Below are 72,089 nucleotides of genomic sequence, written 5' to 3'. Positions count from 1 at the left end.
GGGAGTAGTTTTAATCTTTAAATTAGGGCTTCCTGCCCTTTCTCTCTTGCTGTTTGTGCAGTAGGAACCAAGGATGTAGCTGGTGTTATAAGCTGTGGAGGCTCAAACTGTCCTCATTTTGCCAGAATTTCATAAGCTTTTCCCAACTTTCTCCTTTGCTAGGGGTAGAACAGAGTCAAAGTTGTATGGAATAATCCAAGTTGTGCAGGCCTAGACTGTAGTTGCCCAGAGAGACTGATGAGGCTTTGTGCCCCTTTCTCTCCTATCTGGGGCAAGGATGGAGCTGCTCTATTGGGCAGCAATCTATGCAATGTGGGTCTAAGATGACCACAGTTGCCCTAGTAGACTTCTGATTATTCACTCTACCAAACAATGATTCCTGCAGTTACAGGGATAGGCTAGTACAGTACCCACCAGTGTCTTCCCTGCCAGAAGTGAAGCTAAAGCCTAGGCTAGGGCTGCAGGCTGATCTGGGTGAAAGAAACCGGTTCCTACCAGCACCTAGAGTTTCATTCCTGGCTTCCCCTCAGACTGGGGGCAGAGTCAAAATGGTGGCTATAAACCTCTTTCCAACTTAGATCATTCAAATGCAGTTGTTCCTAGGGTTATTCCTTAGCCAGCCATGTTTACTAATCAGTAGCCAAAATTAGTGTTCAACTGTCTCCTCTTCTCATTTTTGGGAAGTGTAGCTTCCAATTCCAGCCACAGAATAGGTCCTGGGGCACAGTAATTTCCCAGTCCTCCCAGCTTCGTCCTTCCCAGAAGTGGGGCTGGGCTTACGGTAGACCTGCAATTTGATCTGGATGGAAAGAAGCTGGTCCCTAGCAGCACTGTGGTTTTCAGTCTGCCCTTCTTCCCCTTATGCCATATGTGGAGTGAAGATAGTGGCTGCCAGCCTCTTTCTGACTTGGACAGGCTCAAACTTTAGCTGTTCTCAGGATTATGCTTTAGACTGCTGAATTTAGTCCTCAGTAGCTGAAGTTGGTACCCAACCATCTCTTCCTCCCCCATTTTTGGGAAGTGGAGCTTTCAGTTCCAGCCACAGAATAGTTCCTTAGGTGGCATGTGCCTCCAGTGGAGGATGGGCACTGGCTTCTGTGGTGTGGAGCCCTCTACTTATGAATCTTTCTGCTGATGGGCAGTTTCCTCCTTCCATTTCTTCAAGGATGTGGCAGGATGCTCTTCTGGTCTTTCAGAGCCCCCAAACCATTCTTCAGCTAGCTCCAGATAGCTCTGTGTTTACTAAATGCCCTGCATCAGGAGCTGACTCTTAGAGCTCCTTACTCTGCCACCATCTTGCTGGTTGTCCTGTGTCATATATTTTGAATCTCTTTTCCTTTATTGCAGTTTCCTTTTCTGTATAGGTGATCTTTTGTGATGAATCTGAGTGAACCCTTTCCATTTCTGTTTCTGCATACTTGTTAAACACTTTCTTCATAGGACTAATATGCATTACAGTTCATAATCCTTGATTCTGGATAGGTATATATTGGCATCTGATGACTTCTTAAAAGACCTCCTTTCAGTGAGTGGTGTGACACAGGGCAAGTAACCCATGGAAAACTGTTGATATTTAGTGTATATGGTAACTTATATAAGACATCACCAAGTTTGCTCCAAGGCATTCTTAGACATACACAGCATCACCCAATATAGAGAAGGGAACTGGTTATTTAAATACTTAAAATATACCTGACATGTTCCATAATCACCTTAAAGACTTGCTATTCGCATTGTCATTAGGCCAGTTGAATCAACATCAAATGGATGCCTGTTGAAATACAGTCTCAAGCTCCACCCACTTAAATTGGAAGAGAATCTATATTTTTAAAAGATTTCTAGGTGGTTTACAAAGAAAATTTTTACTGGACTGGACCTTGAAGAAGTGTTGGTTACCACAAATAATGACATTCACAGGAACAGTGCCTGAAAATGTGGTTCAATTTTGAGACAAAGGGGATGAGATATTACAGAAATATCCAAAAATAGTTAAATTGATATTTAATGGATTGGGAAAGATTGGGAAGACAGCAATCTTTTCCTTTGGTTTATTCTGCTTCATTTAAATAAATGTCTAATCCTTGGACCCTGCCAAAAGAATTCTGGAATGAAATGTTCTATTATAAGTTCATTACTCATTATTTTTAGTTTCGGCTGTGAGTTTGTATGAATTAATACAAAACAAATGGTGTAGGATTCCATGGTCTTTTACCCATTACTTATAATATTAAGACCTTTGATTCATAATAGAGGAAACTCATACCTGGTCTGTTAGAGGATTTACTTTGCATCACAGTCTTGTAGAAACAGACAAATGCAGAGTTTCTAGATCTTTGAGCCCAGGATTTGATATAGCAGATTACAAGTCCAAACACGACTGGGAGTTTCAGAAACAGTTTTTCATGCTGTTTTGGGCTACAGTTTCTTCCTGCAATGAAGAGATATTATTTGCCACGTTAACTTATTTCTAGAAAATATAGGATCAACAAACTGTTGTGAATTAGTTATGTAAGAAGGTATATATATAAGTTTAGATCTTTTTTAACTTTTAGGCTTTATCTATTCTTTTGTCCTCATTTTTTTCTTCATATATTCTCAGTCACAAAGGGATGTTAAGAAATTTATTTAACCCTTACAGAAAGTTTGAAGTTCCATGCTAATAATTAATTTAGGTGACTAAAATATAATAATGTTTGTCTTTTTATTTGTCTCTACTGCTGAATACATAGAAAGGTAAAGCTTTGAGTTCTGTTTTGCATGGTCCCTATAGCAGGATTGCTCAAATTACAAAAATCAGAAAAAAAATCACCTCTAACCGTTTTTCTTGGGACAATGTACTTCATTTCAAGAAGGATTCTTTGGTAGAATAATTTTTGTCAAGAAAAAGCTATTAATCTAAAGGAATGGATGAATAAAAGTAGAATTCTTCTTTTTTTTTTTTTTTTTTTCTTCTGTCTTTTGTGCTTTAGCATAGAGATGATGAAGTCATGTTTGGACCTCTATAAAGCTATTTTCAAGTCCACTTAAGAAAATGTGCCATAATGAATGAAAATTCATGTGAAATTAAGACCATTATCTTTAGTTCGCTCTATGATTCTAGAAGTAATGTAAAATAAACCTTGATGGTTAAGTAGACTATACTGGAGATCTTCATTAGAATGCATGGCAAAAGAAGAAATACTTACATGTATATTTTTAGTCATATATTTAGAACATATTTAAAATTAATCTTCTAATTCTTTGAGAGAAACACAGTCTTTTTTATTGCCTCCTTGAGGGCTTGTTGGACTTGCTTATTCTGTAGAGTATAAATAAAAGGGTTCATAATAGGGATAACTGAGATGTTGAGCAATGACACCACAATGACACCCCTTCCTTTTGTGGTTTGATATAGATGAAGATGCAACTTCCATAGGTGAGGGACACTACATCAGTGGTCTTGATGATGTATGCATAGGACAAAAATCACACATACGAGTTTTACTATGAGGTCCAGCACAGCCATGATTAAAACAAGTTGTGCTATGAATTCAATGTCTGACCATATAATCTTCAAGAAAGAAAAGCCATCACAGTCAAAATTTTCAATGTAATTGGAGTTAAATATTCTAGCTGAACTGCCAGGATGAGCAGTGAGTGAAAGATCATTAGCCCAGTCAGCTAAGAGCAGAGGACAAGTGTGGTGCACACCCTGTCGCTCATGATGGTGGTGTAGTGTAGGGGCTTGCAGATGGCCAGGTAGCGGTCATAGGACTTGGCAGTTAGAAGAAAGAATTCTGTTGCTCCAATAAGGATGACAAAAAATAATTGAATTGCAAAACATTATAGGTGACACTTTTGTCTCCAGTTGCCAGTGTGTACAGGAATCTAGGAACACAGACAGTTACTAACATTATTTCTAAAATAGAGAAATTATGAAGAAAAAAGTACATAGATGTTTTAAGGCAAGAAAGAATTCACCAGTATTAGAAAGATAATGATTAGATTTCCAGCCACAGTGAAAATATAGGTGAGAAATGGAAATACTAAAAAAACAACCTGTACACTTAGATCATCTGTTATTCCTAGTAGGATGAATGTTGTTATTGTAGAATGATTTCTCATCCCTCTCTTCAGATAGACATGGAAACTGTTTTAATAAATCATTAACTTTGAACTGAGGAATAGAATATAAAAAGATTATTTCAATAAATGATATAGTGAAAATCCAAGCAAAGACTAGATACCCTCTGTGATGTTTAGACTAATGTGTCAACTTGGCCACTTAATTGTGCCCCATTGTTTAGTCAAGCTAGCACTGAGCTAATTGAAATAAAAGGGCATTTACGGACTTTAATCAACACTGATTTACTGCAGTGGTAAATCATAGATAGCTGATTACAATTACATCAATCAGAGATTGCCATCAGCAATGAGTGACACTTTATTCCATCAGTTAAATGCCTTAAAAGGGGAAATGATTCCAGCATTGAGTGAGAATTTCTCAGCTTGTCTTTGGACAACCAACATTTCTCAGGACTCACCAAGAAAACTTATTGGACTTTCACTGAATACCCTGGTTGCAGCCTGCCTGTGGTACCTGGACTTGTGCATGCCCATAATCATGTGAGAGACTCTTATAAAATCTCTTACTATTGACAGATCTCTCATTGATTCGGTTTCCCTAGAGAACCCTGAATAATAGATCCTCTCTGCCCCCTTTTCCACTCGACCTTCCATAATTCTGTGATAGAAATTATTGCCTCCCACTTCATTTCTCTAGATTCTGCTTTACTCAGGTTTTCAGAGTTGGACTTATAGAAAATATCCACCTGAATTTTCAATTCCATTCCAGTTACAGGATGAAATTTTTAATTTTAATAGGTTTATCTATAGATCTCTCTACCACTGAGAAAATGAAAAGTTTTTCTTCTTCAACATGTATTTGGATGGAAGATGCATCATTGTACAAGAGGCAAACATTAATAGAGGACTTACTTTGTGTCAGGCACAGCTCTACATAGTGTACATTCATTAAGTCATTGAATTTCCCAGCCACTCTAAGAAGTGGAAATTAGTATTCTCACTTTTCTCGGAGATAAAGAACCAGGCATAGAACATATAGAATCACTCAAGTGAGGAGTTTTGCCCAGCATTCTCTAGAGGCTATGGTGTAAGGAATTCTTGATGCTGTAGTGCTAGCATCAATTTGTTGTATTTAATTTTGCAGCTGAATTGGGAGCAGCAATAATTCATTCAGCAAGGTTCCAAAAAAACTTTTTCTCTCCACAGGAGCACAGGTGACAGCATTTGGAATGGGAAGCCAAAAATTAAAATTAAAAAATGTTTTTAAGTAGACAGAAAGAACCATGAAGTTCTGGCAGTCACTTGAAATTAGCACAGGCATATTCTATCTAAATAGTCAATGTAGAATAGGGACTTTGAATGTACTTTAAATGAAAAATCTGCACGAAAAACTGTAATTTTCTACCTGTCATGACAGCATATCTAGTCATTCTTACATGCCATCATAATAAAATACCACAAATGGTTTATCTGTACATTTTTCACCTGCTCTTTTAAAAACCTTTTTTATTTTATTTTTAAATATGGTTTTTTATATTTTTAAAAGATACTTACACTACATAAATGTTATAAAAAATATATATAGGGAATTCCCATATGCCCTGCTCCCAAACCCTCCCATTTTTCCAAGGTAACAACATCCTTCACTAGTGTGTCGTTGGTCACAATTGATGAACACATATTGGAGCACTGACACTAAGCACGGATTATAGTTTATATTGTAGTTTATACTCTTGCACATTATTTTGTAAGTTATGACAAGAAATATAAAGGCCCTTATCTATCATTGCAATACCATTCAGGACAAATCTCAAGTCCCGAAATGCCCCCATCTTACACCTTTCTTCCCTCTCCTTCCCTTCAGACCTTCCAGTGGCTTCTATCTCCACATCAATGTTACAAGTTCTTCCATTGCCAGCATCGCAATAAGTCTATACTAGAATACCAGTAAGTCTACTCTAGTCCATCTTACCCCCTACTTTGAAACACTTATTCCCTTCAAATAATCCCTCTGTAATGTTACCCACACCCTAGAGTAGTCTTTATTGTTTGGTTGACAAGGGTGCTGAGTCCCAGGATTAAGTCCATTTTCCTGGATCTCCTCCTTTTTCAGGGATTCCTCCTTGTTCCCTCTCTATGGTTATATGGTAAAATATTGAAGACCATGCCCCTGCTATGTTTCAGTTTGAACAGACTCTGCTTTGTTTACTTCTCTGGAATCCTGTTTCAATATCCATCTCACATGGAACATCCCACTCATCCTTTACCTTCCAAGACCATTGAGAAATAAGATGTTCTTTTGGTCTTCCCCAAGAACAAGAATCTTGTCCTTAGACTACCAAGATTCTTGGTGGCAAATTGTAGTTTATACCTAGGTATTTCTATTCCCAAATGCTTTTGAGGATACCTGCCTGCTCCTTTACTAACACAAAATTATATCCTCCAAGATGGGCAGAGGAAGAATTCATCTTGAGGAAAGAGCCATATTTCCATTCTCTAAAAATCTGCCTTGACCTTGGGAATATACTATGTTATCATGTTGATTCAGGGTCCCTTTTCTGCCCTCTAGCACTCTGATGTAAGGATGGACTCAACGATTATTTATTCCCCCCCAAAATATTTATTAGCAGGAATTGTATTTAACAAGGATTGAATATTGTACAGAGAATAAATTAAATCTGGCTATTAAATACAGTTATTCTTAAAAGCAAACAAATCCAATCCATTCTTAAGACTTACTACTCCTATTGCCTCCTTGTATTGCTCCTGAGGATCATAAAAAATCCATGTTTTCACTGCCTTCTAGATGTCTTGACTTGACTTCTCAGTAAGTAGGGGAATATTACACATCTAATTTTCAGAGCTAGAACATAACTATGGTCAAACTGGATCTAAAACTACAGGATTTGTAGTAAGGATATAATTTAGGATTTTGTGCAATTACTCATCTTTAGTCAATTCTAATAATCATCAATTAATTAAAGTATTAACTTTTCCAATATTTGCTTGTCTTAAACAATATTTTAAAAGCATCTGGGTTTCTTCAATAAGTGACCAGAATAAAATTTTCCCATGAGCCACCAATTATTTCATTATATGAATGATTTTTATTTAATGTTGTAAAATATTCCATATAATGCCCTAAGTGTTATTTAATCTCTGAGCCTGGGATCGTGTTATTTCTTTTCTGTTGTACAGAGTTGTCACAGTTTGACAGGGTTTATACACACCTTTGTAGAAAAAGGCTGCTGACCTGGGCTAAGAGATACATATTTCCTGCATTTTGGCAGCCATTTGGTAATGTGCATTCTTCTAAGAAGTCAGTGTTTCCTGTTATTCATACATCTTTCTACTTAGTTTTCCACATCTCTTAAGCTTCTTCTACTTTCACAGCTTATGCCTTCAACAACCCAATACTTTCACGCTGGCCAGTATACTGACTCCAAATGAATTTCATGGTTGCTAGTACATTCTCCTACATTCTTCTGTCTCTCCTGCATATTTTTACAAACTATCAAGTGCCCTCAATTCTGAGGAAAGAACTGGATTGTCATTTGCTAATAACTTGCATTTTGTTTGAATGACTTCAATAAGAGGAAAATTATTAGTATAAAAAAATTATATTTAAAATTGAAATTTTGTCTGTGAAGGATGACTGTTTTACATCATTATTTCATGGATAATTTTACATTTGGAAGAGCTACTCTTAATCTTTTTCTGTTTAATAATGATAACACTTCCATCCTCTAAAATATTATTTGCATTTTTCATTTACTTAAATCATTTAGAAACTAACAAAAAGCATAAGAAAAAAAGTAAAACTCCTATAGTATCCATCACTTTAACATATTTTATTTATTTCCTGTATGTTTATGCATTTAAGGTGATACTCAGTATTTATATTTTATTCAAATTATATTACACTGTAAATAACATTAGATGTTGTGCTTTCCTGACCTACCACATTTATTTATTCAACCACTTTTGGCAGTTGTGTTTTTCATCATATGCTTAAATATTATTTTACTTGTTCCATCATTTAAGGAAGAAAATTGTAAAATTAATGGTTCTAATATTGAGAATTTATTTTACTTCCACTTGTTATATAATAACCTTTTAGTAACATACTTGCATATATCTTTAACAGCCATGTTTTATATTTCACATTTAAGAACTGGTGAAAGAAGAAATACTGAATCAAAAGACTCTTGATACTTTTTGCTGAGCTAGTCCTTTAGAAAACATGTCCATGTATACATTCCCATTAGTATCGATGAATTTTTTCTCTAATACTTTGGGTGTTATTATTTCGAGTAATATTTTAGATGTTTTTTAGAATAGTGCTGATACTTGTTTTATTTGGATTTTTTGCATCAGTGTGCTAAAACACTTTATTCTTTGTACTTATTTGGTTTTATAAATAGCATATTTCACTACAAATCATCATGATCATATTCCTGACCACACAATGTTTTAAATGCATAACAAACACCTACTTATTCAAATTTTGTACGTTAGTTATTTAGATGTGAGCAGTAAATAAAACTAACTTCAAAGGCTCCAAATCCTAGAAAATAATCTAAGATAATTAATATGACTTTAATTATTATAGATTCTTTGAGAACTGAGACAGCCCAGAGAATGGATGGAAATGTTCAAGTATACATTAAATAACTTTTTAGCAGCTTACTATATCATTTAGCAGGGATATTTGCCTCTTCAGTGTTTTTTCTAGCCCACATGCTTAGGATTTTATGAAAGAGGGAGAGATAATTTTCAATATCCTTTTCCAGACTCTCTCCCTGTGTCAAACAGGTGACCACTCTCTCCATTTGTATACAGTGTGGTCTCATCCTTAACTCAGATAGTGTCAAGAGTTCTATTCTAGAGTCATGTTCAGATTCAGAGGTCACACTATACGCAACAAAGGAACAATTCACAGATTATTTTTCAAACATTCCCTGAGCTTGAATGCAGTACATTGTTCAGAATTTCTAGAAGGAAGATCTAAGCTCACTGCCCCCCAAGGATTGCTGTTGCATGTATCTATGATACTAGTTACCAAACCTTGAGGCAAAGATAGGACATCCATTTCATACTTATTTTCCAATAGTTTCTCATCAGTTTTCAGCAATGTAACCTAAAGTTGGCTCTTTGGTCTGAGAACCCCTGGGTGCTAGTGGCTATGTTTCAATTAACTCTGGCATCCTTTTCAGCCACACATGCTCTACCAGGTAAGAGAGCCTGCAAATGCAAGTTGGTCCACAAGGTTACACTGGCTACTTAAACAAAGTGACCTGCTCCTCTTTAACCCTTACCTGGTCTAAATGGAATCTAAACAGAAGTTATCTAAACCAGGAAATACCCCATCCCATCTGGAGCTAAAACAATGGACAAACAATGGAAAATGTATGTTAACAGCTCTCCTTTTCTTTGGAAGAAAGATGGTCTGATCTGCTTAATGTAAAGAATCACTCTATAAATTTTCTTTAATAGAAAAAAATATGTTGTATTGGTTCAGACTTTCCAGGTCTCCAGAATGTCCCTTTTGCCCTTATTCAAACCAATAATTAATCTACAGCACAATTTACTTTTCCAAAAAAAAAAAAAGAAAAGAAAAATATTTGGCACCTTTGGGAATGTCCACAAAGGCAAGAAATGCAACAATAATAGCATCAGTTGCACCAAAGAGAAAATTAGTTTCATTAGATTCATTAGTGTGGTGCATTTGTTACAATAGATTAACATATACTGAAGCATTGTTATAATGGTTTAGAGTTAACGTTATGGTTTACACTTTGCACTACACAATTTTATAGGTTGTGACAAAATGTATAATGACCTGTATCTGTCATTGCAATATCATACAGAACAATTCCAATGTACAAAAAATACCCCAAGTTTTACCAGTTCTTCCTTTTCTCTCCTCTCAGAAATTCTGATGACTGCTGTCTTTATATCAATGCTACAATTTCTCCCATTACTAGAATAATAGTAAATCTACTTTGGCCTATAGTTTTATTCCCCCCTTATGTTTTATCATTCTTCAATCTTGAGGATTTGTGGATGGTGCATGGCTTTGGTGGTGGGGGATATGTGGGAAAGGGTGCATCTGGGGCATACTTCTGTGAAGTATGAATGTGTTCATCTTGGCATAGAGTGTTCTCTCAGAGGGTGGACACCCATACAATAAACAAGAAAACATTAAACTCCCATCCTGGGGAGCCCTGCTGCATTCTCCAATAGAGGGGCAAGGATTTATTTCATTTTAATGATATCCATTTACTGGAGGGTGGGGGGTATATGGGGACCTCATATTTTTTTAATGTAATATGAAAAAAATGTATTTAAAAAAATAAATATATGATATTCATTTACTGTCCCTAACATGGTAGAAAAATTAGCATTCATAGATTACACTTTTATTGTGTGGTTTTGAGTCTTTTATGTGGACCCCAGAAAATTATGTTCTTAAACTGAACCTGTTGTGAAGCCTTGATTAGATTAGGCAATTAAGGTCCATTTGATTATCAGTTTGGTACAAAAGTAATTGCAGCTTTGCATTGCTGAAATTTGTCATTTGATATTGGCATACATTCTAAAATGTTGTTATGCTATATCTTTTTAATGTGCATTTCTCAGTTTATGTTTTTTTGCTAATGACATTACTTGCTTTTTATTTTATATTTTATATTTATTTCAGACTATGGAAATTATGTTATACAAAAAGCAAATTTGAACAATTTTCTTATTTGAGTTCAAAGGGGATTATAAAAGAGTGGGCACAATTCACAATATCAACAAAATATTTTGCCAGGAAATATAATGAGTGTACAATGCAGTGGTGGTGCAAGAAGTTTTGCAAAGGAGATGAGAGTCTTGAAGATGAGGATTGTACTGGCATGCCATTGGGTGTTAACAATGACCAATTAAAAGCAATCATCAAAGCTGATCTTCTTAAACTGCACCAGAAGTTGACAAAGAACTCAATGTTGACCACTTTATTATTGTTTGATGTTTAAAGGAAATGGGAAAGGTGAAAAAGCTCAATAAATGGGTGCCACATGACTGGCTGAACATTTCAAAAATCATCATTTTGAACTGTTGTCTTCTCTTATTCTATGCAACAACAATGAACCATTTCTTGATCAGATTGTGATGTGCAACGAAAAGTGGATTTTATATGACAACCAGCGAAGACCAGCTCAGTAGTTGGACTAAGAAGAAGCACCAAAGCAATTTCCAAATCCAAGCATGCACCAAAAAAGTCATGGTCACTGTTTGGAGGTCTCCTGCTTGTCTGATCTGTAGGTAGAGCAGCAGAGACATTCAGCCTGGCTGTGTTGCGAGTGACTAGATGAGCACACTCTCTAGTCCACATGCTTTTGGGCGCACCCAAAAGATGGTGCACTGGCACTGAGCCAAATGTCTCCAGCCCCACCTCACCCTCCTCCCGTAAGCCCTCCACCTATCAGCTATGCCGTAAGCCAAACCGCTATATAAAAGCTGCAACTTCCTGAATAAAGTAGACTTGCGTCATGAACTCATCTCCGGAGTGAGTGTATCTCCGTCGTCCTTACCCCAAAGAGCCTCCCTCCTTCAACAGGTGGTGCCCGAACAGGGACCCATTGCAGCCGACGCTACTGCCCGTCTACGACTTGGGTAAGTGATCCTTGCCATGGGAAACCAGCCCTCCTCCGCTTGGACTCTGCAGGTGCAGGCTCTTCATGCTCTCTTGGCAAGCAGGCATATTAAAGTATCAGAAAAAGAACTTAACCAGTACTGGGATATAATAGTCTGCTTTAATCCCTGGCTCTCTACCGCGTCTCTATGGGACCCTCAGACCTGGGCTAAACTGTTAAAGTGCATGTGCTCTGCAGAGGTTCATGAAAATAAAACGTTCCCTCTCGGCCTTATCCCTGTGCTCCTAGCTATCCATGCTTGCCTTATGGGGGCTCCGATAGATGAACCAGCCCTTATCCTTGATATGATGTCTGCAGACTGCTCCTTGGCAGCGCCGCCTTATACTTTAGCCCCTGCACAGTTATGGGGCTCAACTACAATGCCCAATACTAACACCCTATACCCTTCTCTATCAGAATTTGTGGAGGCCATCAGCTCAGACACCAGTGCTACCGACCCCCCAGCACCACTTGATGCTAAAACTGAGGCAGAGCACCCAATAAGAGGCTCACTACTGAGGGACCTTTCCGTGGAGCTCCCCACGGTGGCTGAAAAACTTTACACTATGAGAGTCCCTGCCCCAAGGGAACTCTCAGCTGCAGAGCTCCCTGAATCAGCACCTCCCACCTCACAACTACCCCTCGGCAAAACCCAGCTCCCCGGGAAGCCTGGACTATGGGCACGCCCTGCAACTCCTCAGATTCTCCTACCAACAGTCCATGGTTAACTAACTACTCCCAGCTTTGCTGGCAAAGGGATACCCATTCTAACACAGGAGCAGAATCATGGCCCCACTTACATCCTGTTAATATAAACCCCACTGCTGCCCGCCCAGCACAATGGTATCCCCATGAACAAAAAACAATCACCACTTTACACCGTGCTGTGCAAGAGGATGGCCTTAACAGCCCATATGCACAAATGTTATTAGAAAACCTCAGTGTAGACCTTAATTGCACCACTGATTGGAAAAACCTAGCACGTGCTGTATTACCCACTGGAGATTATATCCAATGGAAAGCACTCTATTATGATGAAGCTGAAATACTTGGAGAAAGAAATGTGGTGGCTGGAGTTAATATTCTTGCTGAATACCTATAGGGAGAGGGCCAATTCCCATCCCCCACTGTTCAGGCCACAGAGCCCCCCAACACTTTGATCAATGCCAGTTATGTGCTAAAAGGGCATTTCAAAAAATAAATCCAAAAGGAAAACCCATCCAAATGCCTAAACTTATACAAGGGGCTAATGAAGGCTTTGCAGATTTTTATGGCCGATTAAAGAAACAGTAGAGCAAAAAGTCGCTCATGCTGCGGCAGCAGAAGCGCTTATAAAAGACCTTTTATGGGAGGGGGCCAATGGTGAATGTCGAAGAGCCATTGCTCCTTTGTGCAACAGTACACCAGAAGACTGGGTATTAGCCTGTCATGATGTCAGCTCTATCTCTGCCAATGTGTTGGCTGCTGCCCTAGCCCAACACCTCAAAATGTCCTCCAAAGTAAAACCCCACAATTGTTTCCATTGCCACTCTCCAGGGCACTATGTGAGAGAATGCCCACAAAAACAGTCACAAAAATCCTCTCCATGCAAGCCAAATTCAATTTATCCTAGGTGTCACAAGGGGCTCCATTGGAAATGTGACTGTAGATCTCGCACCAATGCCTGTGGAGAAACCCTACTGCCTTTAAACGAGAAGCGGGGCACCTCTCAGCCCCGCCAGTAAGAGAGGAAACTCCATTAAATCCAGGCATATATTGGACAATCCCCATCACCCAAAACAAAGTGTGTTTAACACTGGATGTCAATGGGAAATCTATAATAGGTCAACTTGATACAGGAGCGGACATCTCCATCCTAAGTAGCAAAGATCTAGATCCAGAATGGCCCCTGCAAATTGGGCCCATTTTTCAGGGAGTAGATGGCCTAAAAACCTCTCGTCAGGTCGCAAAGCCCTTAACTTGGACAGACCCAGATGGTACTACAGGACAATTCAACCCCCTGGTTTTAACACAGCTCCCCAATACACTATGGGGCAGAGACATAATGCCTCAGCTCGGGACTGTCCTAACAACTGACCAGTCCCCCCAATCTTAAAGGCCACTGCTCCACCACTAAAGACAATCATTAAACCCCTACCAGTCACCCTAAAATGGGATACAAAACAACCCATCTGGGTGGACCAGTGGCCCCTGCCTTGTGAAAAACTCACTCAACTCAAAATCCTTGTCCAACAACAGCTAAACCTTGGGTACTTAGAGCCCACTACTAGCCCCCATAATACCCCTGTATTTGTTATACCAAAGAAAACAATGGGTAAATGGTGCTTTCTTCATGACTTGAGAGCTGTCCACTCTCATATGGAAAAGATGGGCTCACCACAACCAGGTCTCCCTCATCCCTCAGCTATACATGAAAATAGTTATATTTTTATAACACACATAAAAGATTGTTTCTTTTCCATCCCATTGCATGAACAAGATCACCCATATTTCACCTTCACAGTTCCGACAATTAACCATACTCTACCAGCTGAGCAATACCAATGGAAAGTCCTCCCCCAGAGCATGAAAAACAGTCCCACTATATGTCAAAATTTCATAGGCATTGCAAACTTACTGCCAAGTGATCCACTACATAGATGACAGTCTCATAGCACACCCTGATCAGAATCATCTAACAAACTGTTTTAAAGTGCTACTCCATAATCTAGAACAATTAGGACTACAAATCACCCCTGAATAGGTGCAAACTAAATCACCCTTCAGCTTTCTAGGATATCGGATCAATACGGGCATCAACAAACATAGGAGATTGTTAGATGTTGGTTGAGAGTAAAATGCTGAGAAAACCGTATCAAAATATAATTAGGAGGGTTACCTGTTTAGGATGCTCGGAGGGGATGGTCTGACGCGGGACAGACTCCTGGGGAGTGTCTAAATGCTCATTTTGCCAGGGTGGGTTGTACCATTGGGTAGAGGCCCAAGTAGTGAGAGTGGTGGTGGACTCACATCCTGGGGAGGAATAATGCCATCAAATAGAAGGAACTGTATCTCTCGAGAGAAAGGGTGGCTCCCAGGGCATTAGGGCAGTTGAGCAAGTCAGGCCCTGAACACTGTTGCAAGTATCTCTGGACTTGGCTCCTCAGGAAATGGAGATTGGCTGTCGCTGTGGGTCCCAAGGGGAGGGGAAAATGGATGTTGAATGGATGGAACCAAGGTAAATGTGGGGGCAAGAGAGGAGTTTTGTGAGAGTACACAAGGATGGATATAAAACATGTAATATTACACCAAAAACATATAGGGGACGACAGACTAATAATGTAAACCATAGTGTAAAACATAGGATAACTAAAAACTTTAGAAAACTGTATAGCCTAAAGTATAAACCACAATGTAAACACAAATGTTACTTTGTTTGAAAGCTATTGTCTCAATATCTCTACATCAGTTTCAGTAAATATGATATGAATAAGTTAAAAGATTATCACTGTGGAAGGGAAAAGGTTTTATGGTGGATGTGTGGGAGGACTGTATATTGTATATATATGAATTACTGTGATCTAGGGCTCTTGCAAAGAGAAGCTCAATAATTAGGAAAAAAGAAAAGAAAAAGATAGGAAGTAGAATTTTTCCAAATCAATATGTATTCTATATCTAACCTTTAAACTCATCGCTATATTCCATTTTACTAGTAAGGGAACCTGACATTATATTAGGCTTCACTTTTCAGGAAGTTTTGGATCACAGAGTGGTTCAACAATGGCAGTGGAGGAATACTAGTATGGGATGTTGTTGACAGGCAATATATGGTTGACAGGAAGTTATACAGGGCATGTGTCCAGGGTGCATGGAAATGTTTGGATATACTTATAGTGGAAACAATTAAAAACAACAGCTGGAGGGGGACTGGGTTACTGGCCGGGGGGGGGGGGAACTCTGTTGTGGTCCCTAGGGGAGCAGCGGCAGTCCCCCAGGTGCAATGGTAAGGACCAGGAAGGAATGAGGGTCCAACAGTGAGCCAGCCCCTGATACTAATGACTATGCTTGTGAGCCTATACACCTGAAATAAGAACAAGACCTAGAGCAGCACTGTGCCTAAGAGTTCCCTCCTGACAGCCTCTGTGTTACTCAAATGTGACCAGTCTTGAAGCCAAACTCAGCATGTAAATGCAATGCCTTCCCCCCAGCGTGGGACATGACACCTGGGGATGAGTCTCCCTGGCACCAAGGGATCACTACCAAGTACCAGCTGATGACATAACTAGAAAATGACCTTAAATTAAAGGTTCAACATGGACCAGCAGAATATCCCTGTCTACATAGTAACAGGAGTTAAAAATGCTCTTTGACCTAAAGTAAGGGGGAAATGGAAAAGATAAATGAGTTCATATGGCTATGAGTTTCTAAAAAGAGTCTGGAGGTTGTCAGAAGGATTGCCCTTATGCACATCCGAGCAGAGTCTCAGAGACAGATAAAGTAGATACAACCCCAGATATTGGTCCTTTTGAGGGCTAAAGAAACCCACACGTTCTATGGTCATGGCAGATGGGGTTCATTGCCATGCCAGTTGGCCCTTCTTTGGTGCTGGTGTTTCTGCATGATGGAGCTGGACTCAGATGGGATCTCTTTTCACAAGAATTTCATGCTACTTTACTGGAATTGTAGTTGGTGTTGGGGCTTAAGATATATCTAGGGGATTTGAATCTCTGGACTGACAATATGATAGCCAGGCCCTGAGCCTCAACAGACTTCAGCTCCTACACTCTGATTTATTGGACTTACTCCACTCAGCTAACATGGAGTTGAAGAATGTCAACCAACACACCCGGAGCCTAGAGTGCCTACAACTGAAAGCAGGAGGATTGCATCCAGCATCCATGTGGAATCTAAACCCCCTCTTGACATAGATGTGGAATGGACTCAACCAAGCCAAGGTCCACAGGAAGAAGAAATACAGTAAGGATTAGAGTGGACTTAATGATATTCTATTCATGAACTATTGTGGTTAATAATCTAGAAAATGTGGCATTGATGTGGAAAAAGTGGCCATGGTGGCTGCTGGGTGTGGGGAATGGGAGGAAGAGAAGAGATGTGGAGGCATTCTCGGGACTTGGAGTTGTCCTGGGTGGTGCCCCAGGGACAATTGCTGGATGTTGTATGTCCTCCCATGGCCCACTGGATAGAACATGTGAAAGTGTGGGCTATGGTGTGGAACATGGGACATGGGGTGCAGCGATGCCCGGAGATGTACTCACCAGATGCAATGGATGTGACATGATGATGGGGGAGAGTGTTACTGTGGGGGGAGTGGTGGGGTGGGGGTGGTGGGGGCGTATGGGGACCTCATTTTTTTTTAATGTAATATCTTTTAAAAAAATGAATAAATTGTAATGTCTTGGTTCCAAAAAAAAAAAAAAAAAAAGAATATTCACAGCACTTTTATTCATGAAAACCACAAACTGGAAACTGCCAGGAGTCTGTTGACAGAAGAGCGGATCAACAAACTGAAGAATATTCATTCGGTGGAATACTATTTGTCAATAAAAAGGAACAATCTATCAATACATGAAACGGGGATAAAACTCAAATATATCATACTGTGTAAAAGAAACCCAACATGAAATCCTACATATTGTGTGAATTCATATATATAATGTTCTAGAATAGGTAAAACTTACCTATGTTGATAGAAAATGATGATTATTGACTAGAAGTAATGATTTGCCTGGGACCATGGGTTACATGAGTGCTGGAATTCATCAAAACTGATCAACTGAACTACTAAGACCTGTGTATTTGACTGTATATAAATTTTACCTCAATAAAAACATTCCTTAGTTTAAAAAAAAAATACGGGCATCAAGCACTTGTCACCATCTCTAACAATACCACAAAACTGCACATTGAATGAACTGCAGAAAATCTGCGGGGACATAAACTGGATCTGACCACATCTATCCCTCTCATCACTTAAATTAACCCCTCTCTTTTCCCTTTTAGAGGGAGACCCCAATCCCACGAGTCGTCGTGTCCTCACCTCTAAAGCTGAAGACATCATATAATATATAAATTCCCAAATACAAAACACAGAACTGGCCAAATTTAATCCTCATAAACCTCTCCTTGCTATAGTATTAGCAACCCCAGGAACACCCACTGGAGTTCTGTATCAGGATGAGCCCATATATTTGTGGTTCACCTTTCTTTCAACAGTTTAAACAAAATCACATCCCAAGTAATGGCCACCTGCCTGCTGGGAAGAAAGCTACGAAACACAGCAAAGGTCATTTATGGCTAAAAGCCTGACAGACGAATCCTGCCCCTTTCTGGAGAGCATATTACCCACCTCCTCCAAACCGATCTTGAAGCGCAAATGCTTGTAGCTGGGTTTCCTGGGCAAATAGTTAATCATCTGCCCACTCACAAACTTCTCTCCACCCTCGAGCAATTGCTGTGCAATTTCCATGAAAATACATACCCGGGGTCCAAGCCACACCCAAATGAGACCCTTGTCTTTACAGATGCCAATAAGTCATTCAGTGTAGTACTCATAAAACAACAAAAACAAATGGATCGCATTATAAAACACCCCCATGATGGCTCGGTACAATTCAGAGAACTACATGCACTCTTCCTTATGCTATATCATTGTCAGAATATCCCTATATATATCTTCTCCAACAGTGCTTATGTGGTACAAACCCTACGTAGCCTTCCACATGCAGTCTTCTGCTCAAGAAAAACCCAACTAGATGACCTGTTAACTCAAACTAAGGCTATCCTTGAAAATGAGCACAGCCATGGTACATACAACATATTAGAGCACATAGTGGTTTGCCTGGCCCTCTAGCACGAGGGAACCAAGAAGCAGATGAATACATTTAATTAATCCTCACTACATCTATAATCGACCAGGCATGTACCCTACACGCCAAATTCCACATGTCTGCACACGCACTCAAGCGGCTTTTCCCTCACTCTCTCATCAACAATGTAAACACCTAACTCACACCTGCCCACAATGTGGTCCCCTATTGCTGCTAAGACCACTGTAACCCAAGGAGTCAACCCAAGGGGGTTACGTCCTAACAGCTTATGGCAGATGGACATCACCTACATCCCCTCTTTTGGGACACTAAAATATATCCATGTAATTATTGACACATATTCTAGATTTGTGTTTGCCACTGCTCTCGCTGGTGCGTGTACCCGTCATGCTACTTCTGCCTTTTTGCAGGCCATTCTACAAATGGGAGTGCCATGAGCCTTAAAAACAGGCAACAGGCCCTGTTATACTTCCCAATCCTTCCAATCCTTCTGTTCTGAATGGCGGGTCAAACTCTACAGGCATCCCACACAACCCACAGGGTCAAGCCATCGTTGAGCACATCCATACCACCTTGAAACAACATATAATAAAACAAAAGGGGGAAAACCCTAGGGATATACCCAAAAACATCATAACAAAAGCCCTAATTGCACTAAATTACTTTTCTTTCAATCTGAGGGTCTCTCTCCCACCAACAAGCACTGGGAAGGGCTCTGCTGTATACCCACACCAGTGCCCTTGGTACACTGGAAAGACCCCCTAACACAACAATGGAATGGGCCCCATCCCCTACTAACACAGTGGCGAGGGTTTGATTGTGTCTTTCCAGAAAACGCAGACCAGCCCATCTGGGTCCCCTGCAGATTGATATGGCCCACCGTGTCCACCGAAAAACAAGATGGCTGATCCTCTGCCACTGAAGATGACCCCCCAGACAATCACTTAACTTGCAGGTGACATAAATAATCTGTCCCTGGAAGAAAGGCGAGAAAGAGGAGGGCCTGTAAGACAACGCCGTCAACACCATACTCCCTCCCATTCCACACGTCGCATCACATGGGGAGACATCAAATCATTATGCATAGAAGCCCAACGTATGGAACCTGCCCCTGCAACACCCAAAACCTCTTCCTCCTCATCTGCTCAATCCTCACAGTGAACTCTGCTCATGGACAGCAACTTTGGACTGCAGTAAGGCATCTGCCTCTTCTTATGCAAGTGGACATGGATGCTCCACAGTTCCCAGCCACATTTGTCACTGACTGTACCCTTGGCTTTCCATGTCTCAATGAACCTATGATATAAAAAAAATGGAATGGATCACTGAACAACTCTTTAGAACATATCCTCAAGTTTACCATGCAGAACAGAACCACCGAAAAAGATAAAGACTGGGTTCAACTTCTATCCATCTCTCTTGGGGACTTTGTAGAAAATAAAAATAGTTAAAAAAGCTATAATGAATGAAATCGCTCTTTTATTGGTCTCACTGGTCATTTTTCTGTCACCAATATGAACTGGACTGACCACTGTTCCAGCGCATCAAGGCCACTCAGCCTGCCTAGGGTACATTGCCCATACCAGTTCCTTAAAATTCCTTCCACCAAAATATCTGAGCTTCCTCCCTGGACCAATTGCATCCCCACAAAACCTTCATACAGCAAAATTACACCAACTTTTTGGGTCACAGGCCCAGACATAGAAAAAGATACATTACCCTATGCGAGTTGCAACCCTCGACTAGTACTAAGAACGATTTTTGGATGATGAACACTTTGTGGTGAAAATGCCTGCATGGACTTGCGTCCCTTCATCACTATAAACTCTACCTTAACCAACAGAACATGGAGAACATTAAATAAGTCATTGAATGGAACTTGGGAGGGAAATCTTAACATAATTAGTCATAAACACTCACATTATACTACGCTAGTATGCTTCACCCTACCTTTTCTGTTTATTGTTAACACCAATGAGTCCTTTCAGTGCCATAACTCCTCCAGCAGCTGCAATATCACCAACTTCTGGAACAGCTCAGCTTTCCCCTATGCCATCCCCGTGCACATTCCCACATTACTATGGGTGCCTATAAATGCTACCGACTGGGAAGGTCCCTTTAATATCATAATTCATAAACAAATCTGCTCCAAAAGAGCCATTGGCCTTGTCATCGCTGTAATTATGGCCATCATCACCAGCCTAGCCAGCATAGGCACAGGCGTGGCAGCCTTCATCCAAACCAATCACACTGCAGTCGCTCTAAACCACCTGGCTGAAAAAACAGCCACCACATTTGACACACAGTCTCTGATTAATAATCATATCCATGGCACCTTTCTTAACCTCCAGCAACAAATAGACCTCTTAGAAGAAGAAATATATATGCTCTGGCAACTTACTCATACCCAGTGTGACCAGCGATTCTGCTCCATATATGTTACCCCAAATCCTGTAACTAACGCTTCACTAGCTCGGCAGCAACTCCAAACTCACTTACTTGGCCCTTGGAACCAACAGTTCCTCAATCTCACCCAACTGATAATATCCCAAATCTTATCAATTAACAACATCTGAACCTCTGGAGTAGACACCTCTTTACTAGCTGCAATGTTGGAGCACATTTGGTCCCTCCTATCACTTCCCAACCTTCTGCTATGGCTTATAATAGGAATCTTAATTGCTGTCATATGTATTGTCTATCAATGTATCAATAGAAGCCTTCAAGCTTTATCCCAAAAAACTGAAGAGCTAAAATTAGTACAATTGGCTCTAATTAATAACAGAGGGGGAGATGTAGGTAGAGCGGCAGAGACATTCAGCCTGGCTGTGTTGCAAGCGCCTAGATGAGCACACTCTCTAGTCCACACACTTTTGGGCACCCCCAAAAGATGGCACACTGGCACTGAGCCAAATGTCTCCAGCCCCGCCTCACCCTTCTCCCATAAGCCCTCCACCTATCAGCTATGCCCTGTAAGCCAAACCGCTATATAAACACTGCAACTTCCTGAATAAAGCAGGCGTGCATCATGAACCTGTCTCCAGAGTGTGTCTATCTCCGTCATCCTTACCCCAACGAGCCTCCCTTGTTCAACACTGATCCACTACAACTTTCTGAATCCTGGCAAAACCATTTCATCTGAGAAGTATGCTCAGCAAATCAATGCAATGCAATGAAAACTTCAATGTCTGCAGCTGGCATTGGTCTACATAGAGGGCCCAATTCTTCTCCACTACAATTCCTGACAACACATTGCACAACCAGCGCTTCAAGAGTTGAATGAATTGGGTTACAATGTTTTGCCTCATTAACCATATTCACCCAACCTCTCACTAACCAACTACCTCTTTGTCAAACATCTCTACAACTTTTTGCAGAGAAAATGCTTCCACAACCAGAAGGTTGCACAAAATGCTTTCCAAGAGTTTGTCAAATTCTGAAGCACAGATTTTTATGCTATAGGAATAAACAAACTTCTTTCTCATTGACAAAAATGTGTTCATTATAATGGTTCCTATTTTGATTAATACAGATATGTTTGAGCCTAGTTATAATGATTTAAAGTTCACAGTTGGAAAACACAATTCTCTTTGCACTGATCTAATATCTGTTTTCCAAATGGGTGAAAGAGCTGTGTGAAATGTTGACAATCATCATCCCTGAATCATCCAAATATTCGACGGGGGCACTAATCTCTGCAATCACACCAGAAATGCAGTATTGCTTTTGATTTATTCTTTTTTTATATTAAGGTAGAACTTCATACTTCCCCTTCACCTTTCCTACCATAATAGATCCCATTCTAGAGTTCAGGGAACCAATGTTGAGATTTTGCCTTGTGCTGACTAAGACTATTACCTTTGTGCACTTTGAAACCAGGGCAATAACCAGAGGACAGGTTGAGGAACCCACTGGGCCCATTGTGAGATGGAGCTGTACTAACCCTCCATTGATCATCTCACCTCTGTGAGTCTTTACTGTTACTGGTGGGCCTTAGTGAGGTTTTGAGTCTACAGGAATTAGTGTAAGTTCAGAGCCAATGTCCAGTATTTCCTGAAAAGTCTGAATATTTCCTTTCCACCAGTACATGTTCGACCTGGTAAAAGGTTGTATTTTCTTTTGTGGAAGAGTGAGAGATAGGTTAATAGTATAAATTTTTGTCAGTGTACTGGGGTCTTTCTTCAAGGGGACCCATTTCCTGCCCCCACATTCAAGGACTTAAATTGGATCAAGTTTGGTAATTGATTGAAGGATGATGACTCTGTATTTTGATATTTTGAGTTAGACTTCTTTTCACTTGTATAACTTTACAGCATATAGAGGTCAAGAAATAATTTGTGGCCTACTCATTCATTTCTCTTTTAGGGACACTCTGTTAAACTACCCAATGTAATAGGTCTCTGAGGGTAGATTCTGCGTATTTCTCTTATTCATTCACATTTATTGTAACAATGTCTGCCTTCTCTTTGATTATTAAGTGCTACTCCTTGGACCCTGCCACCCCTGGATCTAATATCACCATTGCATTTAGAGATGCCAGTTCAGTGACAGTAGTACCCCTTTGATTTTGATTTATAGAGAAAGGCAACAAGAGAGCTCTTCAAGGATCTTCTCCTCCACTGAAATTTTATTTTTCACAGTTTTGTAAAAGATGTGTTCTTTGGACCCTCTTGAGTTGAGTAAGATTGCATGATAAGCCACTGTAACATTATAATCTCCTTGAGCCCTAGATGCCTTCCTTTCAAGTACTCCAAGACGATTCTGGAATTTCAACTTCATTTTTATCTATTCTTTCTTTTGGTTCATGATTCAGTAAACTAATCAAAGACACTATGAAATTTATTTCTAATCTATTGACCTACAACATCAAATCCAGAATCTCTGCTTATAGGGCCTTGTTCCAATCCAGCTCCTGTGGAGGGCAGAGGGCATAGTGACTATAGACCAAAGAATACACTTGCTACAGAGTCACACATAAACTTTATTGGGACTTACAGACAAGAGAGGATCTCTGGTCTTGGCAGGCCAAAAATGAATGTAGTACTCTGTAAAGAGGCAGGAAAATCAGGGATGATATAAAGGAACTTTGTCCGAACAAAGACATTTCATAACAGAGATACTGTTTGGGTCACATGAAGCACATGTATGGAGTCTGGTGATGTTATTGTGGGAAGAAAGAGTATGGGCTGGTAAAAATTGTGGTATATGATACCTTCTGTAGGTTCTTTTTCTCTAGGGATACCTGCTACTTTTTAACTTATGTCTGATTATGTAGGAGGTTACATGCTACAGGTTTTGTTTCCTTTAAGGAGGAAGAACCCAGGCTCCAGGCTCCCACAATATAACCCTCATAGCAATCTAAGTTGACTAAGTTGAATGTGTACTGCATTAACACTCTACAGCAACAGTATAACAGACAGCAGAATAATAAGAGTCCATCACTAAAAGCTAATAGACCTACAAAGATATCACTAGGACCAAGAAAGAGTATTAAACCAGTTCTCATTCTGCACTTGTTGATGTACTTTGCCAAGCCAGCAATGTGTTCCACACTGTCCTGTTTTCATGAGTGATGTTCAAGCAATGCCAGGAACCCCCAATGATGGTAGGTCTGTGCAAATTGAAATTTGGTTCTGATTATGGACATGGGTTACTGCTGAAGCCCACTGTAGAGAGGTAATGGCTAAGGCACTAAGGGCAAAAAGAAAGTTGTTAATGGAGAACCATAAGGGACATATTAAATTAACATAGATATACGTAGGTCCCCAGCTATTTCCTGTCCTGATTGGTTCTTATCTGCCTTTACTTGTTGTCTTTTAAGGAACCAATTGTAAGGTCTTTTTATTTGGAGTTATCCAGGATTATATTTGAACTGGGACTTTTAAACTGGACCTTGTGACCAAGACTTTAGTGTGCTTTTTCTGACAAGCCACCTTCCCTGTTTTCTATACCACCTGCTTCCACTCCCCCCTTAGAGAGTTTACACCTTTTTTCTTAAGGGAAAGCTGAAGGGCAATGGTCATTCTTCTGTAGCTGCTTCCTGATGGTCAGGGGCAGTTGTTCCTGCTTGACAGGGTTTAAAACTCTTGATATTCCATTGAGGTTGCAGGAAGGCAAGTCTGGCACCATTGGGACTGGATAAAAGCCCCACATGATTAGGATTTTGTCCTGGAATATTTTGATTCTGGAAGTAATAAACCTAGAAAATGAATTAAGTTTACAAGGACTTTTAATATGTTCAATATTTTTCTCCATATGCTTTATAACAGAAGAGATATTATATACATCAGGTATATAGTACATCATTTAATATTAATCAATACACAAGTTCCTCTTTGAGTTGTAGTTAATAGATCTAAGTTCCAAGTGTACAATACCATACATGGTTGTTTTTTTTGTTTGTTTGTTTTTGTTTTTTTTGTGGGAGCAGGCCATAATGCCAGTTGATTTGTTTAAGTACCATTTATGTTACTCTGATAATTATTGCTCCACTTTGTATATCCTTCACACAGCAGGCATGCTGCAGCACTGTTTGTCCTTGGAGGGAAGCTCTAGCATTCCTTCAGCCTGGTGCCCAGCACCCTTTGGTGCTATGAAACAGAGCCAATTTGGAGGCAATGTTCATTGTATATCTGAATATACTGAGCTATTGCTAGCTGCTGCAGCAGTCCAAAACAGAAACATACTTCCAATTCACTTAAGGAGAATGTCGAGAGATGTAGTAGATCCTTTCATTGTTTTAGGGCTTGTAGTGACAGACTTAGCTAGTAACTCAAATGGAAAGGCACCATGTGGCTACCGGGGCCCTGGTTTGAATGCACAAGAGTTTGACAATACTGAAGTCTATCTCTTTTAAATTTTATACACTTTCTAAATACTTCCAATGCAGTTTATAACATATTAAATGAAGTCAACTATTTTTAGTACTTTACTTTTCACTCTTACACCTTTACCATGATTATGTTAATTAACAGGTATTTTACTTTAGGAAAAGAGTGCTTTCTATTTAGAATATCATAATGTGGTAAATCTGAATATTATAATCTTCCTTAGGGTCTGGGTTTTTTTTTTCTTTCTGTAGTTCTTTTGTGAACTTTCTAAACATTTTTGTGAAGTCCATGTTCATTTTTTTCTCTTCCCTTCCCCCCATCCCTCCAGTTGTCTGCTCTCAGTGTCCATTTGCTGTGTGTCCTTCTGTGATGGCTTCTATCCTTATCGGTGGCACTGGTTATCTGTGTTTCTTTTTGTTGCATCATCTTGTTGTGTCAGCTCTCCGTGTGTGTGGTGACATTCTTGGGCAGGCTGCACTTGCTTTCATGTTGGGTGGCTCTCCTTACGGGGCACACTCCTTGCATGAGGGGCTCCCTTACATGAGGGACACCCCTGCATGGCAGGGCACTCCTTGCATGCATCAGCACTGCACATGGGCCAGCTCCACACAGGGCAAGGAGGCCTGGGGTTTGAATTGCAGACCTCCCATGTGATAGGCGGACTCCCTATCCATTGGGCCAAGTCCGCTTCCCAAGTCCATGATCATTTAGCTAGTTTTTAGGTATGATATTGACAAAGATTTCCATGAATTCCAAGAACCCAAAAGCATATAATCAGAGTGAAAGGGGGGGGGGGGAGAGAGAGAGAGAGAACAGGAAAGGGAGAGGGGAGATAATGGAAGGAAGGGGAAGAGAGGGGAGGAAAATATACCTCAATTTTGCACATTGGCTCTCTGCTGGACCACCCTTCAGTGCTTAGCCAGGTCATTTACAACTCCTCCTTAGCTTCTACGACCTGCTTGCACCGAGTCTAGAAGTCAGCCATATGTGAATATTATTCAGGTATTTTCTGATGGTGTGTCTAGCCCTGGGTATGTGTGTGACTTTCTAAATTCTCCAGTACTCATTGCTACTTTTAAATGCGCTAACTTTTCAAAGGATCTCTCTTTCCAGCATTTCCTCTCTGGCTTTCAGTGTTCTATTGTGCTTTTTTTTACTATATTGTTTGATACCACTGTAATATTTCTTGTTTGCGTTACGATATTTTTGAGGACTGCAAGCCTGTTGATTTTATTTTTTTGTCCTGTGTGGGTTCTGAATTAGATGAAACAAATACGGGCAACTTTGGCCAGTCCTTTAGGTTATATCCAACACACTACAGAAAAACAAAATTGTTTGAGAATGAGGTCTACTCCACTCTCTTTGGAACAGCATCACTCCATGGGAACCCAAGCTACCCTGTGCCTAGGAGGGGTTGGACCTGGCTAGGACAATGCCACAAAGTTTTCCTGTCAATTTTATGTGCTATTTTACTCATTCAGCATTTTCTTGCTTATAGTAATACTTTGCCTCTTTTATTAGTTCACATAAAGTTGCTGATGAGTGTTTTATCTAGATATTTTGATGTTTCTATAGAGGCACAAGGTTTTGGAGGTAAGTACTCTAACCATTTTTCTTACCTCACTATACATGCATATTGGACTGTTACTGTCTCATATGTTACTGTCTCTAATTTTTAAAGTTATTTATTGTCCCTGGTTCATATTTTGTAGCTGATATTGAAATTCCAGTTAAGTGATCTTTCTTTTTGCATTGTCTTTTTCAATATTAATTCCACTCAGTGATAATTTTATTTCAGGTATGGAATTTTTACATGTCTGTAAATTTCATTTGTTTCTTTTGCTTATTCACTATTTTTACTAGCTTGCCATATTTCTCTCAAAAGTCAGTAAATATATAATTTGAGTGAAATGTATGCTGAACTTTTTTTCCTTGATTTTATTAAGATATATCAAACATGGTTAAGTCTGAAATTATGTACTTCCACAAAATTTACTTTTTCATTATAAATGCAGAGCAACTACATCATGTGCCAAACTACTTTACATTAATGTAGAAAAGCTGTATGCTAAATTTAAAAAAAACATTCAGATATTTAAGAAGCTCTTAATATGTTTATCTCTTTCAGAAACCCAAAGTAGAATTCAGTTCATTTTCATGATTTATCAGTATAAAATTTCTTATGTCCTTTTCCATCAGCCATTCTGAAATCAAGTTTACATTTATAACACTGACTAAAAGAGAAGAAAATTTTGTCTGGAAAAATAATTGAGAAAGAAAGGCAATATATTGTAATAAAACCCTCTCCTGTAAACACTTATGTCCTTTCCTCCCACTTTTGGAAATGTTACCCTAGGTACAAAGTGTTTCATATTTTATAACATAAATCATCTAAATTCAGGTCTATTTTAGCTAGAAAACATTTAGCTATTAAATAATTACATTATCTTATTCATAAGATGAGAGATAGTGAGACTCTTTTCTCTCAGTGCTGAGCTATAAATTCCACACCACCTGGCATATGGGTTACAAGGAAATAAAACAATGCAGAAGCACCATTGTACACTTTTTATGTTCCCTTTTTGTTATATCAAGTCACCCATAACTTAAATTGTCATTAACATCTGAGAGTCTCCACTGCGTTAAAATTTAAAGGCAGTGAGTAATGGTGTTATACATCGTATAGTGCTGGCTCCATCATCTTTCAAAAAAGAAGCAGCTTTCCTTCCATTCTTCTGAACATGTTCTTCATTCATCTTCTCCAAAGCTTCTAAGTCAGTTAAGAAACCAGTGTCATTATTAAATGAGATGTTTAAATCTGAAATAACATTGAAGAGTTTTCTTTTATCAAGAGCATCTTTTATCCTCTGTTCAGGAAAAACTGTGAGACATTCCTACAGTCTCAGAAGAGACCTCGAGGCCAAGAGGACAGTTTAGCTCTATAGACTGATATCGGTCAACCAGACCTTGCCAGCATGCTACAGCATGTTATATTCACTGAGGCTTGCACATACAAGCACATGTTCATTACATAATAGTTGCATCATATGAAGAGTTTCATAGTAGGCTTCTTTCATTTCTTTAATACTAGCCCTTCTTTTAATTAGGATCTGGAACTTGATCCTGGTCAACAAAAGTTATAACTAAAATGTGTTTCTTGAGCATTACAAATTTCAGACAAGGAATTCCAGCTCTGCATTCCTAGGAGATTGTGCTTTTTTTTTTTTTTTTCTGCCCACATGCAGATAATTCTACATAGAATCAATTTGCTAAAGTGGTCTTTAAACCTGAAATCATCTTTAGTGTATTTGTCACAGTTCTTAAATGCATTACGAGTTTATTTTTTTTATTTAATAGATTTTGTAAAAATATTACATTAAAAAATATATATATGAGGACCCCTTCAACCCCACCACCCCCACCCCAAGACTCCCTCCCCAGCAACACTCATTCCCATCATCATGACACATCCATTGCACCTGGTAAGTACGTCTCTGGGCACCTCTGCACCTCATGGTCAATGGTCCACATCATGGCCCATACTCTCCCCCATTCCATCCAGTGGGCCCTGTGAGGATTTACAATGTCCGGTGATTGCCCCTGAAGCACCATCCAGGGCAGCTCCAAGTCCCTAAGACGCCTCCACATCTCATCTCTTCCTGCCATTCCCCATACCCATTAGCCACCATGTCCACTTTTCCCACTCCAATGCCACCTTTTCTCTGTGGACATTGGATTGGTTGTGTCCATTGCACCTCTATGTCAAGAGGAGGCTCAGATTCCTCATGGATACTGGATGCAATCCTCTCGCTTTCAGTTGTAGGCACTCTAGGCTCCATGGTGTGGTGGTTGTCCTTCTTCAACTCCATCTTAGCTGATTGAGGTGAGTCCAATAAATCAGATTGTAGGTGCTGGAGTCTGTTGAGGCTCAGGGCCTGGCTATCACATTGTCAGTCCAGAGATTCAGATCCCCTAAATATATCTTAAACCCCGACACCAACTACAACTCCAGCACAGTAGCATGAAAGTCTTAAGAAGAGAGGTCCCATCTGAGTCCAGATTCATCACACATAAACACCAGCTCCAAAGAAGGGCCATCTGACATGGCAGTTAACCCCATCTGCCATGACCATAGCACCCATGGGCCTCTTTAGCCCTCAAAGGAACCAATACCTGGGTGTTGTATCTACTTTATCTGTCTCTTAGACTCTGCTCAGTTGTGCATAAGGGCAATCCTTCTGACAGCCTCCAGACTCTTTTTTAGAGACTCGTAGCCATATAAATTCATTTCTCCTTTCCATTTCCCCCTTAGATTAGGTCAAACAGCATTTTAAAGTCATGTTATTTTATGTAGACAGGGATATTCTGCTGATCCGCATTGAACCTTCCATTCAAGGTCATTCTCCAGTTGCATCATCAGTTGGTAGTTGATAGTGATCCCTCGGTGCCAGGGAGGCTCATCCCCGGGTGTCATGTCCCATGCTGGGGGGAAGGCATTGCATTTACATGCTGAGTTTGGCTTCGAGACTGGCCACATTTGAGTAACATGAAGGCTGTCAGGAGGAAATTCCCAGGCACAATGCTGCTGTAGGCCTTGTTCTTATTTCAGGCATATCAGCTCACAAGCATAGTCATTAGTGTCAGGGGCTCACTGTTGGACCCTCGTTCCTTCCCGGTCCTTGCCGCTGCACCTGGTCCCCTAGGGACCACGACAGAGCACCATCAGCCAGGAACCCAGTACCCCCCCAGCTGTAGTTTTTAATTGTTGCCACTATGAGTATATCCAAACATTGCCATGCACCCTGGACATATGTCCTGTATAGCTCCCTGTCAGCCATATATCACCTGTCAATAGTATCCTATACCAGTATTCCTCCATTGCCATTGTTGAACCACTCTGTGATCCAGAAATTCCTGAAAATTGAAGTCCAATATAATGTCAGGATCCCTTACTAGCAAAATTGCATATAGCGATGGGTTTAAAGGTTAGATATACAATACGTGTTGACTTGGAAAAAAATCTACATCCTCATCCTATCTTTTTCTTTTTTTTTTTCCCCCTAATTATTGAACTTCTCTTAACAAGAGCCCTAGACCACAGCAATTCATATATAAAATATACGGCACTCCCACACATCCACCACAAAACCTTTTCCCTTCCACAGCGATACTCTTACACCCTATTCACATCATATTTACTTAAAGTGATGTACAGAGTCTGAGACAATAGCTTTCAAACAAGGTGACATCTGTGCTTACATTGTGGTGCTTACTTTAGGATACACACTTTTCTAATTTTTTAGTTATCCTATGTTTTACTTTATGGTTTACATTATCAGTCTGTCATCTCCTATATGATATGGTATAATATTACATGTTTTATATCCATCCTTGTGTACTCTCGCGAAACTCCTCTCTTACCCCCCATTTACCTTGGTTCCACACATTTAACATCCATTTTCCCATCCACCTTGGTGCCCACAGTGACAGCCAACCTCCGTTTCCCGAGGAGCCACGTCCAGAGATAGTTGGAATACTGTTCAGGGCCTAACTTGCTCAACTGCCCCAATGCCCTGGGAGCCACCCTTTCTCTCGAGAGATACAGTTCCCTCTATTTGATGGCATTAGTCCTCCCCAGGATGTGGGTCCACCCCCACTCTCACTACTTGGGTCTCTACCCAATGGTGCCACCCACTCTGGCAAAATGAGCATTCAGACATTCCTCAGGAGCCCGTCCCGTATCGGACCACCCCCTCCGAGCATTCTAAACAGGTAACCTTCTTAATTATATTTTGATACGATTTTCTCGGCATTTTAATCTCCACCAACACCTGACACTCTCCTATGTTCGTATGCTACCCCTCCCTCCCCCCACTTTTTGGCAATATTACCCATCCGCCCATTCCCAGCCACCCTCAAACCCGCAAAGCCCCTCCCAAAGGCAAACCCTTGCCCCATTTTATCTCTTCTTTGTGTTCATACTTACCACCAGCTCGTCATAAATTCCACCCCTGCAGACGTCGACTCACATCCTTCCTCCACCCCCCGATTTCCTGTAAGACTATTGTTCAGCCTCTTGCTCTTGGAGGCAGCTTGCTTATTTCATATCATTGAGGTCATGTAGTATTTGTCCTTCAATGCCTGGCTTGCTTCACTCAACATAAGGTTCTCAAGATTCATCCATGTTATCATGTGTGTTTGTAGTGTATTTGTTCTTACAGCCGAGTAGTATTCCACTGTGTGTATATACCACATTTTATTGATCCACTCATCTGTTGATGGGCATTTGGGTTGATTCCAACTTTTGGCAATAGTGAACAATGCTGCTATGAACATTGGTGTACATATATCGGTTTGTGTCCTTGTTTTCAGTTCTGCTGGGTATATACCCAGCAGTGGTATTGCTGGGTCATATGGCAAATCTATGGCTAGTGTTTTGAGAAACCGCCATACTGTCCTCCAGAATGGTTGGATCCTTCTGCATTCCCACCAGCAGTGGATGAGTGTTCCCCTTTCTTCACATCCTCTCCAGCATTTGTATTCTTCTGTTTTTTTCATAGCTGCCAATCTTATGGGTGTAAGATGGTATCTCATTGTAGTTTTGATTTGCATTTCCCTGATAGCTAGAGATTTGGAGCATTTTTTCATATGCTTTTTAGCCATTTGTATTTCTTCTTTGGAGAAGTGTCTATTTAAATCTTTTTCCCATTTTTAAAATGGGTTGTTTATCTTTTTATTTTCAAGATATAGGAGTTCTTTATATATGCAAGTTGTAAGTTTCTTATCAGATATATGGTTGCCAAATATTTTCTCCCACTGTGTGGGCTCCCTTTTTACTTTCTTAACAAACTCCTTTGAGGTGCAGAAGGCTTTAATTTTGAGGAAGTCCCATTTATCTATTAGTTCTTTTGCTGCTCGTGCTTTTGGTGTGATATTCATGAATCCATTTCCTATTACAAGGTCCTGTAGATGTTTCCCTACACTGCTTTCTAAGGTTTTTATGGTCTTGGCCCTTATATTTAGGTCTTTGATCCATCTTGAGTTGATCTTTGTATAAGGTGTGAGATGGTAATCCTCTTTCATTCTTCTACGTATGGCTATCCAGTTCTCCAGACACCATTTGTTGAATAGGCCACTCTCTCCCAGTTGAGAGGGTTTGGTGGCTTTATCGAATATTATGTGGCTATATATGTGAGGTTCTATATCAGAACTTTCAATTCGATTCCATTGGTCTGTGTGTCTCTCCTTATGCCAATACCATGCTGTTTTCACCACCATAGCTTTGTAGTATGTTTTGAAGTCAGGTAGTGTGATTCCTCCAATTTCGTTTTTCTTTTTCAGTATGTCTTGGCTATTCGGGGTCTCTTTCCTTTCCAAATAAATTTCATAGTTAGTTTTTCTAGTTCCTTAAGGAAGGCTGTGTTGATTTTTATTGGGATTGCATTGAATGTGTAGATCAGTTTTGGTAGGATAGTCATCTTAATAATATTTAGTCTTCCTATCCAAGAACAGGGAATATTCTTCCATTTAATTAGGTCTTCTTTGATTTCCTTGAACAGTCTTGTATAGTTCTCAGTGTATAAGTTTTTTACCTCTTTAGTTAAATTTGTTCCTAAGTATTTGATTTTTTTATTTACTATTATGAATGGTATTTGTTTCTTGATTTCCTCAAGATCTTGCTCATTATTGGTGTACAGAAATGCTACTGATTTTTGTGCATTGATCTTATAACCTGCAAATTTACTAAACTCATTTATGAGTTCTAGAAGCTTTGTTGTAGATCTCTCAGGGTTTTCTATGTATAGGATCATGTCATCTGCAAATAATGAAATTTTGACTTCTTCCTTTCCAATTTGAATGCCTTTTATATCTGGTTCTTGCCTCAGTGCTCGAGCAAGTACTTCTAAGACAATGTTAAATAGGAGCGGAGACAATGGGCATCCTTGTCTTGTTCCTGAGTTTAGAGGGAAGGATTCTAGGATTTCTCCATTGTAAACAATGTTGGCTTTAGGTTTTTTGTATATACTCTTTATCATGTTCAAAAAATTTCCTTGTATTCCAATCTTTTGGAGTGTTTTTATCAAGAAAGCGTGCTGTATTTTGTCAAATGCTTTTTCTGCATCTATAGATATAATCATGTGATTTTTTTCCTTCAATCTGTTTATATGGTGTATTATGTTGATTGATTTTCTTATGTGAACCATCCTTGCATACCTGGGATGAATCCCACTTGGTTGTGGTGTATAATTCGTTTAATGTGTGGTTGAATACGATGAGCAAGTATTTTGTTAAGTATTTTTGTGTCTAGGTTCATTAGAGAAATTGGTCTGTAATTTTCCTTTCTTGTGGTGTCTTTGTTTGGCTTTGGTACTAGGGTAATGTTGGCATCATAGAAGGAGTTCGGCAATGTTCTTTCCTTTTCGATTTTTTGTAATAGTTTCAGCAGGATTGGTGTTAGTTCTTTCCGGAATGTTTTGTAAAATTCACCTGTGAAGCCGTCTGGCCCTGGGCTCTTCTTAGTTGGGAGATTTTTAATAACTGATTCTATCTCTCTGCTTGTGATTGGTTTGTTAAGATCATCAGTTTCTTCTTTTGTCAATATGGGCTGCTTACGTGTTTCTAGGAATTTGTCCATTTCCTCTAAATTGTCATTTTTGTTGGAATATAGTTTTTCAAAGTATCCTCTTATGATAGGCTTTATTTCTGTGGGGTCAGTGGTGATATTGCCTTTCTCATTTCTTATTTTGTGTATTTGCATTTTCTCTCTTTTTTTCTTTGTTAGTCTAGCTAAAGGTTTGTCAATTTTGTTGATCTTCTCAAAAAACCAGCTCTTGGTCTTGTTCATTTTGTCAGGTGCTTTCTTATTTTCTATTTCATTTAGTTCTGCTCTTATCTTTGTTATTTCTTTCCTTCTTCTTCCTGTTGGGTTACTTTGTTGTTGTTTTTCTAATTCCTTCAAATGTGCAGTTAGCTCTTCAATTTTTGCTCTTTCTTCTTTTTTGATATATGAGTTTATGGCTATAAATTTCCCTCTCAGTACTGCTTTTGCTGCCTCCCATATTTTGGTATGTTGTGTTCTCATTATCATTTGTTTCAAGGTAGTCATTGATTTCTTTTGAGATTTCCTCTTTGACCCACTGTTTTTCTAAGAGTGTGCTGTTTAATTTCCAAATCATGATGTGAAACCTGGGCTTCTGTCCCTTGCAAATTTCCAGCTTGACTCCACTGTGGCCAGAGATATTGTTTTGTATGATTTCAATCTTTCTGAATTCATTCAGCCTTTCTTTGTGGCCTAGCATATGATCTATCTTGGAGAATGATCCATGTGTGCTTGAGAAAAATGTATATCCTGCTGTGTTTGGGTGTAATGATCTATATATGTCTATTAGATCCAGCTCCTCTAATATACTGTTCAAATGTTTTGTTTCTTTAGTGATTCTCTTTTGAGATGTTCTGTCCAGAGTTCATAGTGGTGTATTAAAATCCCCCACTATAATTGTAGATGCATCTATTGTTTCACTTAGTTTTTCCAGCATTTGCCTCATGTATTTAGAGGTGCCCTTGTTAGGAGCATAAATATTTATGATTGTTCAATCTTCTTGACGGATTTTCCCTTTTATTAAAATGTTGTGTCCTTCTTTGTCTCTCACAATTGTTTCACATTTAAAGTCTATTTTGTCTGATATTAATATAGCTCCTCATGCCTTTTTTTGGTTATTGTTTGCTTGTATGATTGTTTTCCAGCCATTCACTTTCAATCTCCATGCATCTCTGGGTCTAAGATGTGTCTCTTGTAGACAGCATATGGATGGGTCATATTTCCTTATCCAATGTCCCAGTCTGAATCTTTTGATAGGTGAGTTTAATCCATTGACTTTCAGTGTTATTACTTTCAAGGAATTATTTGTGTTAGCCATATTTTGATTGGATTTGTGTTTGTCATATTTTGTTTGTATTTTTTTCCCTTCTCTTTTTGTCTTTTTGTTGTTGTTGTTGTTGTTGCTCTTATACTCTCCTCCAACTTTGCCTGTCCTGTTTTTTTCCTTTCTTCCTGCAGAACTCCCTTTAGAATTTCTTCAAGGGGAGGTTTCTTGTTGGTATACTCTTTCAGTTTCTGTTTGTCTATGAATATTTTGAACTCTCGATCATGTTTGAATGCTAGTTTAGCTGGATAGAGTATTCTTGGTTGGAATTTTTTTTCCTTTAGTACCTTGACAATATCATACCACTGCCTTCTTGCCTCCATGATTTCAGATGAGAAATCAGCACTTAATCTAATGGAGCTTCCTTTGTATGTGATGGTTTTCTTTTCTCTTGCTGCTTTTAGAATTTTCTCTTTGTCTTGGGCATTGGATAATTTGACAAGTATATGTCTTGGGGTGGGCTTGTTGGGGTTTATGACCAGTGGAGTGTGCTGTGCTTCTTGGATATGTACATCTGTCTCTTTCAGTAGATTTGGGAAGTTTTCAGCCATTATTTCCTGCAACACTCCTTCTGACCCCTTTCCCTTCTCTTCTCCTTCTGGAATGCCTATAATACGTATGTTTGAGCATTTTGCATTGTCATTCAGGTCCCTAAGTCCTAGCTGGATTTTTTCTATCTTTTTATCGACCCCTTCTACTATCTGTTTGATTTCTGATGTACTGTCTTCCACATCACTAATTCTCTGCTCTACCTCTTCTAGTCTGCTGATATTTGCTGCAAGTGTATTTTTGATTTCTTGAACTGTGGTGTTCATTCCCATATCTGTTATCTTTTTGCGTATGTCTGCAATTTCCCCTCCAAGTGATGTCTTCATGTTGTTAACCTCTTTCATTACTTCATCAAATTTGTCGGTGTCAAATGTTCTGAGATCTTTCATTGCTTGTGTGAAGTTCTGCTCCCCTTCCTGATTTTTGGTTTGTTGATTGGATTCAGCCATGTTTTCCTGATTACTGGTTTGGTTTGTAGATTTTTGTTGCTTTCTGGTCATTATTTAATCTTGACAGATTTAATCAGTTCCTTAACTTCTTTGTCTACTCTTGGAGATTAATTAGCTGTTGTTTTTGCATAAGTGTTATATCTTCTCTTTGTCACTTTGTTCTTCTTATTCTAATTTCTTTTTGTTAGTTAAGTTCACTTTAAAGGAAAGTATTAGTGCCGAGGAAAGGCAATTGTGTAAGCAAGGGAAAAGTGTAAAGTAGTATTGGTGATATATATTAACAAAGCAAGAATATGAGATCTGGGAGGATGGAGGTTAGATTCATGTAAATTGTGTAGAGTTATAGCAGTAGGTAGAGTACCTATTATGAAGTAGATGATTGAATATGGGAGGAATATGGTATAAGCTAAAAATCTATTGTTTTCGTGAGAGAGGGAAAAAGAAAAGAAAGGTTATAGTTTCAAGAGTGGATAATAGACAGAAAACAAGACAAAGGTATTAGAAATTAAGACTTAGACACTTCATGGATCAAATAAAGGGAGGTGGGAGGTGGAATATAGGAGAGACAGTATATGATGGCAGATATCAAGATGTAGGGGAAAGAGGATAGTGTAGGTAGCCTAAATCAGTTCACATAGAAATGAGGCAATGGAGGATGAGAAAACCTCAGCAAATGTGAGGTGTTTCCTGGTGCACCTATTGTATAATTGAGTTAAAATAAAGTAAGTAGAAGATGAGGGACACAAGGGTGAGAGAAAACAGAAAAAGAAAACAAATAAACAAAAATAAAAATAAAAAAAGGGGGGGAAGAGAAGAAAGGGAGAAAGGAAAAGGGGGCGGGCAAAGGGTGGGGAACAGGTAGGGGAAAGAAAAAAAAAACAGATATACACGACCCACAATTAAAGCACCAGCTACACAACAACAACCACTAAAAAACCCCTAAATAACTGAATTAAAAAAAGACTTTGGGGGATACGCTGTGAGAAAAGACTAGGGGATAATGCGGTGTTAGCAATCAGGACATTAAAAAGAAGTAAAAAATAAGACAAAATGAAAATAAAAACAAAACAAAATGAAACGATAAAGAAAAAATGCCAACGTTGAAGGCTAAGGCTTTCAAGGACCTCAGATGGACCTCAGGACGTGATGGATTCAGGGGTGGAAAGTCTGAGATATTAAAGACTCAAGAGGTGTGATTCTCTGGGGTATGGGCCACCAGAGTTTAGGGGATTCAGACCAGGCTACCTCCAATCTGGTCAACAGGAAGACTAGGAGCCCCATAGTGTAACACAGCCCTCAGGGATCCCCACAGCTGGGCGCCAGCCCTATGGGGGAAGTCAGATCCGCACACTCTATATTATGTCTGAACCCTGCAATTCACTTACTTAGTAGGGCTCACTAATATGGGTACATCGTCACTTCAGCTTTTGGACAGCTCCCGCTCTGTGCTTCCAGAACACTGCCACTTGAGGGCACCTTTACACCGCAGCCACTTTACTGGCACAGATCCGAAGCCTGGCCCATGACGCCGAAAACAGATTCCAAAACCAGAATTCCCAAGCTTCGCAAAATATTCCCTAATTGGCTTCCAGATGTGTCCCCCTCCCTCGTCGCACCCTGAGACAACTTCCCAATTATGTCCCTTTATTGCCTACAGCCTAATTCGGTTGCAGATCAGCAGCCGGGGGTGGGGGCAGGGCTTCAGGCAGAAGCGCTATTATTTGTGTCCACCATCAAAAATTTTCCCTGGCTTCACAACAAAACATCGTCTATCTCCCCAAATCGATCTGCAAAGGCGACCCGTCGCATCAACCCGCCGACAGCCCGCCCAGGACTCGCAAACTCCCCAGCACCGCAGTACCACCAAAAAGCTGAGCCGCTGCGGGGCACCGCGGCTCCACCCACCCCCAAGAGGGAGAAACCCGTGTGCGGGTCTCACCTCCAGGCAATAGAACCCAAATTATATCTTATAGACTGATGCTCTCTGTTACCTTTCCACCAAATCGATGTCCAGACACTTCCTGCCCTGCAAAAATCCCTAAAAAGCCCTGCCTTGGAGAACCTCCAGCCGCGCCCAGCCATTTCTTCCCAGGAGAAATAGCAAGGCAAGTTCACTCAGCGACCATCTTGCTTCCCCTCCATTATGAGTTTAAATACCTTGATCGCACATACTGTGGGTATAACTTTATTATCTTCCTTTGCATCTTCCATCCTCACTACATATGCATAAGACAAGAGATTCCTTTCTTGTACTAACACAGACAGTTCTTGTTTTGAGCATCCTAGAGTTGATCATTTTATGCATAATTATACTTGTCTTAGGATCAACTGCATTTTCTGCAGTGAATTTCTCCTTTTTTTCATGGTGGTGGACATTTCAATTGTTCTTATAGGCATGTTGTTTTAAAGCATACATTCCAATTCATTCTCCTATCTCAAAATTTTCATGTGCAAATTTTTTCATTGTTACTGTATTCTTTCTCCCACAAACTACTTTATCATGTTTGGCAGTGATGTTTTTCCAATAAACCATTTTGGGTGTAGGAACTGGTTTTGCTTATATGTAAGGATCCTCATGATTATCTTCCCAGTCATCCTCATTTCAGAGCTATCACTGTCTTCATATGGAGGCTCTTTTTGATAATTTTCGAAGGAAATGGAACCCTTCTGTCATCATTGAATATCTTTTTCTTCACATTTTAGCTGTGCATCACATTCTCTGTCAAATTCCATCTGTAGTATCAGAGTCAATATTATTTCCCTCCACATATCAGTGTTTTCTCCCAGAATAAATGGTCTTTTAGCAATAGCAACTTCAGGAAAAAGCAGCACCTCTTTAATTGGAATTATTTAGCCAGCTGTTCGCTCATTACATCAAACAACATGATACTGTGTTTTGAAGGGTAGCCTGTGGACAGTGTCTGGGTCCCCAGGCTGCTCTGGGCTGGGCTGGATTCCAGTGATGCTGCTCTGACCAGGTCCATGAGAGAAAGAAACCAGTGAGGAGAACAGTGCATAGATGTGGAAGGACCAGGAAGCAGAGTCCACAGAGGAGAACTGTTGGTACAAGGATTGTGGTGACAGATGGAATTTGACAATTTCATTTGCTTTTTTAAAAATATACTTTTCAATGTTTTAAAGAGATACTTAGATTACATAAATGGTACCAAAAATATGTAGGTGATTCCCATATGCCCTGCTCCCTATCCCTCCTACATTTTCACCTTAACAACATTCTTCATTAGTGTGGTTCATTTGTTACAATTGATGAACACATATTGGAACATTGCCACTAAGTGTGGATTATAGTTTACATTGTAGTTTACACTCTCTCCCACATATTTTTTAAAGTTATTACAAGATATATAATAGACTGTATCTGCCATTGTAATGTCATTCAGGACAATTTCTAAAGTCCCCAAAAATGCCCATAAATTACACCTACTTTTGTCTCTCCCTTACTTCAGATCCTCCAGTGGACACGTCCTACACATCAATGATAAAATTTCTTCCATTGTTAGAACCACAATAAGTCTGTAGTAGAATAACTAAATCTACTCGAATCCATCATTCATTCCCCAATCCTGAGGATTCTGGGATGTTGATGCTCACTCTGCTTCGTTTCTTTCTCAGTTTGGTTCATGTTTTCTCTTAAATCTTCAACTACTTTTGAATATTTATTATAGCTATTTAAAATCCTGGTTTGCTAATCCCACCATCTTTTGTCATTTTTTTGGTTTTGATTCTTTTACAGATTTTTATCCTGGTTATGGCTCACATTTTGCTGCCTTTTTTTTTTTTTTTTTTTACACATTCAGAAATTTTCAACTGGTTGCAGGAAATTATGGTTTTACATTGTTGAGTGTCTGGTGTTGGTTAACTTGTTTGAAAGAGTTGAGCTATTTTTGGTAGGTAGACCAGCTTCTTGATGATCAACAGCATGATCACTTTAAGTATTGTCTTTAAAGTTTTACTTTTTAAAGGCAGTCTAGAGTAGCCTTTATATGAAGTTCCATTTAGCCTCATATTACAAAAGCATGAATTCTTTGGAATTTTCACTGAATGCATTTGTGTTCAAAATGAGTTTTCTACTATAGCTGTTCAGAACTTAAACATTTTAAGCTCTGTGGGGCATTCTGAACTCTTTACCTAGCAACTACTCCTACTTTTTTGCCAAACATTGTTGAATTTCACTCTATGCATGCCCAATAAGTATTCAGTCTAGATTCAAGGGGATGCATAAGCACATTTATAGAGTCGTTTCTTTCATCAGCTTTTTCCTATATGGAATTTTCCACACTAATTACATTTCCCTCAGCCTTCCTGAATTACAATCCCTATCTCCTCAACTCTATGAATTGATGATATTCTATAGTTTCTTTTTGTACTGCATTCACATTTTTGCCTTCAGGCAAAAGTTGGAAAGAGCAAAGGTTTTACCTAATTTGTTTTCTATCTGTCAAGGACTTCAGTCTTGTAGTGGCTATTGTCCCATGACCAAGAGGAGTATGATGTGGGGTTGGTATGTGTCTTCCCTGTTAGGAAATTAACATATGAAGTAGATTTACAGGTTTATTTCTTGACCCCATAAATATTTATTTTATTCTCTTGAAAAGATACATTTTAATCACAAAGAGAATTTGTCAAATTCAATACTGGTTTGAAATAATATATAATATTAATTTAGAAATTCAGTGTATCTTCTGTCATTTAATATTTGACTTTAAATGTCAGGTTTCCCCAAACTTAGGATCCAGGAGACTAATTTCTGTTGTACTTGTAACTGGAAACAATTGAGTCATTAGCTAATGAATATAATAGTACATATTTTAAATATACTTAACTGTTTACAAAGAATGTATTATCATGTCATTTCATAGATAATAAAGTTAATTGTAAGAAAGGTACATGTTTTACCCAAAGATATGCAAGGATAACATGAAAGAGCAACCACTAGACCTATGTCTCTTGATTTCAGTGTTTTTCTTTTCGCCGCCATAGTAGTTAGCTGCTTTTAAAAGGCAATCTGCTAACTCTTCCCATTTTTCCTGATAGAGAAGCAAAGCGTACAAAGGACAGAGGCTCTCCTCTCACCCTAAAGAAAAATTAAAAAGCAGCTTATAGGTAATAGAGCCAAATTATAAGCATAATAATCCGGGTGTACGTACACATAAGTATTGTGATAAATTAGAGATCAACTACTGACTCAAATATTTTCTACCTGGACTTGTTTGAAGGCATATACCCTTCTATTCTACATAAACCTGCCTAATCCAGGATACAATTGTATATGGAAACATTGCACAATAGATATATACTCTTAACCCAGGAGCTGGGAATGGTAGGTAATCCATATGACCATCATTTTACAGAAATATGAAAGTGAGGCAATCTATCCCATAATCACCAAATTACTATGATTTTAGGGAGTCTTTACATGTTACAGACCCATCATATACTAGGAGATGAAGGATATTTTGTCAGATGTCATTTTTAACTTAAGACTGATATTGTTAAAATTGTCAAATTAGCAAAGTTTTAAAAATAAGAATAGTTAATGGTAAGAAAGATGGGGGTAGAGGCATTTGAATACACTGTTAATGGAGAGGGAATTTAAACAGAACTTCATGATAGAAATTTTGCAAAATACATTAGTGTATCAAAAAGTACAGCTCTTTTGATTCAAGCATTGCAGAAGTTTATGTCCTAAATTCTGAAACATATTATCAGAAATGCCAGTGAAAAAGGTGAGTACCAAAATGTTCATGGGAGAACTTTCTGTTATAGTATAAATTGGAAGGAGTGGATGTAGCTCAAGTGGGTTGAGTGCCTGCTTCCCATGTATGAGCTCCCCAGTACCTTCTCCAAAAAAAAAATTGGAAAAGAATTTCCAATCATAGTGAAATGATTAGATTCATTAAGGTGCTTGGTGAATAGCTACAGACAATAAACATGTTATGGGGCTATCTATGGGCCAATTAAAATCTATCCCTTCAGAAGTTTGTGCACTCATTCCAATGAATCTGCCATTGCTCAAAAAAATGTGATGTTACATTTTTTAAGAAAGACTGATGGATTATTTATGTGCATCACTAAATTTTGAAATTTTGGGAGATTTTTAATCTTTTTTGTTATTGAGTTATAATTTAATCCAAATAATATTTAAAAACAAATATTATGTAGTTCCAATCATCTGAAATTTTTTAAAATTTACTTAATAGACCTGAATAAAATCTGATGTAGTAAATGCTCCGTTTAAACGATATACTAATTCTGCAGCTGTATGTGGTATCCTCTAAACATACTGTTGAGCAGTTGATTAATCTTGTTGTTAACATAATTTTTAATGATTTTGCCATTTTTAAGATTTTTTAAAAGAAGATTTAGACTACATAAATGTTACATAAAAATTATAATGGATTCCCATATGACTGACTCCCTCCCCTTCCCATATTTTCCCATATAAACAACATCCCTCATTAGTGTGGTACTCTTCTTACAATTGATGAACTCATAATGAAGCATTGCTTTTAACCATGGACTACAGTTTACATTATAGTTTGCACTTTGTCCCACACATTTTTGTACATTATGACGAAATATACACTGGCCTGTATCTATCACTGCAAAGTCCTGAAGGACAAATCCAATGTCCCAATATGCCCCCATATTATACCAGTTCTTCACTCTCCCATCCCTCAGAACCTATGGTAGTCACTGCCTTTACATCAATGATTAGAATTCTTCCATTGCTAGAATAGTAGTAAGTCTATAGTTGAATAATACTAAGTCTAGTTTAGTCCTTTGTTCATTCCCCAATCTTAAGGATATGGGAATGGTGATGCCCATTCTCCTTCTGAGAGGATGCTGAAATCTCATGGGGTAGATGGATTGGAACTATCTTTCTTGCAGTTGCAGACACTCTCTGTTCCTTGGGATGGGCATTGTACATCTTCATCTCCTTGTTAGTTTTCCTGGGTAAGTTCAATGACCTGGAGGGTAAATATTGCTACTCTGCTGAATTTCAGGACTCACCTGGAATATAGCACATTTGATTTTTTTTTTCTGATCTGATTGTTTTTTAATCTTCTGAAGTTGTGAACATGCATACAAACCATTTTAATTACTTTAACTTTTACTTTATATATTTTGAAACTGTGGTATTGGTGCAAACAAAGTCAGGATTACAAAATATTCTTTTACAGTTGACACATCTAACATTTTAAAATATTTCATTTTATATATTGTAATTTTTCTGGTCTAAATTCTTCTTTTTGATAGTAATATAGCGATAGCTGCTTTCTTTAGTAATTGCATGACATATATATTTTTCTAAAATTTTACTTTCAATCTATTTATGTGTTTATGGCTAAAGGTATGATTTTTGAAGACAGTGTCTGATTTGGTATTTTCTTTTATAATTCAATTAGAAATATTCTTTCCTTTAATTGGGGTTGGGCTTATTTGCATTTAATTTTTTAAAACAATTTTAACAAATCAATTCTTTTGATACATATTAATAAACCATCCAAATTTTTATCTTTGCATTAAGTTTATAATATGTTTTTGGAAAATTTACACTCTTTATTTTTGTTGCACCATTAATTATGTCATGGTTTTTGCATTTTTCAAGTCCTTATATTGATTTCTATATTAATGTTTTCAGTTTTAGAATTTTTTTTTTATCAAAAGGGTGAATATATAGTGAATCCTGGCCTTACTGTGGATATACATATTGCTTTGCAAATAAAGTATGGCTTGTGGGTAATGTAGGTTTCATTACTTGAAACAAAATTATTTCCAGAATTTTACATCACTTTCTTGGGTTTGTTAGCTCATTTAAGAAGATAAAGTGTTCGTCAAGGAATTTTTTATTTCCTTAAAAAATATGTGCAAGATTGAGACTTTTTTTTTTAGAAAAGTATTTTCTCTTGATATTTGATGATCACTTTTAATTAGTAGGCTCAAGTCTTTCTTTAGCTTTGACTTGCATTCCATTATCTATTTGTAATTTTTCCCTTATGTTATACCAATTTCTGTTTCTGGAGACTATATTTTATCCACATTAGATCATATATGACTATTTTCTTTCTTTTATTTCTCCAAATTTAAATTTTAGTCTGGTTTCCCAAGTATTTTCCAGGTACTTCAATCTTCCTGGAACATCATTTATTTAGCTTTCTGCAGAATGCATTGTATTGTTCACTGGATCCACTGTGTTTATAGGTAAGAAATTGTGTTTTTCCTTTCTTCAATAGCTTTTCAAGCTGAATGGTTTTACTTTTACTAGTATTTTCTTTAATTTTATAGATTCAGAAACCTTGCATACTGCTGATTACAAATTTTCATTACATAATTTTCTCTTATTCCTTAAAATAATGCAATTTTTTAGAAAAATATTTGCTATGAATTCTCAGATTACATGCTTCTTCGGAAGTATAACACAAAGAATGTTTCCATTTCTATTCTGTTTTTCTACAGAAGGGCATTTTATTCATTATGAAGGGTTGAGCTTGTTTCTTTTAGTATTTTGTTGATATATGTTCACATCACTCAGGCACAGTGAAAATGATGGCTTAATGTTTAGATTTACCAAATTTTTTAAGCCATTGTAAGAATTCCCCAATCTAAAGGGAATTAGACCTAAATCCATAACTACAGATAATCATGTAATAAAGTTTTATTAGCGTGTTATATTAATCAGGAAATATTGCAAAATAAAGCTGTGCTATTTTCCTGGCAAAGCTTTCAGCCCATAATGAATACCACTATGGGTGCCTTCTCATTTGAATCTTGCGATAAATTCATGGTTAGGGAATATTAGAACAACTATATTGTATTCCTTCATTTTCCACTGTATTTTTTTTCTCTCTGTGGTAAGTCAAGGGAAATTTATACTCTTTCTTTTAATATATTTTCTAACAGTTTTGGTTAAAATATCTCAAATGATTAAGGCTGTCATCTAAACTTATTTTTCTATGCTATGTTTTCTATATTTCTCTAATATAAGAGATCTTATATTTTATAATCCACATACACAACTATAAAATCTCCATTAAGCCATATATCCAATTATATTTAGTAATGTTGCTTCTGTGTATTGAGACATTTGTCTCCTTATGTTTGATTTGTAATGAGATACTCTGTCCTCAAATAGTTTAGCTGGGAACATGCCACAGCATTTGATCAAATGAACTAATTTGGGCTATCTCTTCATATTTGTATAATGAAAGATTTATTTTTCAGCATGATAAATATAATGACATTATATACCACTAAATAGAACTATCAAAATCAACTCATTACAAACATAATGTAATAGTAATCTAAAAGTTTTTTTCTGCTTGCTATTTCATAGGTATAATAATCTTTATTTCTCCTTAAATATGTTGAACCTTTGCCTTCGCTAAAACTTATTATGCTAGTTGGTTTCATTTTCCTTGATTAATTTTTTCTGATTATTAATCCCAGAGGAAGCATTTCTTTTGTGTTTTCTGTATTTTTCTGCACTCATTGAATATGTAATTAATAAAATGATAAAGCAACTCTTGTTTTGTAAAAGTGTAAAGTTATTATTCTTTGGAGAATATGATAAAACTCTTTAGATAACTTTCGTCCATGTGAACTTGCAAGTATGGAGAACATAACATGTTATTATTTAGAAATAGATGTAATAACAAGTGGACATAAAGGATGGAAATTGTAGAACATTTTTTATCTTATCTAGGAAAAATGTACATATTGTAGTTTACAGTACTGAAGTACAAAATACTGGTACAAGATCAAATGTGTATGTGGGAGTGAATAGAGATGGTCAAATATATATATAATCAGTAAATACACTTTTTTTTTTGCATTGAGGCATAACTTAATGATCATTTTTCTGTCAATATGTCACTGAAATAATATTGTCCATACTTTGAGTACATTCATAATCCATGACTAGGAGCCATCGCAGTGAGGACCATGTTGCAGCCGAGCATCCTGCTCACCGGTACATCAGGGGTTGGAAAAACTACACTAGGCAAAGAACTTGCATCAAGATCAGGACTGAAATACATTAATGTGGGTGATTTAGCTAAAGAAGGGCAACTTTATGATGGCTATCATGAAGAGTATGATTGTCCCAATTTAGATGAAGATAGAGTAGTTGATGAGTTAGAAAACCAAATGAAGGAAGGTGGAGTTATTGTTGATTACCACGGTTGTGATTTCTTCCCTGAATGCTGGTTTCATATAGTTTTTGTGCTGAGAACAGATAATAGTGTCTTGTACAAAAGACTTGAAACAAGGTGTTATAATGAGAAGAAACTAAAAGATAATATTCAGTGGGAAATTTTTCAAGTTCTTTAAGAAGAAGCCATAGCATCTTACAGAGAAGAAATAGTGCATCAGCTGCCCAGTAACAATCCAGAAGATCTAGAGAATAATATAAATCAGATATTGTAGTAGATTGGACAATGGATCAAAGATAATAGTTCTTGACTTACAAGACTGGCAAAATTTCAACCACTCTTGTTGATATTTCTGCCCACATCATAGAAATTGTCCAATTATGAGAAAACTTTTGTATTAAAATTGTGTTGCAAGACTAGCAGGTGGATAGTATAAAGATTTATTCCTGGACATTTTTTCTCCATGAGAAAGCTAAACAATCTCATATTTAATGACTGCAACACTATTAAGGATTGAAAGTAAAGACTGTCATCATTTAATGTTTCAACTGCTAAAAAATAAATAAATTGGACCATAAACCATGACTAGATCCAATTTTTTGTTTGTGGTATTCTAGTACAAAACACAGAAACTTCAGTATTGTAACTAAGGAAAGTGATTTAGGGTTGTACTTTTATTTTTGTATTGACAATTGTTAGTTAATGTGGTATTTGTGGAAGTCAAAGTCAGACATTTAACAGTGGTTTTATTTCTATATATCATTATACATAATCTAATACTTTAGAACTATAAAATATAAGAGCACAGAATTAATTAAATGAACTTTTTCTTCTTTCTTGATTAATTGTATGATTTGAGTATTGCACAGAATATGAAAAAATGAATAAAGAGCTATTCTCTAGAAAGGGAGAAAACTTCAGTCTATGGCTATCATTTTGCCACTATTTTTAGTGATTATTTTTGTGTGATTACAGTTTCTCTGTCTTACTGGATCCCCTTTCCATTGTACATAAGAGCTCTCATCTTTATATCTGTTGGTACATTTAATTATTAATGTGAAAGTCAGGACTAGTATGCATTACAGCTCACATTCTTTGATTCCAGATAGGCATATATTACCATTTAATGGCCATGCATTTTAATTCTTAATAAGCTTTCCTTTCAGGGAGTGGTGTGACACAGGGTCAAGAAAGGGGCAAGTTACCCATGGAAAATTGGTGATGTTTGGATTAGATGGCCAACTTGTAAGAGACAATGCCAAATTTGCTCCAATGCGTTCTTAGATATAGACAGCTTCACCTAATATGGATAAGCGAACTGGTTATTTGAATACCTATAATATCTCTGGCATTTCCCTTCACCACCTTGTGATCATTAGTCCAGTTTCAATAGCATCACATGGGAGAATGTTGAAACACAGACTCAAGTTCCACCTAGACCAACTGAAAATGATTCTGTATTTTAAAGAGTTTCTAGGTATTTTCAAATAAATTTTGAAACAGTGATTTAGAGTTTCTGTGAAATGCCTATGTCTCTGGACTGAACCATGAATGAGTTGATTGTTACAGCAAACATTCAAATTCATAGGAACAGAGCCTAACTGGAGTGGTTCACATTTTTCTTTGAGGGTCATGATTTCACTTTATCGTTGCATCAGTCTCACAAAAAAAAAAAAACCAACATAGTGAGAAATACTGAGCAAATAATGTGCCAATGCAGAGATCTGGCATCAGAAGTAGGGAGGACTCCAGTTTACCTCCATTTTTCTACCTGGACATATATTTCTATTAAACCAAGTGAAAGCAGCTGATATACCAGGAAATCCATTATATAGAGTCTATGGTACAGACAATTGAGCTAAATAATAGAAAGTCTTATTGATGTGGTCTGTGCAAGGCAATGGAATAGAAAAATAAGAAAACATTCATTTCTCAGATGAACCAGGCATAGAATGACCAAATGATAAAACAAGTATTTTTTTTAAAACTCCCTGTATTAGAGTTGGCATCTAATAAGAAATGAAATAGGTAGCAATTACAAGGTTACTTCTTATAGATCTGGGTAGGTATGTGCTCTCCTTTTATCAGAGATTCCACAAAGAATATTTTCTAGGATTTTGGGGAAAACTGACACAGCATTGATCTCACTTCTTTACTTTGCCACTGCCCCAAAAATAGTCCCAGTGCTTCCTCATGTACATCAAGGAGATAAGGTTATCAGAGTAAACAACTTGGCAGCTAGTAAAGATCAAAATTTTGCATAATTGTCTCTGGTCCTTTTTAGGGGCTTCTATCAAATCTGGGGTTTGAAATTTTCTATTGTGGTTAGAGAACTCAAACCATTTGACTGTATTCAATGAGACTGTGGTATCCTAAATTCCGTTCACCCAACTTGTCTCTGTTCCAATATTGGAAAATTACTGACTGTACCAGTTTGATACAGTTTTGAATTCCAAAAAGAAATGTTGGACTATGTTTGTAAACTGTTTTTTTCCCCTGAGCATATTAGAGTTTATTGGATTCAGAGGTTATACTTTTACTTGATTAAATAATGGTTAAGGCTTTTATTGAACCATGTCAGTAGAATATTGAGTCTCTGCCTCTTGGTGGGCAGGGACACACAGAGAAACCACACCACAGAGAGCTGGAGCCCAAGGAAGTAAGTACACAGGGGATCTTGGTTGTGAGGAAAGAGAGGCAAGCCCCGAAAAGAGAGGAACTGAGGATACCTGAAACCTGGCAAAACCCTGGCCGATTTTGCTCCAACACGAGACAAAAGACTTTGGTGAGGTAAGTAACTTTTGCTTCATGGCCTTGTAACTATAAGCCTCTACCCCAAATGAATACCCTTTATAAAAACCAACTGATTTCTGGTATTTTGTATCAGCACTCCTTTTACTGACTAATACACTGACAGACTCTCAGAAGCTAGAAGGATCTCTAAAGGTCATCTGATTATCCCTCTGACACAATATAATTCTGAATTCAAAAGGCTGTAAGTGGTTACATCTTTCTAAGAGTTCTTGGCCTTACTTGGACCACAAGGAATCTAAAAACTGAGAAATCAAGCCAAGATGCCTCACTGGTGAGCAATAATCAAATTTCGGAGTAGAACTTTCAAGAAGGAAATTAGAAAGAGTAGTATTACGATTCAGTCCTAGGGTAAAATGCAGGCCAAAGTGTGTCCTGATAAGCAGGGCAGGAGAATGGGGAAGTCTCAGTGGAAGAGCAGAGGTCCTTCCTAGGCAAGAGAATGGGTGAAGCTGCGAAGGGTACTGAAGGCTGGTAACCCTGGTTTCATCACTCCTAAGCTTCAGATGTGGCCTCCAAGTACTAAGTACTGTGGTTTACTTAGTTTTCTCCAGCTTCCTTTTTAGAAGCTGAGAGGAAGGGGTCTGAGAAATGAATGAATAAATCCATGCTTCAGTAGGGCACTCTAGCAGTTCGAATGGGTAATAGGGAGGTCCAAGTCCTTGGGAAGATTCTGTGAGGACAAAACAGTTGAGAGTTCCAAAGAGTTATTTGGGAGGGCCAGTGTATGGGAATTAGACTAGAGCATGTTGGTGGGGCCTGGCAATGTTCGGAGGGGAATCATGAAACACTCTGGTAACTACTGCTATTGACCCGGGTAGTCTTGGGAATCTCTTAAAGGAATATGCACAGCTTGGTATTTTTCTGACTTCTCTGAACACTTTTGTGACCAATTTGAAGGGAAGACTCCAAAACATTTATACCTAATCTGAAATCCCAATAAAAATGCTTCAGGAATTACCAGTGATTTCCCCAGTGCTCTGAGAAGAGTTAGGAACTAATGGGCAGTTTTGAAAAGTTTTTATTACTTCCAAATCCTGACCTGCTCTTTCTTTGTATCAAGTCAGAGCTGAACAGTTTCCCATCCTTCAAATCCCTTTCTTGAAGTTTCATCCCCCACTTCTCTTCCTAGAAAGATTTTCCTTGGTAGATCTCCCCATCAACTGATTCAACATAAGCTATTTCCATCTTCTTTGACCAAGCTCTGGAAAGATTTTCCTTGGTTTATTTTGCATCATAATGAAAAATATCCAATTCTGGGATACTATCTTAAGAATCATGAAATTAAAAGTTATATTATGATATCATGACTCATTACGCTTAGTTTCAGCTGTCAGTTTGTATGAAGTGATACTAACAAAATTATTTAAGATTACATGGTCGTTTGCCCATTATGAACAACCTTAAGGTATTGCATTCATAATAGAGAAAACAGACATTTGTTCTGAAGGAATTATATTGTGTAAGAGTCCTGTAGAAAAGGACAAGTTACTGAGTGCTAGATCTTTGAGTCTGGGACTTGATATATCAAATTGAAAATACAAACAATTCTGGGAATTTCAGAACATAGTTCAAACCATATGAGTAATTTTTTTTTTCTTTCTAGCAATGAATACATTTTATTTGCCAAGTGAACTTATATCTACAAGATATAATATCAACAGGACAGTTTGTTGTGAATTACTGTTGCAAGAGGGCTGTTAAATAAATTTTGTAATTATTGCCTATTAGGTTTTTTCATCTATTCTATTGCCTCATATTTCTTTGTCTGTTATTCATATTCTAAGTCAGAAAGGAGATATTAAGATGGGACTGTCTTTGCTTTTTAACTCTTTAGGAGAAGTATGACATTTCTTTTTTTAATATTACATTTACTGGACTGAAATACATCCATATTAGTCTATTTATTCCTCTATCTTGCTGAAAATGGAGAAAGCTAAAGCTTCGATTCAATTTTTCAGGATCCATGTAGTAGGAAGATTTCTATTACAGAAAATATGAGAAATAAATAGACTCTAGGTATTTGTGTGTGTGTGTGTGCCAAGGTATACCTCAGAACAGGAAGGAATTCTGGCTGGAATAATTTTTGCCTTGATAAAGTTATAAATCTGAAGAAAGGAATGGACAGAAATAGAATTCAAATTTTTGTTGCTGTCTTTTGGTGCTTCAGCCCTAAAAATGATGAACTCTTGTTTGGACCTCTATAAATCTATTTCATGTCCACTTAAGAAAATGCACAATTGTGAAGGAAGTTTTCTTTGAAATAAGTCCATGATCCTTACTTCACTCTGTGGTTCTAAGAGTAGTGAAAAAGAAACTTTGTTGGTTAAACAGACTAGATTGTAGATTTGAATTATAATCATAGCAAAAGAAGAATTACTTATATGTATATATTTTTAATATTTAAATCAATTTCCTAATTCTTTGAGAGAAATGCAGTCTTTTTTATTGCCTCCATAAAGGCCTGTTTAACTTGCTTATTCCGCAGAGTATAAATGAAGGGGTTCATCAAAGGGATGACTGAGGTGTTGAGCAATGCCACCACCTTATTAATGGACACCCCTTCTTTTTGTGGTTTGATATAGATGAAGATGCAACTCCCATAGGTGATGGAAACTACAATCATGTGGGAAGAACAGGTGGAGAAAGCCTTTTTCTTTTGTTGAGCAGACGGAAGTCTTACAATGGTCTTGATGATATATGTGTAGGACAAAATCACACATATGAGTGTGAATATAAGAGTCAGCACAGCCATGATTAAAGCAAGTTGTTCTATGAGTTCCGTGTCTGAACATGCGATCTTCAGAAGAGGAGAAGCATCACAGCCAAAATGTTCAATGAGATTGGAGTTACAGAAATCTAGCTGAAGTCCCAGGCCAAGAGGTGGGAGAATGACCATTAATCCAGTCAGCCAACAGCAGAGGACAAGCGTGGTGCACACCCTGTCGCTCATGATGGTGGTGTAGTGCAGGGGCTTGCAGATGGCCACGTAGCGGTCATAGGACATGGCAGTTAGAAGAAAGAATTCTGTTGCTCCAATGAGGATGACAAAAAATAATTGAGTGAAACAAGCCTTATAGGTAATATTCTTGTCTCCTGTTGTCATGCTGTAGAGGAATCTAGGAATACTGACTGTTGTAAAGATTATTTCTAAGATGGAGAAATTTCGAAGGAAAAAGTACATTGGTGTTTTGAGGTGACAGTTCACCAGTGTGAGCAGGACAATGATTAGATTTCCAGCAACAGTGAAAATGTAGGTGAGAAACAGAAATACTAACAAAACAACCTGTAGGCACAGGTCATCTGTTAGTCCTAGTAAGATGAATGTTGTTACTGTAGTATGATTTTTCATCACTGTCTTCAGATATATAATTAGCATGTTTTTATTACTTAGAAATTTTGAATGTGAGAAATATAAGAGAAAATAATACTTAATGTTATTATAAAGTTAAAACACAAACAAGGCATTATAAACCATTCCCCTCTTTTTTGACTCAATGTTCATAATACTGGGTAGTAATATCATCTGCTTGATTTCTCTGGGTTCTGCTTTATTCTTGTCTCCAGAATTGTGTTGGTCAAAAATATCCATCTGAAGCTACAATATTACTTCAGTTACAAGACCAGGTTTATTGTTGTCCAACTTAACATGAAGATCTGTCAGAGAAATGAAATAAGGAAAGCTGTTATGGTATCCCGATGGTCAAAGAAGAGTTAAATGGAAAGAGTCTGTGCCAAAATTTTATTTCTCAATCTATCCTGATATCAAGGCATTCTCATACCCCATGAAAATAAAATACTATCAGAGGCTTATTTTTACATTTTCCTTTGCTCTGAAAACCTTGTTCCCTTCAACTAATTCCTATTTATTCTCATCTACATCCTAGGTAACCTTGGTACTATGTCCCAGAATTATGTGAATTTTATGAATTCCATTCTCTTCCAGGGATTTCCTCTTTGCATCTTCTTCATTGTAATGTGCTGAAATATTCAAGCCTATTTCCCTACTATATATCATCTTGAATAATTTTGCTGTTATGGTATCCCGATGGTCAAAGAAGAGTTAAATGGAAAGAGTCTGTGCCAAAATTTTATTTCTCAATCTATCCTGATATCAAGGCATTCTCATACCCCATGAAAATAAAATACTATCAGAGGCTTATTTTTACATTTTCCTTTGCTCTGAAAACCTTGTTCCCTTCAACTAATTCCTATTTATTCTCATCTACATCCTAGGTAACCTTGGTACTATGTCCCAGAATTATGTGAATTTTATGAATTCCATTCTCTTCCAGGGATTTCCTCTTTGCATCTTCTTCATTGTAATGTGCTGAAATATTCAAGCCTATTTCCCTACTATATATCATCTTGAATAATTTTGCTTTGTTACATTTCTGAATTCCTCTTTTAATATCCATCTGATATGTAACATCCCATTCATCTCTTGCCTTCTCAGAACACTGAGAAATGACATGTTCATTTGTTCTTTTCCAGAGAACAGATCATGGTCTTAGACTACCAAGATTCTTGGTGGAGACCTATAGTTTATACATAGATATTTCTTTACCCAAATGCCTTCTGAGGATGCCTGCCAGTTCCTTTAATAACATAAAATTATATCCTCCAAGATGGGTAAGGAGGGAGATTTCCTTTTGGAGAAAGAGTCATGATTCCTTTCTTTAAAGATTGTCCTTGCCTTTGGAATATTACTAAGTATTCATGCCCTTAACCATATAGTCACATGGTCCTTTCCTTGTCCTATACCACTCTAACGTAAGGATGGAGTCAGTCTTTTTTATTCCCCAAAAAAAACACATTTATTTGCAGGAATTAATACTTATAATGGATTGAGTATTTCTTGGACAATGAATTATAATTGTCTATTAAATATAGATAATCTTAAAAGCTAGCAAATAAAATCCATCCTTAAGAGTTCCTATTCAAATTGCTTCTCTGTGCTGATCATTCTCAGGATCATGTAAAAGAACCCATCTCTCACTACTTCCAAGAAGTCCTTGAGTAGATGTTTGATTTATCACATTTCCTCTTGAATCACTTGCCTTCTCTGTAAAATGGACAATATTACACATGTAAGTGTCAGAATTGGAATATGACCCTGGTAAAACTGGATTCCAAAGTATAGAATTTTCAGTTAAGGTGTCATTTTAGAATTTTGGGAAATTGCTTATCTTTAGTCAAATCTAATAATCACAAATTAACTAAATGCTAGCTTTTCAAATCTTTCCTAGGCACAAAATATCTTAAGAACTTCTGGGTTTTTTCCAATAAATGACTAGAATAAAATCTCCCAGCGAGACACCAATTATTTTATAACATGAATGATGCTTATGTGATGTTGTAAGCTATTCCATACTGTAAAATGCCCTAAGTGTTGTTTTCCTCTCAGTCTAGGGATGCAGTGATTAATTTTCTGCAGTGGAAAGTTGTCACAGTGTGACTGGTTTTATAGACACCTTCAAAAGGAAGAGGCTGCTGGCCTAAGCTCTGATATAACTGATTTCCTGCTTTTGGGTAGCTGTTTAGTAAGATATATATGTACCCAGAGCTAGTCTACCAGACTAAGAAGTCAGTGTTTCCTGGTAGCCACACATCTTTCCACTTTTTCCACCACTTTTCTTCATTTCCATCTATTTTCATAATCTGTGCCTTCAATAATCCAAAGCCTTCATGCTGGCCAACACACTAACACCAAATAATTTTGGTCTGCAAGGCTATCATTGGATGTGTCATTACTGCAGTCTCCTAAGTTATTCCTAAGTTATTCTTTCTTTTATATCTTTAAGAAATAGCATTTTATATTCTTAATTCTGGGGAAAAACTGCATTGAGATTTACAAATAGCTTGTATCATCATTTGAATGAGTGGTAAAGAGGTAAATCATTAATGTAAACAATAATGTAAATATTTATTATGAAATTTCAGTCTATGTAGAATGATCATATTCCTTCCTACTATCAAGGATAGTAACAAATAATAACAAAAAATAAACCTCTACAATGTTATCACAGAGAGCCAATCACTATTACATCTTGTATTTATTTTCAGCTTGTTTATGAATTTAAAATGCATGGCAGTATTTACATTTTGTAAAATTAATGTTGATTGTAAATAATATTTTATGTGTTTTCCTCACTTAAAATCACACTTATTCATTCAACAATTTTAATCAGTTATAAGGTTTTTCCTCATGTCACTAAAAATTGTTAAAAACACAATATTACTAGCTCACTATATTTCCTCATGCAAAGAAGAAAATTGAAAGTTGAATCATTCTAATATAAAAATGTATGTGTCTTTCATTTATTACATGATAATCTTTTAGTGAACATATTTGTTTATAAACCTTCAACAGCATTTAAGAACGGGTCACAAATGAAATACTGAATCAATGTGCTTTTGACACTTATTGATGAACTAGGCCTTTAGAAAATGTGTCGGAGTGTACATTCATATCAGTTTCTGATATTATTTCACTAAATCTTTGTGTATTTTGGTGTTGTTATTTTGGTTATTATTTTAGATAATTTTTGATAATAAGATAGTACTAATATTTATTTAATTTGCCTTTTTCTCATCAGTGTGATAAAACACTTTGTTTTACATGCTTATTGACTATTTGTAAACCTTGCGTTTCAACTACCAATCTTCGTTATCATATTCCCCTGACCATATAATATTATTTTAAATTCACAATATACACTAATTATTGAATATCTTTTTGTGTTTTAATTTGAAGTAATTACCAGTAAAAGAATAACTGAGTTCAGAGACTCCAAATCCTAGTATATAATCTAACCCAATTAATATGGCTTTAGTTTTTATAGATTATTTGTGAACTGACAGCCCAGCTTCTAGGATAACTCTTTAGTATGGTGTGAAATGGTTTGTTTAGCAATGATGGTTTCCCCTTTGAAGCTTTTTCCTGCCTTAATCCTTAGGACTCTAGGAAAAAGTGAGTTTTTAATATATTTTTTCAGTCTGTCTTATTATACAACAGATGTGACCCCATTCTCCATTTGTGTAAAGTGCTGGTCTCATCCAACAACTCTGATCCCTCCTAAAAGCCCTTTCAAGAATCAAACTCATATTCAGATGTCATATTATTTAGAACAAAGTGATGATTCGGAAATACCTTTTCAAATCCTCCCTGAGCACGAATGTATAACTTGGATCCAAAAGTTCTAGGAGAAAGATCTCAGCTCCCTGCCTTTACCTAAGAGCAGCTTCTGCACAGTTCCACGGTTCAACTTCTCAAACTTAGACAGGACATGCATTTCATACTTACTTTCTGGTAACTTCCCAACGATTTCGGGCAATGTAATTCAAAGTTGTCTCTTTGGTCTGAAACTTTGTGCGCATGTGCCTATTTTCATTTAACTGTGGTAACATTTTCAGCTGCACGTGCTCTTCCAGGTAAGAGCCTGCAAAGACAAGGTGGTCCACAAGGTTACCATTGGCTTCATTATGACAGAGACCCCACCACTTTTACCCTCACCAAGTCTAGAATGGGATCTGATCAGAGATCTTAATCTCAGTAAACCAGGAAAAATATCCTTCCCATTCTGGAACTGAAACAATGGGCAAACGATGGCAAAAGAATGTTAGCAACTCTCCCTGGCTTAGGAGGTGAAGATGTTCTGACCTCTCTGTGCAATGAAAAGGGTCCTCTAAATTATCACTATGCAAATGGCATGTGCTTTATGGTTTTAGTCTGCTCCAGTGCCCAGGGAATAAATGAGTGAAAAGACAAAAAAATCCCTGGTGATCCTATCCAAACCACTAATTAATCTACAGTGGGGGTAACTTTGGCTAAAAAATTAAATTAATTAATTAGCACCTGTGCGACAGTGGTCACAGAGATAAGAAATGCAGCCTTATTTGCATCATTTGAAGCAAAGAAAAAATTAGATAATAAAGTGAAAATCTATTTGTCATGTTCTCTTTACATTGTTTGCTTGGCTTCTTAGATTAAATTAAGTAGAAAACTAATTAGGATATGCTAGACCTTATCTGATGATTTCTGCATTATGGGGACTTATGTATAAAAAACTCCTCATTTCAGTAAATCGGGGGGTTAATTTTCCTTTGGTTTTCCTGACAATATGATCCATTCACAAGCTTATCATGCTAGAACAAACTATTATTCCTATATTACTTACCCTGTTATTTAATGTTCAGTATATTAAAGGATCTTGCTAAACTCAGTGATATCCTTCTGCCTACCAAGAATGAGGGATGTGAATGCTCTGTGCTCAGTACCCACCTTTTGCTCCTTTGTCTGGAGATCACACCTCCACGCCTCCACAGTGCCCAGCTGTACCAGCTGGTACTTATAGGGTGATTACATGCCTTCTGTATTTAACTTGATTTTGATGTATTTTCACATTTTTACTTTTATATAGATTCATATTTATTTTAGTATTATCAGTTCTTATATTAAAAGAACTTATAATAATGCCTGTATTACATATTACATGCCAATGCATTCTGCTAACATGTTTTACTGAGAAAGTCTTATTTCACTTTCTTTTTGATAAAAAATATTTTCACAATATTTTCAGCAAATCTTTCAGTGGGTGTATAATTTTTGAGTAACAATGGTTTCTTTCAGTAGTTTTTAAATTTGCTGTCTGGCTTTGTGGTTTCTGATGAGAAATCTGTTTTGATTCTCATCTTTTTGTAATAGTAATATTTACTACTCTGTGGCTATCTTCAAGTTTCAATATGACACATCTAGTTTCTTCTGTTTCCTGATTTGGGGACTATAAAAAGTTATATATTAAATATTTGTATTGAACTTGAAGATCTATTTTGTTCATTTCCCTCTCTCCCTCCCTCCATCCCTCCCTTCCTCCTTTCCTCCCTCATATCCTTCTCTTCTTTCTTTTAGTTTGGATAATTCTATGGTCCAATATTCCTGTTCTTTGTGTGTATGTGTATACACTTTAGATTTTGTTTACTGGCACCTTGTTTTGTCAGTCTAGCTAAAGTTTTTCCAACTTTATTGATCTTTTCAAATAATTGACTTTTTTTAAATGCTCTCTATTGGTTTTATTCTCTGTTTCATTTATTCTTTAATCCTTAGTATTTCCTTCCTTATTAATTCTTTGGTTTTAATTTGTTGTTTTTCTTCTTCTTTCATTTTCTCCAGAAGTACAGTTAGGCCTTTGATTTTAGCCCTTTCTTTTTCTCTTTATGTTACCATTTAGGGTTATTAATTTCCCTCTTAGCTTAGTCTTTACTTCCTCTATAAATTTTGATATTTTGTATTTTTTTTTCATTTGTCTCAAGATATTCATTGATTTCACCTGTAATTTCTTCTTTCACCCATTGATTGTTTAAGATTATGCTCTTTATTTTTCATGTAATTGTGGAATTTGCAGTTCTCTGGCTGTTATTGATTTCCAGCTTCATTCCATTGTGGTCACAAAAGATATTTTGCATATTTTAATCCTTTTCAATTTATTGAGACTTATTTTACAACTCAACATATGATCTATCCCATAGAAAAATCCATGTGCACTTGAGAAGAATATGTATACTGCTCTTTTGGGGTATAACGGTTTGTGTTTATCTGTTAGGTTGTTAGGTCTAGGTAATTTAACATGCTATTTAAAGTCTTCATTTCCTTGTTTATGCACTGTTCAAATGTTATAGCTATTGATGACAGTGCTATATTGAACTCTCTAACTATAACTTTAGAGGTGTCAATTTTCCCTTCCGTTTTCCCAGTGTTTGCCTTGTTTATTTTGAGGCACTGTGGGTAGATTCATAAATATTTATCATTACTATTTCTTCTTGGTGGATTTTCCCTTTTATTAATATTTAGTGACCGTCTGTGTCTTACAACAGCTTTTGACTTAAAATCTATTTTGTCCAATAATGTTATAGCTCTCCCAGATCTTTTTTGGCTACTATTTGCATGGGATACCTTTTTCCTTCCTTTTACTTTCAAACTATTTTTGTCTTTGAGTTTCAGGTGAATCTCTTATAAAGAACATATAGTTGTATATGCTTTTTATCTGTTCTGCTTATCTCTCTTTATCCGGGGAGCTTAATCCACTAACATGCACTTTTATTATAGTAAAGGCAGAAATTAATTTTGCTTTTTTTCCCCTTATTTTTGTCATGTATTTTGTATCTCTCATTTACTGCAGTTTCCTTTTCTATGTAGGTGTTCTTTGATAATGTATCTGACTGATCCCTTTGCCATTTCTGCTTCTGTATACTTACTAAATAATTTCTTTGTGGTTACCCTGGCCTGTATTACATTACCTACATTTATAACCTAGTAATTTGAAAATATTCCAAGTTAGCTTCAATAGGATGCGATTTCTCTACTCCAATATTCCTCCAAACCTCCTCTTTCTGTTGTTTTTATGCACATTACCTTTTCATATTCTACCTGTCCATTATTAAGAAATACGACTTTTTAAAATTCAATTGTATTCTGACTCTTAAAGAATTAAGGAGTAGAGTTGTATTTTGAGGATAAATATTATTGCTTTTTGCCAGCATAAAGCACTTTTACTCCAATAATAACTCCAAACTTATATGTGGAGTGGGAGGTAGGAGGGTGGGGCAGCAACAGTTTCTCTCACCAAATCACTATAAAGGTCAGCAAAGGTATGAGTGGGGAAAGGATAAAACAGGAAATTTAGAGACCTGCAGTGGGGCTGAGCATCAAAAAACAGGAGATGGTGAAGCTGCAATGACCAGCATCATTTTGTTAATAGAATACTCAAGAATTTTTCAGATGGCTGGGCTTTCATTAGGTGTTAGGTTTCAAAAAACAGCAACTTTAATTTAAACTTTCTATTTAAGTTCTAAAAATTTGGGACATGCTGGAATTTTGACAGCTATGAGAAGAGTACCAAAGCCCTGAAAATCTATTTGAAAAACCAAAGAATGGAAAAATAAGCCAGAATATGAAAAAGGAAAAAAAAAAAAAAAGACCTCAGACATCCCTGCTGGCCTAGGGATAGATATCTGTGGTGTCCAACACAGCAGTGAAAACTATCTGCTTTCAAAGGGCAAAGAGTTTGAGGGATGATAGGGTGCAACTGATAGAGGCAAAGGCTCTCTTCTTTCTCAGTTCAGTTTGGGGCAGGGCTTTTAATTTAACCCAGGGACATCTCTCAACTTGAAGAACGATTCTGCTCTCAACAGCATCTCAAATCTGCTATGACTTTGCCGTGTAGCACCAAGAATGTTCAATATAAAATAGAAAAAAAATCCATCCAGAAATAATGAAGATTTTTGCACACATACCCAAACATCAATTCTTATTCTAAAATTAACCCATTCTTTGTGTTGTTAATATGTGAACATATACTTATCTGGAAACCTAGATCTAAAAGACTGCACATGAATCAAGAATCCCAAAACTAAAACAAAAAAATGTATATTGAGGTTTAAAGCACATCATTTAGGTCGGCACATATATGAAGAGGAAGGGGAAGAGAAAATGAAAGAGGTTAACAGCAAAATCTGAGTGACTAAACACAGTCTGTAGATGTTTATACAAAGAGTGTAGTAGAACATCAGGAAAAGCTCCATGTGGATTCATAGGCACATGTCTGGAGGCACCAGATCCTTCCATGACAGATCCAAGTACACGGAGTGGAGGGAGAAAGCCATTCCTGTCATCCTAGTTTTAGAGGCTCCAAGTCAAAGTCGAGAGTGGCATTTGGTGGCGTGATGCTTGAGTGCCCAGTGGCACCACAGGCCTGGTCTGGGGAGGTAGTCAGTTTGGATCTCTGACCCAAGCTCATCTGGGTAACCCCTTCTTCCCATCCTTGGACCACCTCCTTCTTTCCTAGCATGAACTTAAAGGACTAGTTTCTGTCCTGAGAGGAATCAAATTTCTTTCCATCTTCAAATACCCCTGTGTAGTGCATACACAGTCTGGCCACATCCATCTCTGGGGAAGATGGTCTCCACCTACACTCCCAACACCTACACTGTTGCAGCGGACACTAGGCAGGTGGAGTGGACCAAAAGGAGGCCTGGTGGCAGCTCTGTGGCTCTTCCTCCTCCTTCTGTGCCTACTCTTGGGTTTTGCATTTACCATTCTAGTTACTTTTAGTGAAAATCTTCACTTCTTCACACTACTCCATGGTACTTTTTCCTTAAACCAGAAGGACTCCCTTTAGAATTATTGTAAGATAGGTCTTTTTTTGTAGCTTTCTTCGATTCTGTTTACCTGTGAATATTTGAAAATCTCTTGTATTTTTGACGGACATTTCTGCTAGATAAAGAATTTTTTCCCAGCAGTTTTTCTTTTTCACTACCTAAAATTTATTATACAGTGCCATCTCACCTTCATGGTTTCTGATGAGAAATCGTCACTTAATCTTATTGAGGATCACTTGTATGTAATGAATCACATTTCCCTTGCTGCTTTCAGAATTATCTCTATCTTTGGCAATTGATATTCCAATTAGTTTGTGTCTTGGATTAGTCTATTAATGTTAATCCTATTTGGAGTATATTATGCTTCTAGGATATGTTTCTTTATGTCTTTCATAAGAGTTGGGAATTTTGGGCCATTATTTCCTAAAATATTCTTTCTACCCCTTTTCTCTTCTATTCAATTTCTGTAGTGCCCATGATGCATATGTTTGTTTGTGACTCCATTACTCAAGTCCTATAGACAATTCTCCATTTTTTCTATTATTTTTCTCTATCTATTCTTCTGAGTATATGATTTTGATTCTATTGTCTCCTAGTATGTTTATTCTTTCTTCTGCCTGTTCAAATGAGGTGTTCTATGTCTCCAGTGTAAAATTTTTTCCTTTGAAATTTTTATAATTGTACTTTTTATTAAAGTCTGTGGTTTAACGTAGGGTTCACTGTGTGGTGTATTCCATGGATTCTTTTAAAAAGTTTGGTCTGATACCATATATACAATCTAACATTTTTCCTTTTCATCATATTCATATGTATGCATATTTACTATTGTTACTTGCATTCATAATGTTGTGCTTTCATCAACACCATCCATTATTATTCCAAATGGGATATTTGGAATAAATTTTAAGCCTTAATTTATTATTTTTTTTCCTCCCCCCTTTCCCTGGTAACCTATATTCTAGATTCTGTTTTAATTTATTCTAATTTATTCTATTTTTTTCAAATCAGTGATATCATACAATATTTGTCCTTTTGTGTATGACTATTTCACTCAACATGTTGTCATTCTGGTACATCCATGTTGTTGTATGTGTCAGGACTTCATTCCTTTTCATGACTGAATAATATTCCACTGTATGTATGAACCACATTCTGTTTATCTGTTCAATGGTTGATGGACATTTGGATTGCTTTCATCTTTTGCATCTGTGAAAAATGATGTTATAGACATTGATGTACAAATAGCTGTTAGAATCCCTGCATTCAGTTATTTTGGGTATATACCTAGTAGTGAGATTGCAAGGTCATATGGTAGTTCTGTACCTAGCTTTCTCCATTTTTTTTTTCTTTATACAGTTCACATTTATTATTGATAACAATAAAAAATCTTCTAAAGACTATCAGTAGTGTAGTACCAAAAGTGCCAAAATACGTCTATAAAACATTTACAAAATTTGTTATGCAAGTAATGGATTTGGGAGGGAAAGTGAATTAGGACACTAGTAACAGAAGGGAAAAAGCAAACTATCATTAGTGCCAAAAGGAAGGTGAAATGACAGCAGAATTTTAAAAAGAGTGTCAGGATACTATAAGTAAAGAGACATAATGTAAACTGTAAATTTAGATTATATATGCCCCATAATTTCCTTACAAGGAGAATTAGGTGTTGTTTTACTCAATGGTAAACCTGGTAAGAATTTTGCACCAATGTGCTTTGAACTCTTAAGGATGCATTAAACTTTTTTTGGGATAAAACAGTGCCACTTTTGAATCAATTAAAAATATAGATCCTCAGACTGGGGATAGCAGGAGTCATTGGAATTTAAATCGTTCTACGAACATCTCTGGGCAGATGTGGGTTGCTAAGTGAAGCATTTTTTTACATCTGCCAGCAAAGTCACCATCTGACACAGAAATAAGAGAAAGACAGGAAAGAAGGGACCATCTTCAGGTCCTTACAATTTGCAAAAAGGAAGTACTGACTGGAGGCAGCACAATTGCCTTAAGTAACCCTGTTGCGCTTTCTGGAAACAAGGCTTTAGGTGCCAGGGAAGAATTAATCCTTTCAAAGAAAATACAGGCTCTGACCTGGGATGTAGATGATTCAGCAAAAGCTCAAGGTCAGTTCATCATGCAGACTAGTCATTAAAGGGCTTGGCTACTGAGCAAGGGGCTGGGTTTTTGAGCCATCTGCTCAATTTTTCCCCAGATCTCCGGCACCCACGACTTGGGATGTGCACACTACCTCCACACAGTACTCCTTCATAAGGTCCCAAACAAATGTCTGAAGGTGGTTTTCCAACCACATGGTCTAGGACCTATGTGCCCATCATCAAGCTGTCTTCCAAAGTGGCTGTGCCAATTTACATTGCCACCAGCAATGAAGGACTGTTCCTATTTTCTGCATCCTTTTCAACACTTGTTATTTTCCAGTTTTTGAAAATACCATCCATTCTAATCAATGAGAAATGTTATCTCACTGTGGTTTAGATTTGTATTTTCCTGATGGGTAATCATGTTGAGTATCTTTTCATGTACTCTATTGCCATTTGTATATCTTTGTTGGAGAGATGATTTTTCAAGTCTTTTGCCTATTTTAATTATGTTCTTTTTTTAAAGAAACTTTAGATTACATAAATTTTATACCAAAAATATGGGATATACCCATTTATCCCACTTGCTCCACTTCCCACATTTCCCCCTCATTAACATATTTTATTAGTATGGTACATTAGTTACAATGGATGAACACTTACTACTAACTGTGGTCTATAGTTTACCTTCTAGTTTATACTTTGCACTGCACAATTTTATATGTTTAAACAAAATGTAAAATGGCCTGTTTCCATCACTGCAATGTCAAGCAGGACAATTCCAGTATCCCCAAAATGCTCCATGTTCTTCCCTCTCACTTCCTTCAGAACCTCTGGTGGCCACTGCCTTTATATAAATGGTACAAATTCTTCCATTGTTTGTCTTCTGTAGTTAAATTGAAATATTTCTTCATATTTTCTGGCTAATAAACCTTTATCAGATATGTGGTTTCCAAATATTTTCTCCCATATTGTAGGTTTTCTATTTACTTTCTTGATAAAGTACCTCCAGGAACAAATGTGCTTTTTGTTTTGTTGTTATTCTGAAAACCCTACATTCATTCATTTTTCTTTTATGCTTGCTCTTTGGGAGTAAAGTCTAAGAAACCATTGTCTAACAAAAAGTTCTGAAAATGCTTTATACATTTTCTTCTCAGAGATTGATAGTTTTAGCTCTTATATTGGGACATGAAAGTCTTCCAGCTTCATTTGTCATTTGCAAGATGGCTTACCTATTCCAGTCTGCTTATCCTTCCATATAAATTTGATAATTGACTTTATTTCTGCCAAGAAATTGTTGGAATTTTTATTGGGATTGCATCGAATCTATACATTGCCTTTGATTGCATTGACATATTAACAATATTTACCTTTAAATATTACAACATGGAATATCCTTCCTATTTATTTAGGCTTTCATTAATTTCTCTTAGCAATGTTTTGTTGTTTTCTGTGATCTCATCCTTTACTTTTTTGATTAGGTTTATTCCTAGTTATTTTATTATTTTAGTTGTTATTTAAATGAGATTTTTATTGACTTCTCCTTCTAATAATTCATTGTTTATAGAAACAATATTGGATATTGGGTATTAATTTTGTTCTCTGCTATTTTGCTGAATTTATTAATTTTCTCTAGGAACTTTGTTGTGACTTTTTCAGGATTTTCTTTATATAGGATCATGTCATATGCAACCAGGGGAAGTTTTACTTCTTCCTTTCAAATTTAGATGCCTTTTATTTCTTTTCTTTATTTTTTCCCCCTATTTGTTCTGGCTAGAACTTCTAGTACAATGTTGAATAACTGTGTTGACAGTGGGCATCCTGGTCTTCTTCCTGACCTTAGAAAGTTTCCAGTCTTTCATCATTATGTAGCAAATTATCTGTGGGCTTCTCATGTGCTTTTTATCATGTTGAAGAAGTTTCCTTCTATTTCTAGTGTTCTAAGTGTATTTATCAAGAAAGGATGCTGTATTTTTTCAAATGCCTTTTTTGCATCAATTAAGATGATCATGTTGTTTTCCCGCTTAATTTTGTTAATGTGGTGTATTACATTAATTGATTCTCTTATGTTGAATCACCCTTGCATATCAAGCATAAATACCACTTGATCATGATGTACAATTCTTTTAATATTTTATTAGATTCAGTTTGCTAGCATTTTGTTGAGGATTTTGGCATCTATATTCATAAGAGATATTATTCTGTAGTTTTCTTTTCTTTTGGTATCTTTATTTGGCTTTGGTATGGGAGTGATGTTGGCCTCATAGAATGTTTTGGGGAGTATTCCCTTTTCTTCATTTTTTTTGAAAGTGTCTGTGTAGAATTGGAGTCGTGTCTTCTTAGAATGTTTGATAGAATCCCCCTGTGAATCCATCTGGTTCAGGACTTTTCTTTGTTGGGATGTTTTTGATTACTGATTCAATCTCTTTCCTAATAACTGATTTGTTGAGCTCTTCTATTTCCTCTTGAATCAATGTATGTAGTTTTTGTATTTCCAAGAATTTTGTCATTTCATTTAGGATATCTAAATTTTTCACACACATTTATTCATAGTATCCGATGATAATGTTTTCATTTCAGTGAGATCACTTGTAATGACCCCCTTTCATTTCTGATTTTCATTATTTGCATACTCTTTATTTTTGTCAGTCTAACTGAAGGCTTGTTGATTTTGTTGATCTTTTCAAAGAACCAACTTAAAAAATCTCTATTTTTTTCTGTTTCATTTATCTCCTTTCTAATCTTTGTTATTTCCCTCCTTCTTCTTGTTTTGGGTTTAATTTGCTCTTCTTTTACTAGTACTCCCAATTTTGAAGTTAGGGGTCTGATTTAGTCTTTCTTCTTTTTTAATGTAAGCATTTAGAGCTATAACTTTCCCCTTAGCACTCACTGTCTTCACTGCCACTCATAAGTTTTCACATATTGTATTTTCATTCCTTTCACTTTAGGATATTTCCCAATTTTGTTTCTGATTTCCTTTTAACCCATTGTTTGCATAAGAATATATTGTTTAATTTCCACATATTTGTGAATGTTTCACTTTTCCTTCTGTTATTGATTTAAAACTGCTTTCATGTGTTTGGAGAATATAAATTGTATGATTTAAATATTTTTGAATTTCTTGAGACTTGTTTTGTGACCCAGTATATGGTCTATCCTGGAGAATTATCCCTGTGCACTCAAGAAGTTTGTACATTCTGTTTTCACTGAGTATGTTCTATATATGCCTTTATATCTTGTTGCTTCATTGTATTATTCAAATCTTTTACTTCCTTACTTATTTCTGAGTAAATGTTCTATCCATTATTGGCAGTGGTGTGTTAAAGTCTCCCACTATTAACAAGGACCATCAATTTCTTCCTTCAAATTTGTCAGTGTTTTGCTTCATGTGTTTGGGACTGTGCTATTAGGTGTATATATATTCATAATTGTTACATCTTTCTGTTGATTTGTCCCCTTTTCTGTTGATTCATCCCCTTTATCAGTATGTAATAACCATCTTTGTCAGTTGTAACAGTTTTTGAATTAAGATCTATTTTATCTGATATTTGTGTAGACACCCCAGCTCTGTTTTGGTTAATAATTGCATGTACATATTTCCCCATCCTTTCACTGACAACCTACTTGTATCTTTGAGTTTAAGGCAAGTTTCTTGAAGACAATATAGTTGGGTCCTGCTTTTTTATTCATTCTGTCAATTTTTGTCTTTTGATTGGAGAGTTTAAACCATTTACATTTACATTCACTACCAATAATACAGGTTTTTCTTCTGCCATTTTGCTATTTACACTTATTAAGTTATATCTTTTGTCCCTCTTCTTATAAATCCTACCTTTTTTTAAACTTTTAAAATTGAAATATATCACTCATACACAAACATACATAACCAATAAATGTGCAGTAGTTGTGAACTTAAAAAAGAAACATATAATATCAAACAAACATATATAACATCTCACCGTACCACCTACTTTTATATTTATTTGCTTTTCAGATTTCTATCTGGTATGTTTTTTCATCTCTTTTCTTTGTGGTTACCATAAGGTTGAAATTCAATCACCTCACCTAAGTATCTAGCATTTATATTTATATTTCTCCAAATTTTAATTTTTAGTCTGGATTCCCAAATATTTACCAGATACTTTAATCTTCCTGGAACATCATTTCTTTAGCTTTCTACAGCATACATTGTATTGTTCATTGGCTCCACTGAATTTTTACTTAAGGAATTATGGTTTTCCTTTCTATGATATCTCTTCAAAATGAATAGTTTTATTTTACTATCCTTTGTTTTAATTTCATAGATTTAGAAACCTTCTTGTATATTTTTATTGCAAATTATTCACTTCCTAACTTTTTCTTATTCTTTAACACAATCTTTTAGAAAAATATTTGCTATGAATTCTCAGATTTTATTCTTCTTTTAATGTATGACCAAACGAATATTCCCATTTCTTTTCTGTTATTCTACAGAAGGGTTACTTTATTTATTATGAAGGGTTAAACTGTCTTCTTTTTGCATTCTGTTGGTATATATTCAGATCACTAATACACAGTCAAAAGGATGGCTTAATGTTTAGATTTACCCATTTTTTAACCAGTGTGAGGATTCTCTATTCTGAGGTGATTTAGGTCTAATCCATAATTATAGGAAATAATGCAATAAGGTTTTATTAGTGTGTTATATTACTCAGGAAATATTGCAAGAACGTAGCTGTGCTATTTTCCTGGCATAACATTCAACCTGGAATGAATACCACCATGGGTGTCTTCTCATTTGTGTCTCCTGATAATATCATGGTTTATTCACATATTCAGCCCTTGCCAATCTGTGTTATGTAATTTTAGAGCAACTATGTTGCATTTTCATCCATTTTCTGCAGTTTCTTTTCCTCCTTGTGGAAAGTCAAGGAAAATATATTCCTTCTTTTAATATTTTTTCTATAATATTTGTTTGAAATACCTCAAATGTTTAAGACTGTCATCTAAACATAATTTTCTATGCTACAACAGAGATATTTTATAACTCCATATACACAAGTATAAAATCGCCATTAAGCCATATATCGTAGTCTATTTAATAATGTTACTTTTGAACCTTGAGGCATTTGTCTACCTGTGTTTGACTTGTATTGAGGTAACCTATCTCCAAATAGTTTGGTCGGAGAATGCCATAGCAGTTGATTCAAAGAGCCAATTTTGAGCCATCTCATGTTTGTTTAATGAAAGATTTCTTTTCAGTGTGATAAATATAATGACATTTTATAACCCTAAATAGAACTATCAAAATTAATTCATTGCTAACATAATATAATAGTAGGCCAAATGTTGTTATTGTTCACTATTTAGAGATATAATAATCTTTATTTATCCTTAAATATATTGATCCTTTGTCTTCTAAAATTTGTTACACAAGTTGGTTTCATCTTACTTGATTAATTTTTTTCTGATCATTAATTCCAGGGGAAATATTTTTTGTGTACTTTCTGTACTTTTCATAGAGTATGAAATTAATAAATTTATAAAGCAACTCTTACTTTGTAAAAGTGTAAGGTTATTAATAAAATTTCTCCTTCAGAGGATATGGTAAAACTGTTTATATAAGACTAAACCTTCGTCCATGTGAACTGTCAAGTATAAAGAACACAATAAAATATTTCACTGTTATAAATTAATACTAGATGTGATCACAAGCAGACATAAAGGATGGAAATAATAAAACATTTTTTATCTTATCTAGGATAGAAAATATATATATTCTAGTTTATAGTACTGAAGTGCAAAGCATTGGTACAAAGTCAAATTTACATGTGGCGGTGAGTAGAGATGGTTGAATATTTACATAACCACGAAATACACTTTTATTTTTTTACTTTGAGTCATAACTTAATGGGCATTTTTCTTCAATATATAACTGAAATAATATTGCCCATACATTGAGTACACTTGTAATCCATGACTAGCTCCTATTTTTTGTTTGTGGTATTCTAGTATAAAATATAGAAACTTCAGTATTGTAATAAGGAAAGTGATATAGAGTTATATCTTTATTTTGTAATTGTTAGTTAATGTGGTATTTCTGGAAGTCAAAGTCAGATATTTAACAGGGGTTTCTTTTCTATTTATCATTATACATAATCTTATAATTTTTTAGATCTGTAAAATATAAGAGCACAGAATCCATTAAATACACCTATGTCTTTATTGTTTTCTTTCCTGATTAATTATATGATTTGATTATGTACTCAATATAAAAAGGAATAATAAAGAGCTGTACTCTAGAAAGGGAGAAACCCTCAGTCTACGGTTATCATTTTGCCACATTATTTTTAGTGATATTTTTGTGTGATTACAATTTCTCCTTATTATTACATCCCTTTCCTTTTGTACGTGACAGATCTCATCTTTATAGCTGTTGATAAATTTGATTCTCAGTGTAAAAGTCAGGACTAATATGCATTACAGCTCATATCATTTTTGATGCTAGGTAGACATATATTGGCCTCTGATGTCTCTGTAATATTAATTCTTAGCAAGGCTTCCTTTCATTGAGTGGTGTGACCCGGGGTCAATAAGGGTCAAGTTACCTATGGAAAACTGTGTTGAGATTTGGATTAGGTGGCTGTTATGAGACATTTCAATGCTTCCTCCAATGCATTCTTAGACACAGACTTCTTCACCTAAGGTGATTAAGGGAACCGGTTATTTGAATACCAAAAATATATCTGGCATTTCCCATCATCACCTTGTGATCATTAGACCAGTTTCTTTAGTATCACCTGGAAGCATGTTGAAACATAGTCTCAGGTTCCTCCCAGACCAAATAAAAGTGTCTGTGTTTCAACAAGATTTCTGGGTATTTTGAACTAAAATTTTTGAAACACAGATCGAAAGTTTATATGAAACGCATGTGTCACTGGACCAGACCATGAATGAGGTGATGGTTACAGCAAACATTCCAATTCATAGGAAGAGAGTCTGACTGACGTGGTTCAAAAAATATTTTTTGAAGGGCAAGATTTCCCTTTATTGTTATATCAATCTTACCCAAAAACCCAACATAGTCAGATATATTGAGCAGATAATGTGTCAATGCAGAAGTCTGGCATCAGAAAGAGAGAAGAATTTAGATCACCTCCATTTTTCTAGCCTGGAAATATACTTCTGTTACTCAGAATGAAGGGAACTGACTCACCAGGAAATCCATTCTATAGATACTGGAGCTAAAAAATAGAAAATCTTACCTGATGAGGTCTGTACAGGGCAAGGAGATAGAAAAACCAGAAAACAGTCATTCCTCAAATGAATGAGGCACAGAAATACCAAATGGTAAAAACAAATATTTTTTTCAAAGTCACTGTATTAGAGATTGATTTCTAAAAAGAATGAAATAGGTATTAGTTCTAGAAGGTACTCCTTACAGACCTGGGTAGATAACTACTCTTCTTCTAACAGAGATAACACAGAGAAAATTTTCTAGGATTTGGGAAGAATTGGCACAGAACTGACCTCATTGTTTACTTTGCCACTGCCCCCAAAATAAGCCCAGTGCTTCATGTCCATCAAGGTGATATGGCTATCAGAGTAATGAACTAGGCGGCATTTTAAAAATGCAAGTGATGCTCAAAATTTTGTATAATTGTCTGGGCATTTTTAGGTACCTCTATCAAACCTGGGGTTTAAAATACAATTATTAAGTTAAGGAACTCAAATAATTTGACTGCATTAAACTAGCTTGTAACATCCTAAGTTCAGATCACCCCAATTATTTCTATTCCAAAATTCAAAGATCACTAACTGACTCTCAGATGCTAGAAGGATCACTAAAGGACATCTGATCACCTCCCATATAATTCTCAAGTCAAAAATCTAGGGGTGGTCACATCTTTCTAGAACCTAAAAGTTCTTAGCTTTACTTGGTCCTAAAGGAATCAAAATAAGGAGAAACCAGTCCAAGATGCCTCACTTGTAGTCACAAATCAATGTTTGGAGTGGAATTTTTAAGTAAGAAATTAGGGAATGAAGTATTTCAACTCAGTTCTAGGATAAAACATAGGCCAAAGTGTATTCTGATGAGCAGAGCAGGAGAAAGGGGAAGACTCAGTGGAGGGGTAGAGGTTCTTCCTATGCAAGAGAACGGAGTCAAGCTGGAAGTGGTACTGAAGGCTGTTAACCCTGAGTTCACTCCTGCTGAGCTTCAGATGTTGCCTTCCCCTACTGTGGTTGTACTTATTTTTCCCCAGCTTCCTTTATGAGGACTAAGAGGAATGGGGCCTCAGAAATGATCCAATGACTGCTGGCTCAATAGGGTTCTCTAGCAGTTCAAATGGTTATCACCAAGATCCAATCCTTGGGAAGATTCTGTGAGGCCAATAGAGTTGAGAGTTCTAAAGAGCTGTTTGGAAGGGGTAGGGTATGAGAATTAGACTAGAGAATGTTGGTGGGGTTTTGCAAGGTTCAAAGTGGTATTATGGAACGCTCTGGGAACCACTGCTATGAATCCAGGTAGCCTTGGGAATCTCTTAAAAG

The 72,089-nt window shown here is 36.9% G+C and overlaps 1 protein-coding gene and 2 pseudogenes across 1 annotated transcript; 1 reads left to right on the top strand and 2 right to left on the bottom strand.

Moving 5' to 3' along the window:
- Positions 1–28,046: 28,046 nt before the first annotated feature.
- LOC131280697 (serine/threonine-protein kinase RIO3 pseudogene) lies at positions 28,047–39,309 on the bottom strand (annotated as a pseudogene).
- Positions 39,310–46,273: 6,964 nt separating this feature from the next.
- Positions 46,274–46,810, top strand: LOC101443542 (adenylate kinase isoenzyme 6-like; annotated as a pseudogene).
- A 4,917-nt stretch (positions 46,811–51,727) lies between these two features.
- On the bottom strand, positions 51,728–52,663 carry LOC101444927 (olfactory receptor 6C2-like). The gene has a single exon (XM_004466007.2). It carries the CDS (start codon positions 52,661–52,663, stop codon positions 51,728–51,730), a length of 936 nt encoding a protein of 311 aa, XP_004466064.1.
- Positions 52,664–72,089: the final 19,426 nt, after the last annotated feature.

This window comes from Dasypus novemcinctus, chromosome 12 (assembly GCF_030445035.2).
Source record: "Dasypus novemcinctus isolate mDasNov1 chromosome 12, mDasNov1.1.hap2, whole genome shotgun sequence".
NCBI classification, from domain to species: domain Eukaryota; kingdom Metazoa; phylum Chordata; class Mammalia; order Cingulata; family Dasypodidae; genus Dasypus; species Dasypus novemcinctus.
The sequence above is the reverse complement of the archived record's forward strand: the minus strand, read 5'-3'. Positions and strand labels throughout refer to the sequence as shown.

Coding starts and splice junctions, on each gene's coding strand:
- LOC101444927 (XM_004466007.2), bottom strand. CDS start 52,663: ATGAAAAATCATACTACAGTAACAACATTCATCTTACTAGGACTAACA.